General features: G+C 36.4%; 4 protein-coding genes and 1 long non-coding RNA gene across 9 annotated transcripts in view; 1 reads left to right on the top strand and 4 right to left on the bottom strand.

Moving 5' to 3' along the window:
* Window positions 1-5,705, bottom strand: part of Orc5 (origin recognition complex subunit 5) — an 11,916-nt gene extending 6,211 nt beyond the window's left edge. The window contains exons 1-10 of one of the 2 annotated variants that reach the window (XM_086967993.1): window positions 5,688-5,705; window positions 5,141-5,201; window positions 4,733-4,852; window positions 3,397-3,597; window positions 2,829-2,903; window positions 2,184-2,295; window positions 1,930-2,060; window positions 1,385-1,567; window positions 699-806; window positions 140-187 (exon numbers count right to left, since the gene is read on the bottom strand). In XM_086967993.1, the coding sequence (XP_086824119.1) occupies window positions 140-187; window positions 699-806; window positions 1,385-1,567; window positions 1,930-2,060; window positions 2,184-2,295; window positions 2,829-2,903; window positions 3,397-3,597; window positions 4,733-4,852; window positions 5,141-5,197 (1,035 nt within the window). In that variant the 5' untranslated portion in view covers window positions 5,198-5,201; window positions 5,688-5,705. Of the gene's footprint in view, window positions 1-139; window positions 188-698; window positions 807-1,384; window positions 1,568-1,929; window positions 2,061-2,183; window positions 2,296-2,828; window positions 2,904-3,396; window positions 3,598-4,732; window positions 4,853-5,140; window positions 5,667-5,687 lie in introns of those variants that run through there. The other variant, XM_022831867.2, reaches the window with a different exon arrangement.
* A 5,603-nt stretch (window positions 5,706-11,308) lies between these two features.
* On the top strand, window positions 11,309-16,947 carry LOC111259690 (uncharacterized). The gene is made up of 4 exons (XM_022831872.2): window positions 11,309-12,297; window positions 13,329-13,742; window positions 14,237-14,499; window positions 14,767-16,947. Exons 1-4 carry the CDS (start codon window positions 12,092-12,094, stop codon window positions 15,069-15,071), a joined length of 1,188 nt encoding a protein of 395 aa, XP_022687607.2. The 5' UTR covers window positions 11,309-12,091; the 3' UTR covers window positions 15,072-16,947.
* A 144-nt stretch (window positions 16,948-17,091) lies between these two features.
* On the bottom strand, window positions 17,092-22,599 carry LOC111259691 (uncharacterized). Of its 2 annotated transcripts, XR_015310717.1 has the most exons (4): window positions 22,374-22,599; window positions 21,365-21,961; window positions 18,589-18,871; window positions 17,092-17,145 (listed from the first exon to the last, which is right to left on the bottom strand). It is a non-coding gene; the product is annotated as an uncharacterized LOC111259691 (long non-coding RNA). The 2 variants fall into 2 exon arrangements; XR_002679771.2 differs by lacking the exon at window positions 21,365-21,961 and having other exon boundaries at window positions 22,374-22,567.
* Window positions 22,600-25,096: 2,497 nt separating this feature from the next.
* LOC111259689 (saccharopine dehydrogenase-like oxidoreductase) lies at window positions 25,097-34,617 on the bottom strand. Of its 3 annotated transcripts, none has more exons than XM_022831870.2 (11): window positions 34,392-34,617; window positions 33,807-33,898; window positions 33,016-33,119; window positions 32,270-32,409; window positions 31,966-32,090; window positions 30,588-30,737; window positions 28,326-28,455; window positions 27,898-28,040; window positions 27,536-27,715; window positions 25,957-26,119; window positions 25,097-25,559 (listed from the first exon to the last, which is right to left on the bottom strand). In XM_022831870.2, the coding sequence occupies exons 2-11, from the start codon at window positions 33,865-33,867 to the stop codon at window positions 25,445-25,447; spliced, it is 1,311 nt and encodes a 436-aa protein (XP_022687605.1). In that variant the 5' UTR covers window positions 33,868-33,898; window positions 34,392-34,617; the 3' UTR covers window positions 25,097-25,444. The 3 variants fall into 3 exon arrangements, with proteins under 3 accessions (XP_022687605.1, XP_022687606.1, XP_022687604.1); XM_022831871.2 differs by having other exon boundaries at window positions 34,277-34,617; XM_022831869.2 differs by having other exon boundaries at window positions 33,807-34,617.
* Window positions 34,618-40,956: 6,339 nt separating this feature from the next.
* Window positions 40,957-50,266, bottom strand: LOC111259725 (guanine nucleotide-exchange factor SEC12). Its single transcript, XM_022831924.2, has 9 exons — window positions 49,936-50,266; window positions 48,817-48,957; window positions 47,887-47,989; window positions 47,462-47,745; window positions 46,549-46,748; window positions 46,128-46,307; window positions 45,756-45,908; window positions 45,436-45,512; window positions 40,957-41,270 (listed from the first exon to the last, which is right to left on the bottom strand). Exons 1-9 carry the CDS (start codon window positions 50,098-50,100, stop codon window positions 41,185-41,187), a joined length of 1,389 nt encoding a protein of 462 aa, XP_022687659.1. The 5' UTR covers window positions 50,101-50,266; the 3' UTR covers window positions 40,957-41,184.
* Window positions 50,267-60,047: the final 9,781 nt, after the last annotated feature.

Here is a 60,047-nt window from a genome sequence, read left to right on the forward strand (position 1 = left end):
ACTAACTTTGCTAGGGCCTTCTTTAGCACTTTAGGTTAAAAAATTCAATATTTTTTCCTAATTAGTTAGTACATGTTACCTGCTAATACTATTAAGTTGAATAAATCGGTGATGGCAGTTAAATAAGGATTCTATTTACCTTACTCTTTCTGATTTGGGAAAACTTTCGCTTCTCACGGCCGCTATTCTGCAATAACACAGTAATGAGTAGTAACTCCTAGAGATTATAGTAACTTTACTAACGAAACAAAACTTAACATTTATGACACCAACTATTCCACTAAAACTATGTTTTCATATCCATAATATTCCGGCCTATGTTCTAACAGTAAATCGCTTAATAACAATAAAACGCCTTTATCCATAGTCGAGATTAACCAACATATCACATCCTCGTTTTCAAAATTCATTAGATTTGCTATAAAATACGCGTCTATTTTTTTGAGGTCATATAAGGCGTATATTAAAGACTACTATGTACATCGATATGGATACTTTTATCTAAAATAATAAATTGCGAACACCATGATTACTGTGTTTCCACTCATTAGCTTTGTGCCTAGTATTTCAAATAAATGAAAAGTTCGACTTCAAAAAGACTAATTTCGAAAGAACAAAGATATTTCTTTGAGGCTACTATGTATTTCATTGGCTACACGTTAGATGAAAGAAGGCTAATATTTTATCATATAGCCTACCTTGACGAAAAACTTGCGATCTGTGGAAGGCGGGTTGTACGATGCAATATACGCCGCAATCAGAAGAAACTTCGAATACAATGGAAGTTCAATAATCTGCTTGTTGTTCTGAATTGTTGTTTAAGCACGTTCATTTAAAGACAACAGAACATTAAGCACAAGTTTAATAATTTTGAGTATACAAGTAAGTATATGAAATTAAAAACGGTTAAACCTTAAATTCTAAGACAAGTTTTGTAGGTAACGGATTACTATATCAACGCATGCATGTATCCTTATACTAAATTTTCAAGGGATGTCACCTACATCACTAGAATATAAATGGTTTATTAATGTAAGTTTCTGTATAGCATTTAACATGCAACAAAGTAATTGATTGTTGACGTGTTAGATAAGTGTTTTTTAGATTTGTGAAAAATGTTTCTTGAATTTTTGCTTTAAAGAATAATCGCCGTAATTATGAAATGTTCGTTCCTTGGAATCTAGATTTGAGGCTATCATATTTAAATACTCCCTCTACTAATCACAGATTTCAAACAATAGTTTTTTTTAGATCGAGTAGATTCATCACGTCCGTGATGTTATACATTATATCTAAAGCAATAAGGAGACTCCAGCCTTCTCAGGACTTTAAACTCATAGGTAATTACTCCCTATTTTATCAGATATTGATACAAGATTCTGACCATGCTTTTAGTAGCACTGTCTGATGTTTCGCCAGAAACAAATGCATCTACTTCCCGCAGATAAAGACTTTCTAAAGCTTTCTTCAAGTAAGGTTCGATGTTGTGCCACAGCTTTAGAGAGTGGTCTTTTAGTGAAGAATCTTTAGCTAGCGGAGCTGTGTAGTTTACGAAGTTTGCAATTGCCTGAAGATTAAAAGAAAATGCAAAATAATTACATTTAAGTAATACAAATCCATAGGCAACATTGGACTCGCAGGAGTCACATTTTAGCAATCAAATGGTTTCAGTGATGACACTAAATTTCGTAGATTAGAATTAATGGTACACGGCTATTGTATTTGAAAAAAAGAAAACAGAGGAGTGCCTTGTCCATTTGTAATATTTCAATGATTACCAGCTTTTCGATACTATTTGATATACTTGGTATACTTGGTTTCTATCAATAAACGGTCATCAAGTAAACTTTGTAATCAGGAAGTTATATTGCATGTTTTTAGCATGAATAGCTTGAAAAATCAAATAGGCGAGTGTTTAAGGACACGTACGATATGCATGAGCTCTTTAACATTAGCATTGGCGTTCTTGAAAACAGGCAGGACCAGTCTAAGATAGTGCTCATAGAACTTCGTATTGCAAGTTGACGGACAGGATTCAAGAAGCACTTGACAAAGTTCGTCTGAAAATTATTCCATATAAATAATTTTTCAGTTTCATTAAATATGTAGGCTTTCAAATTTGATAGGGTAAAAAAAATTGGTAATTTTAAAATGATTAATTTTGTATTGTTGATTACTCGTACCTTGTGTATAATACGGGAAGAATATTTCGTGGGGCGTGCAGAACCCTGAACTTGTGTGATAATGCGAAAGAGGAACAGTAGATATGAAAATACAGCTTATTACAGAATTCGCCTATGAAACAAAAAATAGATACGTATAAGTAGGCTTATAATGATGTCACCTATTGTTACAGCAGGAAAGCACCCGGAGGTAGTATCAAAGAAACCTAAATCAAGCGGCGTTTATGATAACACTATTATTTCACGTTTGGACATTTCTGGCTTCTTGCCTTTCTATCTCGAAATGTATATTTCATTTTCTGAATATGCTGAAACTGTCAGGCACAGTAAAAAAATCTATCACAAATCTAAGCAAATTCCAAACCATGAACAAATGCTTGAGCCGTAGGGTCCATGCACAAGATGCTATAACTATTCAAGGACTAAAAGTGCATTTAGACGGAATTGATGTGAAAGCGCTTTTACTTATTATTTAGTACTTGAATTAAAAGTGTCAGTTATATATAATTTAATCTCAGCGGTGGTTCCGTTTACCCATGTACGATGCGCACTATAGTCCACAACAATTTTACATTGACCATTACTAGTTCTTTGTAAAAATTTAGAACATTTAAACACACGATATAAAAATTGTCATGCTCTTACATGCTCCTGTATACGAAGGAAAAATGAAAGTATATTTGGATCGAAATCCCGCAGCCGCTGGGAATCGTCGAATACCTGTAATGAGAACGCGATAACAACGTTGGAAGCTATATTTTTTTTGTATGAGAATCGCGAATTAAATATTTTTAATGTTTCTTTCGGGCATTAATAGCTTTTTCAATATGAACAAAATGTACTCTCTCTACCAAAAGAAAGTGTGCATGTCGTAATTTATGTGTAAATATTGATATATATTCATACTTTCGACTATAAAAGTAGTCGATTTTGATCTATCTGCATGAATATACTCTCAAATTGAGAACGATAACGCCAGTTGACGTCAACAGTTTTATGCGCTAATAGAAAATGATCTGATTTTCTAAAATTAGTTTTTCTACGTATGATATAAATCGTGTTAAGAACTTCGTCAAATTAAATCGGCAATAAGCTTAGTAAAAGCCTTATCAGTGCCGCCTACGATTTTTCGACATATTTTTCTAACAGTCCGCTATACCTTTTTTTAATGTTACCGTGCTGCATATCATGAATTGTTTGTGTTTTTACTAACAATATAAAGACGATCATCCGGTTGGAAATCCTGAAAAAGGTGCTTAAGGAAGTCGACAGCAGAATCGCACGACTTCAGATTGCTGATTTGCTCAAGACTGTCCACTTCACGAGTGGTTAGTTGGTTAAGAATCAGTGAAAACACCGATCGAGCCTGAAGTAGTTCCACACAGTTTAACCACACATAACGGATCTTGAATTTCTGCATAAGAAAGAAAACAACGAAAACTTTGCTTTAATGTTATACCCCACGTAAAAGATGCCACCAACTATACCATTCGAAAAAGCTTTATTAGGATAATAATATGTTCCCGCTTCTCGAATGCTTTTTAAATTTATGCTCCAAAGATTCCCGAGGACAGTATGTAACAAGCATTTTCGAGAGCTTCGATATCGCTTTTTGTTTAAGAAGAAAACACCGACGCAGCTTGAAGTACTTGTGCCGAATACCGAGAATATCCAACAGCGGCATTTCGTAACTGAAGATCTGCTCTCGTTTCGATTTCTTAAGGAAGACTGGTTGCAAGACCAGTTGAGATTTAGAATTGTAGGATGACGACCCAGCACCCTCACTAAATAGGATTAATTCAAAAAGTCAATTAATAGTTAAAACTATGTCGGTTTATCCAGTGATTGGCTTCCTCCAGAGGCAAGCGGTTGGCGTTCTACGGGTCTCATATGCCGTCCTTATACGATTGTGTAGAATTAAGGTACTTGCTGATTAAACTCACGGATACGTGAGGTGACCTCGTTTGAGACCCTACACTTTGTTTCGTGCTGGGAAGGCCCAACTGTCTCTGAGAAATGCCTAACGGTTTAAGTATTCGGCAAAAAAAAACCGCACTTATCCTGGCCTCGATAAAAACAAACGAGAAGGTGTCAAAATGTGGTCGTTTCCCACCTGGATCTTTAGAATCTAAATCGGAGATGAAGTTTTATCCTAAGCAGAACGTTCACTTTCTTCGACTAACATTAAAAAACGTAATTAATGAACCGCCCAAACGTATTTGGCAAGACTATTTATAATTTGGCAAACAGTCTTTGATCTACTGAAAAGCACAAAACGCTTGATTAAATTAAAATGAACTTTCAGACCAATCTTTACGTGTGCAAACCTATGATTTTTTTAAGCTCGCACGTAGAGTAACTAGAGATTTTTACATTTATTTATATTACTTCAAAAAAATTGCTTATTGAGAGCTTGGAGGGCACGTCAAGTTTATTTAAATCATTGAAATAATTGACTTCGACAAAAATAACGGTTAAAAGAAAGCCTATGTATCTTAACTATATAATGTTATGGATAATGAAATAAACGTGGTAGATATAACACTAACCAAACTTTCTGACGATTCTGCTGCTGAAAGAATCTTCTTCACTGTGAATGATTTCCCCGTTCCAGAATCGCCGAATATAATTACGGCTTGCACTGGAATGTTCCTTGGGCATGCATTATCCTTAAATAAAATTAAAAAATAGCACTGATCGTATTAATGAACTTCGATGGATATCAAACTCGTTTTGATAAACATTGTATATCTCTCTTCTTCAAACTTTTATCGTTGCTTACAAAACGAAAGATAATTAAAGAAAACGCGATTAAAAACCATTATGAATAACCACCCGAAAATCCTTTCACTCGTACGTCTATTTATTTTGATGAATAGTATGCCTGCCTGCTCTAAATGAAATGGAAGTGCGCTATCATGTAGCGATTTTACTGTTACAGTTGGACTCAAACTTACCAAAGCAAGAAGACTTCGAAGTTGGTTAACCTGTCGCTCTCGGCAGATCACTTGCATATCACTGAAGGTTTTCATCGTAAAGATTGTAAGGGCTAATCTCTATCACAGCAACTATCCCTATTCAGATAATCAAATATACTCACAACTCAAATGCCTGACTTGCCTGCGTTTAGATATTTGTACATATTCTTTGGCCACCTGATGGATAGATTTTGGCGCGCAGTTCCGCACATTAGTGAAAAAGGACGGAACCCTAACTAGTTCAAGCGGTTCGCCACGTTGGCATAAGATGAAACTAAACTACTTGCAATATGATGAAGCATGGTTGACGTCCATTTCGTAAATTGTTGAAATCTTTAATGTAAATTTAAGGTTACGTTTTTTAAATTTCGGAACAATAGTTTTAAGAGGACCATTACCATTGAACAGCCACAAATACTGTGAATGACACTTTTTTGTAAGCAATGTATGGTTAAAGATGACTGCGTATGTTTTCAATAAATAATTTTCCTGTATACTTATAGTTAATGCGTAGCGTAAAATGTACTTTTAGAAAGACTTAAATCTGGACGTTATCAAAGGTGTCCCGAGTTCCTGCCTGAAAAGAGAAAAGTAAAAAAAGGCTTAGACATTAGAACAATTTATTAAAGATTATATAGTGGAACAAAATTGATGATAATAAAAATCAACTTTTATTGTTAAATGAGTAAATTCAAGGCAGCATCAATTTGCATATGCTTAGAGTGATTGGAGCTAGGTTCCAAATGCCCAGCGTTGTTGCTACTTAGAGCTAATAGACAATAAATAGCGTATATAATTTTTGGTAGACTTCTGTTACGTCTACATCGAGCTATGGCGTGTGACAGTTTACATCACACATATATATGACAGAGCATTGCCGTGGGCTATACATTTTTATTTCATTTACTATTCTTTACAGAAGAATTGTAGAGAGACCTATATTCATTTGTTGCAAATTCAACATGTATGTTGCACTAGGTATTATTACGTGCCTGCCTGCATTCCAAATTGTCTATCCTGACTGTGGCTCGTTATTCTCGTTCTACAATATTCTTTTGGTGAAACCTATATATATATATATATATATATATATATATATAGGTTTCACCGTCCACCAGGTATGTATAAAATCTGTAATTGTATTAGCATTTGACAGGCCTAAAATCTTCACACAATCACAATGTGGTCTGTCATTGTTTTTTTTTGTCGTAGATACTAAATTGAAGGTTTTAGGCTTCTGGTACTTTGCGTTTATTGCTCTCGTACTTAGAATGACTGGTCGATTGTCACCAAGCAATCATCAACACCTCTGCTTGTCGTTTAAGTTCATTAGATTTATGGATATCAAATACCTCCAGGTTGCCAACTTCTAGAATAGAATTAAACACAGCTCAGTTCCTTTGATTATTAGTTTTTTGTGTATCGGAACATACTTTTCGTTAAGCGTTAACCGACTCCTTTTTCCGCCCTCATCTAATACTCGCTGTAGCTCATTTGTACCTTCAGGAAACAAACTCATGCTGTCAAAGGTCTGCATAAGACCTACTTGACTTTTGCATCTAAATTTTTGGTTTTCAAGTGCGATCTTAACTTTATTTTTTACTATGATCAATAGTCATCTTTTCTGTCTTCGAGTCTTTGTAGAGATTGAATTATACACGAGACGAAGAATAAATACCTGCCTCTATTCATCCAAGGTAACTTAATTATCTGAGTATAGAGAACTTATCCCCAAAGATTTTTTTTGTTTTAGCCATCTACGGCACTCATTGACATAGTAATATTATATGAAGGAGTAGCGATCACGTTGTTTCTGTCTTATTTGTGAAAACTATGAATGATGTGCACAAAATGTATCTGTATTGCCCGTTTTTTAGTAGGAATTTGCGCACCCATCAGTAAGGTTTAGAGTAGATTATTGAAATGTATTTACTCTTTCTTTAATAACAAAGGGAATCGGATCGTATTGTTTATTGATCCCTTCAGGCAATCTGTAAACGGAGCTTCAAACGAGAAGACAAACAACGGACACAAACAATACCAAAACAAATTTTTCTGATAAAATCTTTTCGAAGTTCAAGGTTCTACCGCAAGGTTCTTACTTTTTCAAGAAATATGTTTACAGAGGCGTTATATTAAATTATTTCAGTATTGTGGCCTTTTATTCCAAGATTAAACTAAATTCTTATATAGTCTATATAGTAAGCAATATATCGCCCCGCTAATAACAACTCTCGAGGACAGGTGCTCGGCGAGCCGATAACGCGTAAAGGTTCTGTGGGTTATTCTTGCGAAAGCCAAAAAGTCTTCCATTGTGAGACTTCCCGAACTATATCTCAGTATACTAAACGTTTTTTTCCTAAAAACGAGATTCTTAAAACAAATTCATAGCAAGCTGTCCCAAACGAAGCTTGCAAACTTCATCTATTATACCACGAGTTGTATGCAGACTATTTCCGCACCTATAGATATGGCTCAAGTCTAGACAACAGAGCATATTCTTGAATAAGGGTCTGGATTAAATGCTAGAAGAAAATCATTTTTAAAATCTGAATACATAATTACTGAGGCACGTTCGGAAAGCTAAAATATCACATGAATCGGATGTTAGAAAAAAGTTCGAAGCTCCAAGATTGGTGAGAAAAAGCGTTTACTTAGACAACCGCCTCGGACGAACAGGATTAGGTTCCTAGAAAGTAGTGTGACGTTCCTAACTTTGAAAATAAACGGTTCGAGCAAGTGATATCATCGACACGGGCAGCAACATAACTAACTGTGAACAAGATGCGTTAGGATAATAAATTCCAAGCAATTGGGTGTATTTGTCCATGGTTTGTGCTATCGGATCTTTGCACGGTAGAGATACTTCGCCAGCCAAACAACCGACAAAATACCTAAACGCATATACCTGCATAATTTTTTGGAACAAAAAGGTTTTAGGACAATTCACATACAGTAACCTCAGTGAAGACCGCAATGAAAGGTACATCCGAAGATGAAATTAATAAGATCTGAACCACTCACCATAATCAATTTTGAGGTTATTATAGGACGTAGCAATGTTCTCGATGACAACAACGATTGTCGGAGAACTTTTCATTTCTAATTTGACCGTACGCATGTACGTATATAGAAGTAATGTAAAGTGTACATTAAGCACTAACCCGCAGATCTCATGATAAAAATATCGGATTTTCTTAACCTCAATCGTTCGCTTCTTTTAATTATTTAACCTAGCACAATCTGTAATGGACCATTCCACATACCACGCAGTTCCCTTTTGTCGTCCTCGATATATTTTTTTTCTCTGATATCCTGTTTTAACATTTCTTTTTGATTCTTTCTTTTAGTTATTTTGAACTACATCCACCAGCTCAGTTATCGATCTTTGATATATCGGTAACTATGAGCGTTTAGATGCTTACGAACGAATTAGAAAGCAACGTTCTTACCAGCAAGTATGTCATAGTATTGTATACAGAAACGGGCAAAATGCATTTCTAGAACTTAGCCCATGTAGTGCTATTCATGCATGAACCCAACAATAAGCAAAATTTAAACCAACTATATTCATAAGGAAGCGATCTTGAAAATACTCCTTGATAGGCATGTTTTTAGATTTGGAGAAATTTGGGAAGATGTCAAGTAACTGGAACTTCGACCAAGATTGTAATCCCTGTTTCTATTACTGAGAATATTGCACGGTAAACAACATCAGTTGATCAATCTCGTTTCCGCTGGGATGGGATGAGTCGATCACCGCATCATAAGCTACGTGCTATACCATGATCTTTAAAGGGTATAAGAATCTAGAGTACTTGAAGGACGAGAGCCATCCCATATCCTTGGAAATTACGTCCGCCTAAACGGCGTAGCTTACAAGTGAAGGTTCAATCACCTAGGATCTCCGACGGAAGTTCGACAAAGCTATGTGCAAAGTATTTGTTAACACTTGTTAATAAAGCTAGTTACCTTTAGCTAACTTTATTATAACACGCATTATTAAGTTCCATAACACTTTAGACATAGAGAATAAATTTAATAAATAGATAAAGAATAAAATCAGAGCATGGAAGAATATTGGGACTTGAATACATTTTACAAACTTTTTTAATCTATACTTTAAAGGATTAACCCGTAAGGAGCAATACGATTTCTAAGTATATAAAGGAATTGACGTATCTTCCTATCGTCTAGCTGTAACTCGGTTTCTCTAGTTCTGCTTATGATTTCTGAACCAGTCAGATCGTTTTTAAAAACGGTGGTCGAGCTCTTTGGCCTACAAGCAGTTTTTGTGCACTTAGCGGGTGTCATAAATTTACCAAGGCAAAGGAGCTTTATCATTTTAACTGTACCCCTACCTATTTACGGCGAGCCTTAGTAACTGTCAACTAAAGGTAGGAGTTTGCGGTCAGATCGAAGATAGATTGAAGGAAAAAATAAATACGATAGACCCAGCGTTTTACCGGGCGGAAGTAACTATCGACGCTGCCTGAAAAGGAAGCAAAAAGCTCTCATAGGTTAAATCACGTATTTTGAGAGTGGTTACTTACGCGATTAGGCTGCTTTACGGCGCCGTAAAAGACAATAGTTAAAATTATGGATACATGAAAAATTTAATTGATCTCGTTATTTAATTCTATATAATGTGCTCATTATATAACGTAAAGTCTTCCTGGTGAAAGATACTTTAATATATTTTATTTTCTCTGTACAGCCAGTGCAAATGTAGAACTTACAAGGTCTAATGTATTAGGGGAATAGATTAAGATATTACGTGCAGTTCTATTGTAACAGAGGATGTTTCAGCAGGCGTCATTTTCCACCACCGTAGTTGCATCATCACGTTTCTAACTATCTGCTTAGTGCAAAATTTATTTTGCAGTGACAAAGATACCATTTACTTGTGGGAGTTGAGAGTGGTACAATACGATCGGAATGGTTCTCGGAAAGATTGTTTTGTGTCTTCAGAAAGCTCGTATCCGTAACGGATCAATAAATACGAATGTTCCCTCTGCTTCGTGATCAGCGAGCTTCGTCCCAGCGTTCAGTCACTATTCCGTATTGACTATCTTGACTTGATAACAAGTACCTATAAACTAGCGTCACAGCTGAGGTGTGCTAGGGCGTGTTCAGGCACCGACATGTAAGAAAGGTTCATTAAATACTCCTAAAGAATAATTTGCTTCTTTTGTTTAAACCGGTTAGACCTGTTACCGTTGCTTCCGCCTGCGTAGCTTAGACTGGATATTCTCAGTGTCTTCCGTCTAACGTATTCTAACGTTAGCACTTATCATTTGGATTTCACTTGAGCTGAGATGAAGCCAGTGTGCTTTACTAAGAAGATTCTTATAGACAATAGATAAGCTCAGACGATAAAGCAGAAACTCTTAAATGAAGAGGTGGTGAACGTTTGCTCGAAGTGTTGCTTCTTTAGCGTGCATAATGTTGTACTTTATGTAAGTGAGTCGTATTGTCGTTTTGGTAAGTCAGAAAAAGAAAGGACATGCCGAATTTTAATATAAACATTTTAGTCTTATGTTTTAATTTTCTTAGTTTAGTTTAGTTTAGTTTAGTTCTAGTTTTCTTTCTAGTTTTTTTTAGGCAATTTTATTTAGTGTTACCTTATTTGATACTCTTGTCTAAAATGCTATAAAATATAAATATTTCATTGTTTATTATATATGTCATAATCCTTATTTCATACCATACATTCTGATAAGCTGCAAAAGGAGTGTTTACTTGAAGTTTAACAAAATGATAAATAGTCAGATATTAGTACGGTCTTGCTGTGAAGATATAGTCAAATTTGAGAACAGCCAAGAAAAGAATTATCAGCAAGTATGACCGAGCGGGACGCCCTAAACAGAGGGTGCATACGTGCAGTAAACGCGTGTTTAAAGTTTTGCGACTGGTATTTAAGCTTTTAGGCATTGTTTCAAATCTATACATATCTGATCAGAGCGCTCCAACATAGCTAACGCATATTTTACGGTCGTGGAAAACATTTTAAATGGTGTCATCATGAACATTTGTGTCAAAGTGATACTTACTTTCAACGGGATTAGCATAATATTTAAATAACTTGTTTAATGGACATACTTCTTATGTATATATAGACATATGTGTAAATGCATACATACTTGAAAATACCTGATTGCTTAAGAACCAAAGCTTCGTCTAAGAAAATGTGAATAGACAAGTGTACGCGTAACTTTGCGCTCTTGTTTGATATTTATATCAAGTCCATGTTAAAAAAAATAGTGATAATACGTCAACCCAAGCTACCTCTTTTCATTTACATATGTTCTTGACCGTCTAGATTTAAATCAGTCAAATGAGACACGTTAAAAAAATTAATGGACCTTAATTTTTGTTTATATTTTGTTTTTATAAGCGATAGTCTAGTATGAGTGGCTATTTTGGTCACACCGAAATAGCAGTCAGAGCAGCGAAAAATTAAAATAGACTGGATTAAAAATTTTACATGGGTGGATGTGCTGTCGGAATTTGTTGAGTATATTGTCTTTAAAATCGATTATCATATAACTCAAAATAATTTTGAATAGTATGCTAGTTTCTCTTTTTGCTAATATTCATTTCGCGATGCTATTTAAAATTTGATTTATCAGAAGGCCTATATTATAATTATTATATTATATCGTAATTTAAGTCTTTCTGCCACTCTGTAGTCTATTCATTTACGTAGATTTCAGAAACAAAATGTCATGTTTGAAACCACATATCACCTACGTTTTTCTGTGCCATTCCATATCCATAGGCCCTTTCAGCGGTTACACATGTTCAGCAAGCTTCTCTCAACAGCGACCTCAAAACCATTGTCTGATAAGCATTACGATATTAATTGCTTGGTAAAAGTCGCTTGCCGCCGTAGTGACCATCGGTGGCCTTAGATTCTACATTGATGCGATGTTCGGTATCAGTATCCGAATGCAAACCGTAGCTTATCAGGCTTTAATATGTATTGCTATCATTGGGTTCTGCGGGAACGTCGAGGGTAAAGCATTGAATGGTATGGCCGTTACGCATTTGGTGAACACGCGAGTGGCCGACCGCTTCAAGGACTGGAAGGATGGAGATGAATATGTCAACCACGACTACTACACACGAAAAAGGTTTGCCATACTTTGTTTGATGAAAACAGTTGGAAGCTCGCACAACACATCGAACACACTTTTTGTTCTTTTGTGGAGTCTATCTGTTATCTTAGTACAGATAGAATGAATTGACTCCTAATTTTGCATATTATAGTAAGAGGAAACTCAGATGTAAACGCTTAGGCTTTACTTCAATAATCAAGTCGAACTTTTGAGTGACGTTCTTAAGTTCATAAAAAATGAAAGCAGGACATAAATTAAAATATACAATGTAAACTGTCTTCAAAATATAAGCATTTGGCGACTTCAGTTTTCCACTTAAAAAGCTTATCCGTTTAAACACGATTTCTTTTAATGCGGACCCGCAACCGAGGACTTATTCAGGGAAGGGTTGATAGACTGTTGGAGATAATTGGAGACAGAACATATGTGTTTACGTTGGTTTTTTGGGTATATTTAGTTCCATTAGGAAACTCAAGAAAATTTAAGAATCCGGATTTATGACATTATTGACCCGCAAATGGACATGGATGGATATTTCGTTTCCTCGGTTTTTCCTCTGGGCCTTAACGTCACGTGTAGGATATATGAAATCAGTTTAGCTTGCCCAACAGCTGCTTGATAAACAGAGCATCGACAAACATTAGTATGACACATAATAAAACAGCAAACATAGCTTTCGTAGTTGACCAGCTGCTTTCTAAGCAGAACTGTATGCCCAATAAAGTTGGATAGCTTGCAAACTTTGCAGCAAGAGTTAATGAGCTTCCAACCCGTTCCATAATAATGTGTGAACTCTCCATTTGTTAAAAGCTAATTACAGCGAGATTTTACAAAACGGATTTAAACCTAGGAAGTTTGGATGATAACCCTTTAATATTCTGTATTTTCTCCTTGTTTGAAACCTTCACTATTGCTATTCGACGCTTAAACATTTTTTTCGTTTTTATTGTTTTTTTTGTAATTTTATGTGTTACTGCTCTTATTGTTTCTGTTTTCCTAATCGTCGCCGTCGTTGTCATCACCGTTTTTTGCTGCTGTTGTAACAGAAACCGCAATCTCGAGCGTGAGCGTGAACATGAACTCGAAGGTGAACGAAAGCGAATGCATGAAAGGGATCTACAGAGAGAAAGAGATCACAAAAACCTCCTTGAGAAACTCCGAACCACTCCGATGGCAGCCATCGCTCCAACGGGACCACTTTCTAATCCATTACCTCAAATGCCACGACCACAGCTTCCTCCGTTTCCGACCCAAGCACCCCTACCCTCAGCGCAGATACAGGCGCCTCCAATTCAAACCAGTGATAGAAATCTGGACGTCTTAAGTACACTACCAGTAGCTCAGTACGACTCAGTGAGTATGGCTACCGGATCGGGTGCAAATTGGTTCAGTAGTGCTGGCGGCGATGACGCCGCTAGGGAGATATATTCCTCTACTAATCTTGGCGGTGGCATTTACGAGTGAGTGCTTCAGTTTTGATGTATTTCCATGTAACAATACAAATGTTGTCAGAGCGACAACAATAAAATAGTATTATCATATACGTAGACCTCTGGGAATATTTTGTGTTGCCTTAGCAGAAGCAAGAAATCCGCACTGGCACAATTGGTTATTTGAATTAAATGTTGAACTATTGCTAAATACTATATTCTTTGTCACTGTTAGTTGAATTATACCTGCTTACACAGTAATTACACAGTGTAATTACAGTGATCTCATTTTGCTGTAGCATTCATAAGCGTCGACAAAGACTGCTTCGGTGACTCATTTTATCCTAGTTTGGTGTTATTTTCTCCGGGAAAACGTAAATTTCATTCACAAGTCTTACTCCATGTTAACGCGTAATCGAAATATTTCATGCTCTTGATTTCAATGAATTCAGCTCAGTTAAAACACTCTATTGCATTAACTAGTTGCAGTACTTCAATGAATTAAATTGGTGGAACCTTTTCAGTAACTTCGGTGGGAAAGGGTCATCTTTATCAAGTGGAGCGGATTGGCGAGAGCTAGCTCATTGGTATCGAGAACAAAACTGGGGACTTGACAGTGACTGGTCTTCCAGGGGGGGACACCTGGGGGGTCATGGATATGGCCACAGCTATGGTAAGAACGATCATAATAAGCATGGCGGATGCAGCAATAAAAACCATAAAATCAACGACATTAAAAATGGACTCCTGAAAGCTGGGGCCACTGCACTTTATGTCAAGAAAATCGGTGAGTACATCTGTCACATAGCACTTACTAGCCGGGATATTATAATTATATATGATAAAAGATAGAAAAATATTGTATTTTAGCATTCTTTTCTCCGCAGTGCATATGTATACATTATCCTTGTGCATTGGCCGCATAGCCTTGACCATCTGATCCGTTAAGATTGAGAACAAGCTTCATCCAACAGAACAGATTCATCCAATACAATATAGCATAAATAAGGCCACTCAACTTAAAAATAAGAATTCGGATTAATTTACCTTTCAGGCATTGCGTTCCTTGTAGCCCTTCTAGCACCTTCAATTGTCATTACTGTACTCGGCCCATTCCTAATCGCTCTCAGCTTAGCACCGTTAAACTTCCAACTCTATGGGTTTTCTCCAGCTGCCCTATCTACTCAACAACAAGCGCGGCAGCAGAAATTCATTGTGCCAGGACAACAACTACGTTCACAGCAAATTCAACAGTCGCAACCCCTTGACAAGTATTTAGCAATCAAGACTCCATCCGATGGTAAGATTAAAAAACACAGCCAAAAAAAAAAATACAAATTTAAATTAGTGCTCAATTGAGCTACTACAAAATTAAATCAATGCATTCTACATTGCTTATAACAGGCAGATGGCTTTTATTTAATGCTCTCATTAATTTTTTTGAAAAGTTTTTAATTATACCATCTAGCGTTGCCAATGTGATTGATGATTTTATATCGTTGTATTAACTTAAGTGGAATTAAAAAAATCACTGTTATTTATTTTTATATACCAGTGTTAGATAAACCTGTAAGGAAATCGATACTGTGGCTAGATTTAATAGGTGTTTATGACATCGATCCCTGCATTGCTTCAAATTTCACTTACATTAACCCAACTATTCATTAAATCATTAGGTTCGAAGGCGGTTAAGGTACGGAAACGCCGTAATATATCCAATCTGCCTAAATTCACACTAAGGTCAACAGGACATTCTTGGCCAGATAAGTAGTACTCAACAATACCTTTAGCTTCGCAGCCCGTGTCGATAAAGCACCGACGATTGTTAGGCTGATTAAATCATTTCTAACGTCGGAGGCAGATAATCATTAGATAAGGCCAATTAAGTTATATTATAGAAGAGTCCAGCTCTACTTTATCATATCCGGATGCAATACGTCATATGACGCATTTACAAGATAACATTCTAAATATGTGTGTGTGTTAGGCTATAAAAATCAGAAGTTTTAACTCGATCCTCAGAAAGCAAATAAAAGGCACGAAAATAGCACGTATATTGTTTGTAGGTACAAGACTTACATCGAAGATATCATATTAAATTATTTAAGAATTTTTTGCTCATTAGTTACTGTTTCCAATTACTCGTTTGCTCATGATAGAGTATTACCTAAAACGTCCTTTCATTGATCAACCCATCCAACGTTATCGTTTTGTCTAAAAGTTTACAAATGCATTTCAATTTGGTTACATGTCATTTGTTAGCAAAGAACAAAATATAAGATAATCGGAAATAAAAAAGAACATTGACAGTGATTAAGTTATAAAGTATGTTTTTAATTTCCTGTTTTTATCTTCTTTCGATTTATAATTCGTTTGTACCTTATTTTTTTTCTAAATTACTTCATAATTTGCTGATTATTCTATAATTAAGTTCACCGTTTCTGTGAAGTCTACGAGTGCACCGATGTTGAGTCTTTTTCAACTACCTTTAGATCTGTTTAAACGCGTTATCATTTGCTCTGACATTTGTTGAGTTTAAGTATATGTTTATTTCGTGAAATGTTAAAATTTCAATACTACATCGACCTCAATAAAAATAATGAAAACGTTTGGTGTTAAATGTGTATATCACAACCCGTATCAATTACAGGCATATTGCGTGAATCACCTTAATTCATTTATACGCTTTTCCTTGCTAGGGCTATGCCGTTGAGGAATGCATGCAAGAATAATAACGTTGTGCTAAACATGTTTATTATTTAGGAACTTTGCATGATATTATATATAATAATTGAAATAAAGTTTTGACAAAAAGTTGAGGATGTGACACTGTGTCTCTTGTACCTTTAAATAGGTCGCTGTCAAATGGAGGGTAAGTAGATTATAGAAGATTATCTGGATCCATGTGGCAACGAAGTGCACCAAATTTAGATTTGAAAGAACAATTCCTAGGTTTTTAAAATAACAAATTCTAAATATTTTCGAGACATGCCATAGAGAATAGTTACTGTATCCTAAAAGTCTGTGTTATTAGAAGACTTTAAGGATATATACGGCCGTAAGCAGATTCAACGATTGTTTATTTTGCTATACGCTCACCTGTTTCGACTTAACGCATTTAATTTATTCGAATAAACACGATAGTTAAGTTTGGAAGTAACATAGGCGGTTACACACAAGAAAAACATACTTCTAAAATTTATTTTGAGGAACAGTCCCTTCGAGTATATCTAGCTTCCGTTGTGTCTAGTTGCACACTGATTAATGCATTCCCTCTCTGTGGGAAAATTGTTTTCATTTCCACGGCATCCCCCGTAAATAAATTCTTCGCATTGGCCTGATGTCGCATTGAAAAACCATTTTGGGAAAGCAGCAAAGCACAGCCCGGTCTCCGCTGGCAGTTTGCATATGTCAGATGGAGTGGTAACCGCACCTAGAAAAAGGCCACGTAATCGGCATTTAGAATCAATATTGAGAAGTTCTACATTCAGTTAACTAGATATATAATAGACAATAGGTCGTAGTTTTCTGAGAATTTCTTTTCTTTTTTATTTCTGAGAACAGATCTTAGTCTATAGCTATCATTTATAATACAAGTGCAGAGCGAGTAGCCTTAGAACGTCCTTCCTTTTAGTCAACGCGGTTCGCTTCAGCTGGATGGAAAGAATGGGATGTCAAAGAATACGGCTCATATGAATGAGTTGCTGAAGGCCATAACCGATTTATTAAAAGCGTTCACAGGATCGTCAGGGTTAGCGTGCATTGCTATATGTATCAAGGTGCCAAACAAGTTTATTTTGACTTACATAAAAAAAAGAAGTCATAAAGAATACATCATTAATAAGAATTACGCTTTATCTTGTTATTGGCTGGCAGGGTTTTGAGCGCGGATCCTTCACAAATATTCTCGGAAACCTTATTCCGAGTCTTTATCTATTACAACTCTGCCACGGCCAGAGTTGGCCAGAGACTCCCGTGTCGTTAACTCAGCGACGATTTGTGTCGCGGCGAAACTTTGAGAATAGCCTGTCCTCACGCTCTAGCGTAATTTACGAAATCTAGCCCTCCCGATACCGTATGCTTTTTTGTGGCTATTTTTAGACTTTTTTATACTAAACCTAGTTGAAACGGTAGATAAAAAAAATATCCGGCCGTCTAACGACATCAGTACTCATGTACAGCTCTTCTTATCTAGCATACACCATCCTGGTATATATTCTCTTGCACTCAGTCTGGTTCCAACCTCGGTAAACTGCTAGGTCTTTAGGAGGCAAACGATCTGCGAGACGCTTGAAAGACAAACTGAGTATTGGATATTAAGGGTTTGCCTAGTCAGCATAGCACTAAACATGCTCACTTCTGTTTAGACTATTACAGCATGCCCTCCACCGAAGTAAGCCGGTCAGCTTTTACTTCCTTTTGTGGCACTTTTCAATGGCGACTACTGGCATTGGTATGATGTAATCAATGCAATGAGATCGGCACCGTTTATGAAGGTTGCGAATCTCCGTTGTCAACGGCTGCATCTTCTGTGAGTAGATCGCCGCACCTGGGGCAGCCAATATGTACTGCTTATTTTGACTTTGACAGCTTACTTCCAATGGACTTTAGCTACACGTGATCAACTCGACAGCCTCGCAAACAGTATTTGCTTGGGTTTGCCTTATCAAATCACATGTCAGTATATAATCCTGATAACTGGCATTAACTCAGAAAAAAAATAGAAAGAAACTAGAAAAAAAAATTTAATCTTGTGTACAGAAGATGTTTTACTAACCTGTAGATTTGCTGATTACTACAGATAAGAAAGCTACGCATAACGTCAAGTACCTAACGAGATAAAGTATTGCGTTATGTTTAATGCCTGCCATCGCACCTTCACGCCACAAGGTCCACAATTACACTATGAAGAGGGTCACACCACTACGCCGTGTTCCTTATAATATTTTTGACTTTAGTGTTGAACTTTGTATATGACTTTACTGTCACTCATTTGTCATTTAGCTTCTGCTTTGAAATAACGTTGAATGTTCGTCTGATAGGCGAATGACTGGATCGTTTGTTGTACGTACCTTATATACGTCAAAGAACATTTCCATCCGTCTCTCTCTCCACAAGAGCTTCACTCGCTTACATTCTGTGCATCCAGTATGGTATAACTGCTCATATCGACAAATCGTGCAGTAAGGATCCCGACGGCATGAACGTGGGCATGATAAAGTTGCATAAAAATGGTTTTTCGAATTTAACGTATTTTTCTACAGTAACGAAATAAATAGGCAGACTTAGCGCAGCTTCTTAACTAAGTCTTTGGGGGTTATCTTTAAATTATTCTCAAGTTAAATATAAATAAAACAGGTATAATCCTTCGAATATGAGGTACAAGTCATTCTGTTATTTGCACTATATCTTGAAGACGACCAATGTTCCCAAAGACACCAGAGTAGCGGGATTAGAGTAGAATAATAGCGCGTGGTTCACATTGATTCAAAATGCAGTACTGCTGGAGTATTGCCGAAAAGGTGCGCTATTTATAATTACGTTTTATTTCAAAAGTGTCGTGTCCTTATCCCAGCAATCCCTTGATAGGAAAATAATCTAAGTTTCTCTCTGGCTGGAGTGTATATATATATTCTACGCGGAAAGGCATGTATCATACATTCATCTAAATGCATAAAGCACGACTCAGGGGTTCTGCCAAATGCACAATTTGGAACTTCTACTAGACATCCTAAAAAAAGTAAACAAGGTATTTCTAAACTTACAAATAATCATTATTATGCTGATAGTATTAACCATCTATGATAAATGTATACGTGAAGCGCCTATCATAAAATCAAGTCTGTTTCGTGGAGTATTTAGTGGCGACACCGGTTATGCAACAAAAATGCAAATCAGAATACTTGAGTTAGAAAAGTTTTTTTACACAAGGAAAGTTTTGCGACTATTTCGAAAATTTCCTATTTACATTGTAAGCAACTATAAACTCAGAAAAGCTGAAAAACGAATATAATATATTCGGAGCTCTGAGTAAAAACAGTAATAGTTTTATGAAACAAACGTCATGCCTTGTAGAAGAACTGCATCTCATCACTTGCAACTACAGATGTACATCACAAACGAGTTTTCAAATTTACATGAATTACAAATGTCCATTTTCTAGGAACCGTTTTATGACATGTAACTAGTACGAAAGTGTCATCATTGTAAGTAAAATCCTAGTAGAAGAAGCGTGTCCAATTCTAATACTACTTCTTGGAATACTTCTTAGTAACGTGTGCCTGTGCACCATTAGTTAGCAAAATGTAAACCGCTATATCGCCCTTTTGATATCATTTCGTAATTCTTTTGAACTCAAGTGTAGAGCTGATGAAGCAGTAGATCATTCGATAGCTCGAAAGCCTATATTTTCCGAAGGACCATACTAAACCTACATAATACTCAGTTGCAAATTTTCAGCGACCCTTAAACGCGAGCCCTATTATTAGCTCTAATAATAAATACGTTCGTTATTCTAACAATTAATTATAAACACTAGTATGCAGCGTAATTTTACGCATGTTTCTTACTTCACTCCAATAACTTTATTTCGCCATGATAATTCAGATACGTATATTATATGTATTTTGAAATTATAGTTGAAGCAGGTGTCACTGAGTTTTATACTATTGAGCTGCATAAAGGAAAAAGCTATTGCCGATAGACTTACACAATCGTATATATACTAAAAAGTGATAACACGAACGCTTAGCATGCTTATTCTTAGTCTTTTATCTAATAATTTAAGAAAGAATCATTACAGTTGATTAATGTCGCTTCGTCCGCAGTAACAGATATTATATCATCGCATCTAATTTTAGGAAATTGCCAGCAGCCCATAAGAAAAGCAAGAAACACGATTTGTGGTACATATCTGGTACTGCCTGTTTGACGCAACAAGCACAGAAGTCGTTGCTTCTACGCGTTTATGCAATCGGCAGGTATGAGTGTTAGCCAGGAAGAGCTCAGAATTTCACGACCGATTTTCTGTTAATGTTAGTCTGTGATATATGCAAGTCAATTTTCAATCTGGTTTAATTTACTATGCTATTAGAAATGTATTGTTACTACAGTACGTGACATACTTTAATGAAGTCTTTTTGTTATTTACTTTTTTTCTCAGTAGAGAGTTTTTAGAGCTTCAATTATGTGCCAATACAAGCACAACAGATATGAATCACAAAATAACTCCACCTTCCTGAAATTTTCATAGCGATTCATGGATATCATAAAAGGTGGTAGTTGTTTGTGATTTAGTTGCATGTAGCTTTACAACCCAGAATTCTAATCATGATGTTTGATAAGGCTTAACTCTAAGGTGACCGAGCATGAACTGATTTATTATTATCATTATATGTTTGCTACCAGTAGATTTACAATGTCTGGAAATTATAACCATTTGAGTCGATGATAAGCGGACCCGCAAAGATTTCAGCAAAATAATATGCCTATGAGCAAAATCTCCTAAACGGCATTGAACTAATGGAATTTTTATTAAGACAAACGACATGACATGCGCTGCCTCAAATGGTACATGATTGCTAAAATATCCGCGTTCTAGCAAACCAAGCGCAAAAAAAGGAAAGAAAAGCCAATAGCAAAAAGGTACTTACACATTTAACAGCGCAATAGACCACATACAGTGTAGGATGTGACATTACTTTAGATAATCATATTATTATTATTTAGTCTGGTAATGACAAAACTGAGATCATATTTCGAGCTTTCGACTGTCTCTACAGAGACACACTTAGTACACGTTATACATAAAGTAATGCACGTTAGACCGAAGTTTCGCTGTTGAATGAGTGGCTTCGAAACCACATTTTTGTTCCAATAGTCAATGCAATGCAGATGTACCTTTACAAATAAACACAATAACACTATACAATCACAGCAATAAGATTGGAGCTACCTAGAAACTCAGAACTATCTTTTTTCAAACGAAAATCACCTAGAGCCCAGAAGTTCCTCTGTCTGAATTAAGATAGAATTTTTCCTGGATGTTCCGCAGTATTTTCAACAATACAGTTCAACAACAGTTCGTCGTTGAATTTTATTGCTTGGTGTCAATTACCTGAGATGCATCTCAGTTTAATCGGGCTATATAACATCAATAAGATTCTTTTTGTGACTTTCAGTTAGCAAGGATCCCTCTTGCTTTTTGATAGCAGCATCTCATCCCATACATAAACTCGTTTTTTGCATGACTGAAAATTAGCATAGCTGATCTTAATATAGCATTCATTATCCACACAAACTGTGCAGTCTAAACTTGTAGGGTCTTGATATGCTGTTTACAATATATGAATTTCTCATCTCACAAATTTACTCAACCCTTTTTAAGCACATTTTCCTTTTCTCATGAAGATTTCACAATTAATCGAGGCAAGCTGCTTAGAGATAGAGTCAGCAATTGGACTGCATTTGTGTAAAGGTCTAGAAGGTAAATACAATTCGATATGATAAGATAGTCGTAGCGCAAACGTTTTGTAGGCTCGTCACCCTAACAAAGGCATTTTAAAAAAAAAGTAAAGCATTTCGTGCATTCTGAGGTATAGATCGTATTACCTTTCATAAAATCAAATGACTTGCCTAAAGTCTTTTTATGCTCTCACTCACCACACTAGAAGGTAAAAACCAATAACCTTCCTTAAATAAATCCTGATAAATTTCAACACCTTCGAAATTTCGAATTTCCGAGTTCGAATTTCTTCGAACTAAAGTCGGAACTCTATTCTCACTATGTTTTGACAAGTCCAAAAACTGGGCAAAACCTGCATTAGATCTAAATCCGATAACACCCTTTCTTTAAGACCGTGTGTTCGATTTGTCTCAAGCTAAAGGGAATGGAAGTCGCTAGCCGTAACTAGAGTGTGATCACGTCCAAGCAGAGAGGTAAGTTGCTCATCCGTCAAGTTTTTGTCGTCGCATTCACTGCATCAACGTATGCAGTGGAATATACATAGGCGACACGCATGTGAGATCAATTGATCCCTCAATTAATCATTTTACAGTGAAGGTGCTTGTTTACAAGGAGATGATGAAGTAGCGAAAGTCACAACTTCGCACCTGTTGACGTCTTCACGTTTACGGTATATGGTGTACCTTTTGTCACAACTAATTTAGAAGTTGGTTTAATATTACAAACGTCGGCATTCAATGAGAGAGGCGACATAAATTGGTCTCTGTGATCAAAAAGGCAGTGAACTGAATCTGCTCGGAGATTGAGTGAAGATGACAGAATTAAGAAATCTGTTCATAGTAGTCATTTTTAGTATAATTTGCAGTTTGTGTTCCAAAAGTCCGTGATAGTCGCACGCGCCTAGACGGTACGTATCCCCGAGAAAGATATTGTTTTCTAAGAGATCCAGTTTTCACCAAAAACCTTCTAAAAGAAGAAACAAATGATTTGGCTATCAAAAATATCAGTCGTACGTAGCCTTAGTTTAAAAGCAAAAATAATAAGTAAAAATTCTTTAGTCCTCAAGGTGTGCATGCATCTTTCCCGCACTTATTTTAAAAACGCAAGTTGGAGCAGAAAACGTTTTCACGGTAAGATGTACAAAAAACCTACCTCTAATGTTAAAATGTAAGTGCTAACGCGAAAAATGTGCAGTACTTTGTGGTGTTATTCCTATTGAAGTCGACAGCTGCCTTCTTTTAGCTCGATTGGTTAGTAGAAGCAACACGGGCGAAGGGAACATTCGCGCAACGGACGCAGTTCGATGAAAACACGTTTTTGTATATTGGTATTTGTTTATCCTTACCTTATAAGTTTCAGTATGACTGTTTCGGTAATTTTTCCATGCTTAATGGTAAATAAAAAAAAATGCACGTCAAAAATGTTTTCCGGTTTACTTTATGTCAAGTTCTCTTGTAATGAAAAATATTTTAATCTTGTACATTTCGACCATTCTTCTAATATCAACAAAAAAATGTTTTTTTTTTTGCTAGACTTGCGGTAATTCTTAATACGTTTCGAAATAGTAAAAAAAATATCTTGGCGGTCCGGAATTTCAAACACTGTCAAGCATGTTTTATATGTCTTAAGCAATTTTTAAAAGATTTCATGGCAATCATCATAGCAGTGATAATATATAATAAGACCTAATAAACACTTGTAGACGCCTGTAAAGTTTAACAATTTTTAAATTTTCTTGAACTATGAAAATCGAAGAAAGAATTAATGAAACTGCAGAGTAACACAACTACTTTAAGTTGGATTTAGGCCAAACAGGTTTAAACTTACATTTGGTAAAATTTGGAAAATAGCAGCATAGAGTTAAATAGCGTCTTATGTATTTGTAGTGCGGATTATGTACTAGAAAAATATTTATACGGTGCCTTCGTATTTAGAGGTACGTAGATATGTAATGCCAGTCACTACCACACAGATTAAGAGGTAGCAATCACCGAAATATGAAAAACTAGGATAATGAAACAAAATGACGAAAAAATGTATTAGACAATATCCAATCATAGTTCGTCTATTGTGTTTTTGAACCATGCAGTGGCACATGAAAGGTGGTTTTGTACAATGCGGGATAACCTATTTCTCTAAGCCATATAACAATTTTAAGTTAGGTATATTCCCAAAGAAGTTGTAACACAGCTGCGATATGCCATGTAGTTAGCACTAAAGATGTTGAAAGGATTATTGAAGGTTGCAATATACGTTACAACAACGATAATAAGCTGAGTAACTTTGCTTTCAAAAAACTGTATGGGTCCTCTTTGCCTGTTTGCTTCAGCTAGATTGAAACTCTTCTACGGTGTTATGCTAAACAGCGTGTCTCGAAAACAATTGAGTGAAGTGAGTCAATTTACTACAATACGCGCTTTTAGAGGACTTATGGTGTCTGAGAAATCGGCCTGTCCATTCTTACCACTAGTGTTTATATAATGAAAGGCCTACAGTATATTGTTTGGTGAATTATTTGTGGTGTTTCTAAACATTCTATGGAAGAAGAAGAAGAAAGAAATACATTTCTACCTTTAACGTCCAAATTCATGAGAGCTTTAGCGGTTAAGCTTTCGGAACTGAATAAAAACCTCTTGTGTTTGCTTCTACTCTATATATTAATAGTTACGCATACAAGGAGTTTTAATCTCATGAAGTTCTTTAAGTAATGCTTTAAAAGAATTAAGAATTCCTTTTGAGCAATACGCCTACTTTGAATATATGCAGCTCTAACACCGATAAAATCCTTAACTGACAAAAAACGGAGAAAAACACGAAACGTTTACGGGAATTACTATATCAGATAATCTAATACGTTACTTTTTACATATGATATATAGGACATTGACATACCTCTAGTGATAAAGTAAATAATACAGCATTGCCTCTTCTCGTATTTATTTATGATGTATACGTCCAGGCAACTTGTTTTAAGAATTTTTAAACATCCGAGGTTATTTATCACAATAATTGTAAAAATCCAAATATTCTACCGATTTAACCACATTTAATTTTTCTAAGAAAACAAGCTACTTGTAAGCACAGTACGGTGATTGATACCTGCTTTTCGTTTCATCAATCGGAGGTGACTGAGTTCTATTGCATAGATATGAAATCAGATATACCTAAATGAAATTAATCTTATGGTTAGCTTTCGAGACGCCAGATGTTTTGGAATCATTGCACCAGGTCTCATATATATATGTATCTACTTATCCTGCCTTAATGTTCATTGGGTCTCAGGTGCTGCATCTTCTACTACACTAAACTTGAATTGATTCTTTTGTAATCTCTCCAACAGCGATGTCCTTTCGAGGGCGAAGCCTGGTGTCAAGTAACCTCCCCTATTTTAACAAAACAAGAAAAAATATGTACAGGAATTTGCATTTTCTTTATACATTGCTGTTACTATACGTCTGTCGGTACTTCCTTTTCAAATGTATACCAGAGGGTAGATAAAAGATCACTAAGAAAGTCATCCAGGGGCTCTGGATTCACTTCTAAAAAAAGCCTTTCATATTTAAAAAAAATTCTTGATGATTTCCATTGAAGGTGATCAATACAGAAAACTTATATAGTTGTTCAAATAAATTATGCCAAAATGAGGGCCTGTCGTGTCAAAACAAGTAAGCTTTAATTATGGTTATATTAACAGGATTAACAAGATTTTAAACACTGACAACAGTCACACGGCCGTTATTCTTCTTATTGTAACTATTTATAAAGCCATTACTGGAGTACCTGAGGGACAGCTTTTCAGTTTCCTTAACTAAGCAAAGAGCAGAAGTAACGATACAAATCGAAGTGGCTAAATATCCAACTTCAGGACCATCAAGACGGACTACAATACGCTTCCGTGGGGTAGAAGATTCGGAGTCTCCGTGGTGCCAGCCCGTACCAATACCTATGACATAGGAAATAACAACAAGGATAACAGTGATACAAAAGTAATGAATAACCATTTACTAACATTTGTTGTTTTTAGTAACATTTAAGAATTTAATTAGCATGTATTAGCTTGATATAGTAGCTTTTGAAATAGATCAAGTCAAAAAATCGCCGGCTGATGATCGCCCATTACTTTACAGTATATAGTTCTAGAAAGTTACTGTTTAGAATAACTAACCCGAATATCTCTATGTTACGATAATCGAGACAACAGCCATATAATAGCCAAGAATTGAAAATATGACAAAATCGTAAGATTACATCCAATGTTGTTGTCCATACCTGCCAATGCACAGTTCTTTAGCCGTACTACCCGATATATAAAATGTATTTAGTAATTATATTGACTGATACTATGCATATGTTATCGTCACGGCAAATAGCTAGTTTAAAGTTTTGAGTGAGTGACTTTATGTTTCAGGGTAGCGTGCACTCAGGCCAATAGTGCTTATCACGGACTTCCTTTTCTGTAAAATACTTCTATGCTTTCTTTTCAGAAATACTGACACGTTCATAGTGTGTGTGTGTTACCACATAAATAAGGTGAGGCTATATTGTAAATTATGGTTCAACCCCTTTAAAATAATGACGATGACTTGCAGACTATATGCGCTATAATTTATTATAAAGCGTTAATTAAAAAAAATATATAAATTACGTTACTGTAGTGCATTTTAATCTGCTGATTGGTGGTTACACGAACTAAAATTTTTTAACACTAATAATATCGCAGCGGGCTTAGTTTGCGAGAGGAATAGCTCTGAATATTGTACTAATAGAGAGAGTTGTTAGTATCCAAATTAGTCGAAAGTAACTACTGTGTGGAATAAATATTATTCCTTTTTGACGTTTTGATTAGAGACCTTTTGCCTATAAATGATTTCGATGTTAGTAATCAATTAAAAGTACGATTACATAGTTAGGTAGCTAACCTTTTACACCTTCCTCTATTGCTCTGATAGCTGTAGCTCTGAGACTCTTATCACTCTAATGAGGGAAGCTGCAAGAGACGTTCTTCTCCAACGGCCTTTAGTAATATCTCCAATGTATTTGCACGGTAAAGAATACAAGCTTCTCAATAAAAGGGTCCAGCATTTTAATACAATTAGTACAAAATCGTATTCATCTCAAATTAGAAACTACTGTTTCGAAGGTAGACTGGTAGAGGACTACTGTTTACGATTGAACTAGGGAACCTCTACGTGTATGTCTGGCATCTCAGCGGGATACATGTACTCATCAGATGTTGCAAAAAAACGTTCATCTGAGTCAAAGCTAAACGCGTATAACTGCAATGGACCGATAGTGGGGCGAATAAATTTTGGGAAAAATACATTGTTATTGATAAGACATTTCCATGAGTAATCCATACCGTACATAGTGAATCCACAAGATAAAACTTGAGCTCGCGTAGGGCCACCTCTGCGAAAAAATCCTGCTGTAAAGAATTCTGGATAGGTGCATAAAAGTCGCTTTCCCCACGATACTTGTGATAAAAGTGCTGCAAAACCCAAGATAAAAAGTATTGCAATCGATTTCAATAGGGAGGTACCTGCAAAGAGAAATCAGATGTACAATATTGACTGCTGCTGTAGACCACAAGCACAAACGAGTTACTCGTACCTGACATTCGATTTTCTTTAAATATTATATAAAGCTAATCATCTAATTTAATTATTCTTAAAATGTAAACTTGAAGAGGCGTAATATAACTTCTAGTTAAAACAAACTTACAAATATACGTCTGCACCTGAACCCGTTTGTACGTGGGATCGATTTCTCGACGAAAAAATTCGGCATGTGTCGCAACCGGTTTGTCAGCGGCAATATATGGAAGTGTGAAACCAGGAATTGCGGAGCGCCAGCCAATAAAGAGGCTGTAATGAGAGGGCACATTATTAGGGTGATAAGCCAATGTAGCCTTTAATGCACATGCGTTTACTCGCACTAAATAGCTTCATTAGCTATAAAACTAACCTACATTAAAGCCTCGTTTAAATCCGCAATACAGCAGCTAAAGACCAGTTGGCAACCAAAGGGTACTATGATCCTTATTGACAATAATAATAATAATAACAAAAAGTGATAATTCAAATTTAATTAAAGTTTTCTTAGTCTCTTTATAGTGATAGCAGTGCTTAGCGAAGATGAATTACACATACGGTCTACGGGTTCTAAATTCCATCGGCTGCCAAGGCTGGCTGAACACATCTTTCCACGCGCGTTCACGAATATAAGACATCCTACTTAGTGCGCTGAATGATAAGATTTCTAGAATCGACTCCCACGTTCCTGCAACATAGAAGCTATTTTAAACCAGCATCATGACATGAATATTTCAGGTTCACCTCTAACTTCTAAAATTCAATATCTTATGAGACAACTGAACATACGATACTGAACTACCTGTATTCATTAATTAGGAATACATAAGAGAAGTTAGCAATTTAGAGGTAGACTAACAGAAAGCGCAAGTGCTTCCGCCGACTGACTATTATTCGTATATCAGTTGCATAGAGCTGCCAACGTGAGGCATTTTCACTTCGCGTTACACCTTGCTGCCAACAGCCTTAATGTGTATTGCTCCAAGGATGTTCTGGGAAAGACTTAGCAGAGATGGCAAAATGGCAAAATAAAGCAACTGCCATTCACTGTGGTTCGCATCATTGCTCCTAAGTGTGTTTCGTAAGCCAGTGACCCCCCTTATATTGAGTGTATATTGAATTCTATACAGTAGCTTCAACAGACGCTTTTAGTACAAAAATATGTCCCTAATTATCCGTACAAAAATTGATGTGAGTGCCTCTAGTAAAGGAATATCCAGGACCTGGATCAAAACTGTATACGCAGTAATGTGATCACTTGAAAATCTCATTTATTGAGAACGAAATTAAAGATTTTGATTATTTAAACATCAGTTTTGTAACCTTTACTACTTAGACGCTAATACTTAGGATTTGAGGCATTGCCCACCTTGAAAGGTAACAAGCATAACAGGAGAACTGTTGATAGACCATTCATTACAATTCGGTTAGAATCGGTGGCTACAGAACAAGCTGGGGCAGTTAATTGCTCCAAGAATTTACATTCATATATATTATATATTAATATGTAATATATATGTTATATATTAACCGTAATTAAATGTTAATCAATCTTGGTCAGACAGCTCAAGTTGCAAAAAACTAAACGTTAAATCTTCTGAACGTTAAAGCTGTAGGCGAAGGCTTTATTCACGTCCTATTCTTAAAAAATTTAACATTTATCTTAGGTTGTGATTTTAACTAGACCCCTATGAGTTATATAACTTTTCTAAGAATAGGCAATTTTCTTGTGGCAGAAAGGATGTCAAGTTAAAATACACAGTCCAATTTCTTTTATTGCCTTACTTGTTACCATCGGGAAACTTTGTGGTAAATTTGTGGACTAAGTTAGTTGATGCGGCCATCTTATACCGTCAATCGAATTTCTATTCTAACCGACAAGGGGTAACCGAAGCTTTTAATATATACTATTTCACGTGCGTCCACATCAACAGATGTGCGTGAGATACCCGCCATCCGTAAGACAATCGTATAGGATCTATCTTATTGTCGATATTTATGTAGGATATTTGTAGTATATGCAAACTTTTCCACTTGTCTACTCTATCGCTCGATAATAAGCTTTTTTGAGATATATATGTATTGCAATTAAAACCAAAACTTGTTTAGTAGTAAAGTACCGAACATTTTAGATCTATTGAAGATTTACCGAAGAGATAATTTACTCTACAGCTGTAAGGCTTCTAATAGAATCAAGTGCTTCGATTTAAATCGTAAGAATGGTATAACATTATTTTTAAAACTCTAAGGAAAAACGAAATGAAGTCAGTTGTTTATGCACCATCCCAAGACACTTCTACCTCTTTTTTCTAAAAAGAGGCGTGGTCTTGACGTGACTAATACTCATCTCTTTGAATGCGTTGCCCTGGTAGCCATAACTAACAGATACGCTACTACGCTGATTTACGTCTTAACGTCGGTAACATTTATTATCAGATATTAATATTCAGAAAAGTAAGAAATGAAAATTACGTAATTTATTATTAAAAAATTATTAAGATTAGTAGCTGCTTGCATGGTTGCCACGCCGTTTCGTAAGAGTCGTTCTGTCCATTGTACGCCACTGACACTTGCCATTTGTCATAAGACCGTCGACCCTATCGAATTTGTTTGACTTTATACCGATGTTCTTGTTTGTATTTGGTATATTCCGATATAAGATTTGTCACTTGAGTCAATATTTAGTTTAATATTTTATTGATTATGTCCTAATTTGTAATGGTGATTGTAACAAAACTTTAATGTTGTGTTGTTGTTGTTTTAATGTGTATGTTAAACCATATTATCAAGCAGCTTTCAAACTATCTAAACAAAACGTACCGGTGTTAATTGCAGATCCTAGAGAACCGTCCTTCATTATACCAAATGTCTCGAGGCAATTGATTTTTCCCGAAAATTTTTGTTTTGCAAACTGTAGCATCATTTCGCATGGTATCGAATCAAATCCGGCAGCTGGTAAAATTACTACGCCTATAAAACAGTTTTGGAATATGATGTAGTTGTGAAGGTCTAAATACTATTCTAAGGGGAGTAAACAGTCCAAACTATAGAGAGCACAGCATTGTATTCCTACAAATCCGAAAGTTGCCTACACACTTACTCATTTCTTATATTTGCAGTACATGTGATCATGCCAGGCCAGTACAAAGCTTATAATACAAGGCGACTAATTAATCTCTCATGTGTGTTTTTAGATCAATGAGGCCTACGCAGAACGAGTTAGAACAGTTGTCGCCCAGGTCTAGGCACATCTACCAGTACAATTAGTTTTCATATGGTACCGTTTTGTACCATTTGTATCAACGTTACTACCAGGTAGTGACTGAGAGCATCGCACTGAAATTTCTGAAGGTTAAAGTTTACATGAAGAGCAATGTTAATGCCAACACAAATGACTTGTTATAGCTCATCATGCCGGTAATAAGATATGAAGTTTTAGAGATACAGAAAAATCTAAGAACGCAAAGGCACGATATATTACGTTAGGCAACATTATATAGTGCGCGCTCGAACAACAATCGGGTTCGAACAACAGCACAAGGGTCTAGTCAAGCCTATAGTTTTTATGAGCTAGCCTCCTTGGAAGCCGCAGACCGTTGCTGATACTACCCCGAAAGGCGTTTTCCCTCAATATGCCTGCAAATGAGACAATAGGTAAGAACTCATTTAAACTGCACTCGTGCTACGGGACAGCACCCTGAAAGACTCCCGTACATGATGACGAGATACCCCGGCATTGAGTCGGCACGTACTTTGCGATCGGAAAACGGTAGCAGAAAATAAAGGCATTGTTTGAGCCGGGGAAATCCATCCCGCGAAAGTTTGAGAAGGACAGCGGGGTTTTGGTAAGAGTGCCCAAAGAAGTTGTATACGTGCTATTCTAGGCCTTTTACTATCGTGAGCAGACTACCACCTTGCAGCTATAGGGCTGTCACTATTCAGGAAGGATATTAGAAAATAGCAAAATCGAATATAAAGATACTACCAGATAGTATTAATAATATTATGATCCCTAGGTAAATCGTAGGTAGGCAGATCAATAAGTAAAGCGCTGTTCGTTGCCAAAGAATTTCCAGCAAGCTATGCGTTCTTTTATTATTGAAAACAATACGTAATAATTATACTCCAATATTTTTTAATGGGAAGTTTTCGCCTTCTTGCTTTACATTTTATATTACATCAAAAATGTGTATTATACCTTTTTCAAGAGCTAAGCGATGGTGCTTATTTCTCATAGCTTCGTTATAATAGGTCTCGCCGCTCAAATCTAGAAGATGGGTGCCGGCTTCGAGGCAGGCCTGAATAACGGGTTCACCCCAACGCCTAGTAAATAAGAAATGACTGGTTTTAGTTTGATTTTCATTGTAGTTTAGTTTTAAATGAAGTCAGCACAAACTACTGTTTACGTAAATTAACTATAATAGTTGACTATAGATAGATAATAATGACTAATTATGTTATCCTAACAATTAACTGGGAATTTAATAACAGCAATCTCGTACGTGTAAGGTCCGACAGTATTGATAACGCAACGAGTTCTACTAGCCATTGCGAGCAAGCTAGCAGAGTCGTACACGACTGCGTTTATCACAGGAACTTCTAAAAGCCCTGCGGCTAAATCGGGACTTAGCCACGAAGATACCTGTAACCATGAACAAGTATAATATAAGTAAAGTATAACGTAAGACAGCAAAGTATGTGTATAGGTCGTTTTTAATATTCACAAGTTGCGAACTGCGGTCTTATTAGAAAAAGTACTTCGTAAAATATTGTACTGTAGTGAACCGATGCTTTCACTTTTATATATGACTTTAAATGCCATCCTTTATCTCAGATATTTTTGTGTAAGCAAAAAATCCAAAAAGGTGACATTAGAACTATTATTATGCAGCTCCGCATTATTATTATTATTTTTTTTTCATTCATGTTTTTCGATCAAATGCATACAATACTACAGCAGAAGTTGCCTTTAGTCTCATGTCTTATCACTTAGCCTATTATTTTTACATAACACCGTTTTAAAATAATTTATTAAATGTGATCAAATAAATTATAAAATTCACTTAATGAATCATTTAGTATGTTTTTCTTATTCGTTTAGAGAAACATCTTGTATAAATAATGCTTATATTTTAGCGGTAAGGATTACTACATCGTTTTTAATAACTGTTATGCACTACTAAGTATGACACCACCTTACTACGATTTAGAGTACGACTATTTAGGCGGCTAGACAATGTACAGTTACCTCATGAAGAGCCTCGGAAATCCTGTTTTTGTTTCTTCCAGCAGCGGCCCACCGTACTTTATCTACAACCGAACTCTTGTGCAGCTGTTCGGCACAATATCGTCCTGAATTGTGGAAAAATGTAAGCTAGTCAACTGACACTTATCACCTTATTATTCGTAAGCGTCTCTGAAGGCTAAAGAATTTTAACCTACTTTAATTTTCCATTTATTTCTTCTGCCGATAAGTTCTGTAAACTGCATATCAAATTTGATATTAATTACTAATACTCCAAAATTTATCGTCAAATCTTTTTTTTTTTACAGTTTTGTCTAACGCCATAATGAATATGTAAAAGAAATCATTTTCTAAAACCTTTTATAGACTATTTTTACGAGTTCCATCTACAATCAATTCAACCTGTTTCACTTATCGGCAAGCGATTGTATTTTGAAGCTAACGTTCTTGATACGTGTACAGTTTGACAACTGCGTAGGCATATTGCATTATTGTATATATTTTAACATAAATTCAACTGATTTAAAATCAGTACATCTTTGTAGATCTATTTTTTTATTATTTTATAAATATAGGTAGGATCTCAGGCGTAGATGCAGTAAGCGCAGGTGCAATTAGGATTTTTTAGAAATTTTTAAAAATACTATTTGCGGTAATTTACAAGACGGACATGTAATTTCAGATACCCGGAACATGTGCACGAAACAAAATGCAAGTGTTATAGTGGAGTGCCTGCGAATATGCACAGCATGAACATTGAGGGCATTGCAAAGAAAGAAAGACATCGAATTTACCTGCCAATCCGGTGACACCAAAAATTACAATGTCGAATTCGCGCGCCTGATTTGAAGACATTATTGTAGGAACATTCTTCTAATTGTATGACCTAGAAGTAAATAAGTTAGGTACACGTGGACTCATAATAGTATTGAATAGTTCTATTACGATTTTGTAATACCTTGAATGATCACTTGATAAATTTCTAAATGAATTGATGTATATGACAGGCGATGCTTCCGTATGTAATTTGTAATATATATATCTCATTCCATTCAATATTCCGCATCAGCCCAGTTTTTATGTTCGCTTCTTCATAACAAAATGAGACAGTACATAAGTCTAGACCACCCATCGTACATGTGAGTTTAAGAAAAAAACGTATGTTAACTTTTAGTTGCTTTGCTCTTAGCTACTTCGATAAGCTAACCATTAACCGCATGCAGAAGCCATAAAGTATACTTATTGCTTTTACTGAAATCAATACCGTTAAATAGTCAGTACTACTGTTCTTCCCACGGATAATAACTTGTACATTATAAACTAATAAACCATCGTTTTCAATTTTAAATGCTTGATTGTTCCATTTCATTCAACTGTACTTTTACTGAGAAAAGTTATTAAATGGGCAGTGCGGTTCTTCCTCTCCTCAAGCCTGTCACACTATTTCCAGTCAACGCAGATCTCATGATATTCGAGAATTTTTCGTCTTGTTAGTAACGCTCATAGTGACACTGCGTAAATTTTCGCCACTGTGAAGATTTTTTATAGTTCTGCGACCTACGAAATCGAAAACACATTATCCAACACTTAAATATTGACAAGTAGGTGATGATGACTCGCCAGCCCGAATATTCTGGAGCGGGCCTCAAGAAATGCTCCTAGTTAAGGGAGGGCGAAATGCGCGAAGTCTATCGATAAACTTAGAGTTCTTTACCATTCTAAAATAAAAAAAAATTTCAATACAAGCCTTAGGTAAAGTAATATTGGTCCGCGTCAATTTTTTGAAGTCTAACACAAAGAGACAGAGAGACACAAGAAGTTAATGGAGCTGAATTTTAAGCTGAGAATAAACTAAAAGTCCCAACGCTCAAGGAACGCAAAATACCGCAGAAATTCTTGAAAAAATTGACAGTTGGAATTTATCTGGACAACTCAAGTCGGGATATATACTCTCCCGTCGCAAACAGCCGTTAATTTCTGCATGATAATTTCAGTTGTAAGAATTGGCTTTTGCGTGACTTTGATTAATTTTGAATTCCTTGATGCAATCTTCATTGTATGTCATCTGCTTTTCCTTATAAATACTTCCATCAGATTGGTTGGAAACCGCGTATAGTTTGGCAAGAATGTAGACCATCGACTTCAGCGAAAATTCGTCCGATGTGAAGACTGTAGATAATAGCTGCTCTTAGCTAACATTTTAAAATAAGCTTTATTTTAGCATGAAAAAGAACGAACAGACGTATGTTTAATAAACAATCAGTCATAATGGATGCCTTTTTATTGTGAACAACCTGTATATAAATTCACGGCAACATATTACCTTAGCAATACCAATGACGAGCACCTCAGCTTGAAAAGAAAACGCATATTCTGTAATATGCACCATTGTTTTAAAAATCGAATAATATCCATATTGCACCAAAAAATATACAGTTAACTTAGTTCTAAAATTTTATATGAGTAGCGATTAAATAGGTATTGGCTAAAGAAACCGATACAGGGGAAGTGAGTACAATTACAGAGCGTTATCTTATGAAAAATACAACAGCATTGTCTCAAAAAGTCGTAGTGGCCCACGACCAGCATACTTTTATAAATGATGGTTGTAACTTCTACCAAGTTCGTCTTATCTTTTTTAGAATCTTTTATCAAAATGTAATTAAAATTGAGGTCGGCAGAATTTCAGTATGTTGGGATTCGATCTTATTATCGAAGATCGTAGGCGTTTTGAATAAATGTTTTCTTCGATAGATTTCCTCTAACATCACAGTTTCTTTCGAAAAATCTCACGTATAGCAAAGGGGGCATTGTCGGAAGGTGAAAACGTTTCCTCAAGTCTTCCGTGAATAGGCGGGTGTCGGCAAAAAGACCACGAGCCCGTTCCAGGCTGTAGGGTGGAAAACGATAATACGTATAAGATAGGATGTTTTTAAGTGATTCAGAAGCTCAACGCCTGACTGATTTAGGTGTTCTCAGTTGATCTTCTCTCCGTAGATGGCCATTGGTGCAACTTGTGAACTGGAAAGGTGAGGGAGAGTTGAGATGGATAGACGATGAGAGCTTATTATAATCACCACGGCGGAAAACACCCTTTCGTAATGATAGCGATGAGGTAGGTACATTTTAATGAATAGGAGCAAACCGAAATAGCAAAATTTGTTTACACGGAAAAGTGGGGAATCAGGTTACCGTAGGATGTCCTCGGATGAGATATGTGACCCTTATCTAAGATTTATTACTATCGATCTCAATTCATAAACAGACAAGTTAGGTTCAGCGGAGGCTGCGTGCGCTTTGGCCAAACCTTGCTGTACCTAGATGACCAGACTGTCTACGTACAGAACGACATTAACCAAATTGCACCTGCTCCAAATCATGGCAATCAGATTGCAAACAATAACGGCCTGAGGTTATCTGCTTAGACTGTTCGAATATTCTTTTAAAAGGAATTAGGCAGCTCCGTGACATCATCGTTGACCTTGGCTCTATTACCCTGTAGAATGGTTTCTAAAAGGTTTGTAATATTCAGTGGTAGACCTACTTCTGTCAGCAGCTTTAGCATAATGTTCCGGAAAGCTAAATCGAAACTCGAAAACTGTGGAAACTCGACGTCATCCGGCGTACTTGAACGAGTTCTAGTGGTGAGGCGGTTCTGTTTCAAGCCATGTTGTTTCCTCTGAAGTATCGCTGTAACCTCTTGAAGCTTGCTAAGCCTCCTTCGCAATGGTATTGCGTTGTCAAGAAATTATTGACCGTTTTTTTGGTTGGATAGCCTTATAATAATATATCTTAGGTAATATGAGTCGCATCGACGTTGATGTCATTTGAAAATTGAGATCAAACAGTAGTAGATGCGCTAAATTGTTAGAATGCCGTTATTTAAACTTAAGATAAAGCGTTTTGAAAATGAGTAAACTTTCTTTTTTAAAATGTTTTATATTTTACAGTTTTATTACGATAGAAACACAGAATGCTCTCAAGTATCATACAAAGTGTGTTTTTTATCGGCAAGATGCATTATCAAAAAGATCGCCTTAGAATATTTCTGTTGTTTTCGCTCTGGAAATTTCGATGTGAAAAATGCTCCTCTTAGTGATCGATAAATTGCAAAAAATGTTGACGAAATTATCGCGAAATTTAAGCAGGGCCAACATGTTAGCGGCCATAACATCAACAACAAACTGAGCATTCATCACTAAACAGTTTTGAGCCATTTGCAAAAGCTCGATGCTTAGGCGCCGTTCAAATTGACATAAAGAAATTACCTTGTCGTATTTCCATTTGTAAAACTTCACAGAAACACAACAAAATCGGACCGCTTTTAAAGTGGTTGATCACGGGTGGTAAACATAGATCACATGCAATAATAATAATAATAAGGCAATAGCAAAAGAATGTGCTCAAGAGCAATTTGTGGCTAAACCCGGATTTACGTCAAAGGAGAGGTTATGTGTTTGGTGGGATTACAAAGGAATCGTGCAATTTGACTTGTCGTCACCTGGCAAAGCGATTGATTCAGACCTCTACTGTCAGCAGCTAACAGCAAGCCATTAAAAAAAATCAACCGAAATTAATGAACAGAGAAGGTTTCCATTATGACAATGTCAAACCATATCATCTTGCCCGGCAAAACTAATACAATTTGAGTAGAAAGTTTTAATGCTTCTGCCATATAGCCTAAAGCCTACGCCATCACACTGTCATCTGTTCCGATCTCGCCGGAGCACTTTAATGATGCTAATTTTGTTTTAATATAGGCAAATTTACTTGTCACAATTTTTCGCCCAGGAGCCACAGAAGTTTTACAACAATAGAACGATGGTGTTACCAGAAATGTGACATCAAATCATAACCAAAATGTCATGTATTTAGTGTAATACCGTTACTTTAAAAGATAAAAAAAAGTTTCTATATTGGCTTTAAAACTGTCAATACATTTTCGCCAGCTTAATATTACTGATCTCAAACGCGAAGTACTCTGTGAGAGCCAACGAGTCAATCCTGGAAGCTGACGGTTTTCGGCGAGAGACTCACTTGTAGAAAAGGCCCTAAAGTTTTCTTCTAGAAGACAAATTTCGTGCAGCTCAGAATAGCTCAATTTTCAGAGTGTGTTTTTTTCGAAAAGTGGTCCTAAGGTGAACCGAAAGGGGCTTCATCGGGTACGCATTAGCCAAGGCTCTACACCATACATGAATACTTTTAATCAGACAACAATGCTTATTGAACTACGGCTGATTATAACGACTAGAGTTTGGTAAATGGCCGGAAAAGTTAAACATATCCATGAACTGTTGCGCGCAGATCTTGACGTCAATGAGAATGGGCACCAAAATCCTTTCATGCGTATAAGCGAGGATAGTCACCGAACTGAGATGCCGGGAAAGCGGTTCTCGTCTAATATCAAGAAAAGCAAGAAACGACTTTAACGGTGATTGGTATGTGGGTCTTGATATCACTTCCTTAAGCGAGTTACCAAGCAACTTCACTGAGCTTAATATTTGCGGCAAAAATATCCATGACCGAATCTCTGTTCTAGCTTATGACAGGCGGAGAAACACTGAGGCGAGCAACCCTACAGCCGAATTCGCCAGCGTTTTGCAGAGATTGTCATACGACCAGATGGAGGCAGGTCCACTCGTAAGTTCAAATCGCCACACACGATCAGAGGAACCACAAACAGAACAGCTCGCAGTCTATTAAATAAAGAGTCAACCATAGTAAGAGTTGACTATGTTCCTGCCAGTCAAACGTAGACAGCTGTTATGATGATATTGGTACCGACAAGGACGATGATGTTGTCCCTACACTTCTTTATCGATGCCTACTCTGTGATCAGCTTCAGCCCCTTTTTTTATTGCGAACCATTGCGATGTAGCGCTTCCTACTCTCGGAATGTAGTCAGAACTTGTTCGAATAAAGCCTGTAACATAGAAAGTTTCAAAGGGAGGACCACGGTTCTAGTTGGGGTTGTGCCGTGTATCGGTGATGTGTTGCTACGATAAGTTTTCTCTTGGTACTGCAAGTCAAAAGGGTTGAGCGAAGGCTACCCGAAGAAGACTTGTGCTTACTAGGACATGACATGGGTAAATAAAAAAAAATATTGTGAACTTCGTGCCTTTTAATGTTTCGACATGTTCTCGGTTGCTACCGAAGACGCATCGCACTTCCCTTTCTTTTATTTTTTTCTGGATTCTGTCCCCTAAAAAACGATTGACCCTTTGAGCAAAGTGGCAGCGATTGTCCTTGCAGTCCCTCCCTTGTATATTTAACTTGTTTCTTTGTTTCTATGTAAGGGAAGCGAAAGAGCAGCGAAAGGCGCATCCAACGAAGCACGCGTTTTCGCGATTTCAGCATTACCGGCCGCGAACAGCGGCACAGGTAAATCATGCGGTTTGGGGTCGCATCAAATCATTGCTCCAAACAATTGTACTGCTATGGCACACGCGTCTTTCTCAAACTCCTTGCATTAATAGTACCCAGCTTGTAGGGAAAGTACATAATTTTAATATGTATGCATTGTCAAGCGCAATTCTGGGAATAGGTTCCTTACAAAAAGACTTCGACCGAATGATTAAGTGGTGCCTTAGAAATGTCATCTCTTTTTCAATACTCTTTTTCAGTAATAACAATATAGTTTACAATAAATTTGGTTTAAATAACATTATCAAGGAAAGTAGCTTATGCAACTTTGTAATTCGTATATCACTCCAAGCTTTAATTCATTTGTATCACCTAAAGCTTTGCGTCTTATATAAAAGTGATTATCGTTCCTGCTAAACGATTGTAGGCAAGCATTTATCTTTAGTGCAAAGAACATAAGTAGTCCCATAGACATATTAAGTCATAGAGCCTTGGCTACATATACACGTTTTTGAACAGAAGAGTTGATTAAAGAAGCGAATAGAAGATTTATAAAATTATCTTATAGCAATAAAAACGTATTTTAAAATAGATCCGTAATTTGTTCGCTTACCGAGTAATCGTTTCCTAAAATCGCATGATCATGCTATTATCAAAATATATCCTCAATAAAGCTAATTTTAAAAAAGGATGTACTTTTAAGTTATACGTTTTGATAACATGTGACAAATAAATCGATTCGACAGAAAGCTCTTTTCAATCTCGATGGAAATTGTTACCCCAGAGCTAAAGAAATTTTTGACAGTAAACAATAGCCCATAAAAGATAAAAGTTGATTAATTAAAACTTTAGGGACTCGTTCGTGACAAAACTCCTAGATTTATCAGCTGTTTTGAAATATATTTTAATACCATATTTTAGAGTAAGGATAGCATTATGTTGATAAACAAACAGAAACCATTATGGAGTGTCCGTGTTTCTGAACAGTGATAGAGATCTCCAACAAGTGATAGAGAATTAAATATATACTAAGAAGTACATCTGTTCGTAATTTCAAGAAGCGACTCGTGTGTAGCATATCTGTTTCATATTATTTTTTTCATTTTAGGCAAACCTACATCGATTTAAATATACAAATATTATTTAGTATGCTAATCCGCTTGGGCTTTTCTCTTTGTTGTCAGGAAGAAATGTGTGTGTACGTGTCCTCTAATTAACATGCACAAACAGTAAGCAACGAACTATGCATGGACTGAGGAGTTGGGGAAGTAAATGCCTTTACTTCAACTCGGAACAAATACGAAATTAATTATTTCTGCTTGAAATTAAGATATACACAGACAACATATTACATCGACCTAAGTAAACTATAATATAATTTAAAGGATCTGCTATAGTGTAAATGAAAAGAAATGAGAACTTCAAATTTAACAAACATAAATACCCGATATCTCAGAAATATCTCAGAAGATATCTCACAATAAATGCAAATATTTGGCACTTCAAGGCCAGATAATAATAGGTCGATCCATTTTTACCTTTTTAAATATTTTACTATATATGTATAGAAAACGCGCTTGGTAATTGAAGTATATACGGTTTATTTTATTTATAAGAAGGTATTTCAACTTTAGCATTTTATAAACATACTTATAGAAATGTATCAAACGTGTTAAATTTGCGTCTCACGTCTTCAACCCGATAAGCCACCAAAAAACTGATTAAGAAACTTAGGGTCAACAAAGGGAGCGTGGCCATAATATATATTGACGCAATACCGATCACACAACAAAAGCTGTGGCATATTTACTATAATCCGAATAGATCAAGGACAATGTACACGAGCACCATAAAACAGATAAAGAAGCAAATCATCCCGAGAACTCCCATCGAGGCTGAAAGAAACGAACGATCATTAACTTAGGTATCAGTGTATTTGTTCAAAACTCCTTATTCAATTCGTAAATAGAATGAATTTTTGAGAAAATACAAATTAGGAACACCTATGCACTTAACTCATAGCGTTTCGCAACGATATGTGAAATGTTTGACAAAAACGATTTGTGGCATAACTTCCTTCCGAAAATACGATGCTTTAGCTAAATGTATCAATCCAAAAATATATGGTTACCAGGTTAAATTATACTTTGAAGTAGCTTAATTGTTCCAGTTAGTTAAATTAGCAATTGACGTCAACCCGTATCACCGTACTTCACCCAGACCCACATAACTTCTAGAGTGGTCATGTAACGTAATGCAAAGCAATGACATCATAAATGCACTTTTTATAATTTTTCTTAAAATTTGCAGCAGGTGTAACCACAGAAGAAAAATTAGTTGATTATTATGGTTTTTTACAGCTCAACAACTGTTGGAAGACTGGCTTTTGTTTTAAGCGACCTGTTTAGGTCGTTTAGCACGAAACATGACACGAAAGCGCTAAATTTTAAAATTTTTTCCCGAACTTAGCTTAATTTATTTCCAATCGATTTATGCGCTATTATTATGCATAAGCTTTTGTCATCTTTCTGCTACAGAACGGTAGATAAAAGCATTTTTGACATTATATTAAGATATGAATAAGAATTTTCAGCACAGAGTTAAAGATACTTTTTAAGCTCAATGATAATTTGCGGGAATGATGTCTGGCAAGTATGCTGGATGTCAGAGAGTTTTTAATTTTTGTTCTTGCATTGTTGTCACCCTTTTTACGGTGTGGGATCAATAAGAGGAATTTTTGGTGGTCTGTTTACTAATCTTGGCTATTTAAAGCAGAGTTTTTCATCATTTTCTTTAAGCGCTTCATACTCGTTTTTGACATTTCGCGCAAATCATACGGTATCCGATAGTCCAGTTTTTTCCTTTTCACTTGACCGAGGTGAACAATTATGGTATTTCTGCGTACACCAACTCCGAGTGTTTAAGCCCGCTACTTTGAGGTAGGCTAGCTGCTATTACAATTGTCAACACATGTTTCACCTTTGCGGAAAGTTTTCCACACGACTCACATTTGAGTTCAAAATGTCTTTCCGGAAACAAATCACTAACACTATTTCAAGTAGTAAATTCTTTATGGAATGCAAGCTTTATACGACGAACTGTTTTTGCCGCTATAGTTCGTTAAACCATTTGAATTTCTTATCTCTCATGGTAAAGGGAATTCACCGAGTAGATAACAATACCTAGAAAATGGTCTAAGATATCAAAGAGGGTATCTCGAATACACCTATAATAGCTTTATATAAAATAGTGTCATATTGAAACTTGATATTGTTTGTCGAATTTAATATTAAACGATCTCATAATAACCCAAATTGCATCGATTTCCTGACCCATGTGCATCTGGAGAATAAGTAAATCTTATAGTCTTAAGTAAAAAAAACTTGATCCTAAAAAGAACAAAGTGACTCATATAACGCAGGTTCCACGTAGGCCCACCTTACCCTACTAATTTAGATTGAAAGCGACGTCCCTTGCAATATCGTACGATTCAAGTCATCTCTGGAGGGCTGCTTCTAATATTATACGTTCGGTATTGCATCTTCCTATTTCCTAGCGTATTTAACCAGGGCTTTCTGGTTACGCAAGGTTATATCTAGTACTTCACAAACTCCTACAAACGAATTTGAATAGCATAGAAATGTACCTTATGATTTGAAAGGTGCCTGACGGTCAAAACAATGAGATTTGAAAACGATGTGCATAAACGATGTGCACTAAAGCATTTGAGTAATGATTATCCCTTTTCGCGAAATATTTAAAGAAAGGTTCAATGTGAATATAAAGTAACAAAGGAAAAACGAGATTTTTAAACGTGTTAGGCAGAACGAAGTTGGTGAACGCATTGCAGTATTGTGTCCATGGATTTCACCATTACCTACATGAGGCACCAGATAACAGCACCGAATGGCCCTCGGTATGCCTAAAATTAGCATCGAAGCATCACATTAAACAACTTTTAATATTAGATTATTTTACTTCTGGCCTACAGGGTGGTGCGTTCACACCGAGGAAAATTTTGGCAGACTGCTTGTCATACTGGAGATGGGTTCAACCGCTACTCCTGGTACCAGACGAAAGCCAGCTCCTTCTCGAGCACTATAGCAAGCTGGTATTATATATTCCTTCCGCTCTTGACGAAACGCCACAAAGATTAAAAATTTCACTTTTGTCCTCAATCGACGGCCCACATTATTTATTATTGCCAGTTCTTAAACGGCTTCTAATGAATCTGAAGAAGACTTTCCAAAGGCAGACCAGAAGAGCCTCAACAGAATTCAAATATAAAGGTATGAAAAATATACAGGTTTTTGATAAAGGAACTAACGGCTGTTGTAAAGCCCAGAACATCAATCAAAGATGGGGTCGTCTAGAAAAGCTCATAAAATTAATGTTTTTGAGATTCTGTGCGCCTTTTCGCATCCGTTGAGATTTTGGCCGTTTTGAATCTTTTCATTTTCATGATTCTTGATCTGCTACTTGTCTGAATTTTTTTCGTTGAATTTTCTTGTATATAGCGTATTTGAACCACATTCGAATGAGGTTATACTTGACAATATCGTTTGACTAAAAAAGTTATTTGTGAATTAAAGAAGGAATATTTTAAAAGTACCTAGTATATGTTTTAGATTCCGAATTATAGTTGCAATCGCATGGGATGAGAGTTATATCGAATAAACATGAGCGATAAAAATAAGGATTCTAGTACGTTCAAGAATTTCCATTTAAATATTTGTTTATGTTTAGACATAGTTTTAGCTACAAGGCGTAATAGACATTTTTAATGAAGACGCGCCACTATGTATGAAGTAAAAAATAGCTTTTAAGCATGCTTAAGTATCTGAAGATACAAGTGAAAGCTTCGACAGGTCTGTACGTTACTCAAATATATATAGTTATATGTAAACTATAAAACTGAAGCGCTTTTTAGCTGAACGCCGTTAGGAGACAATGTCTGGCTACAGTTTTCTAAAACCTCGTGAATAGAAGCCGGTTTAGATTATAGGAGGATTAATAAAGACATCAGGAAAGGATACCTTGAGTCCAAACACAGTACGTGAGTGGTCCAAGTGTTTCAAGAACGGAGTTAACACCATGAGGAAATGATTATATGCCGAAACTCGAAACATAAAAATGCACTACTGCACTTAAAAAGGCTTTTCACAAAAACAGAGCTTGTAGTCTAAGGGCCAACGCCGGCAGCATCAACCATTATTATTACTCAATTCAGTCAAATTATAACCCAAGCACTGCACATGTGGAACCTAAATTAAAAATGGATTCTCTATGAATTATCTCGGGACCAACTAAAAATTCGTGTTATGTATTCCATGTGCAATTTGTGAAGCTTCAATCAACAGAAGTTTCGCCTGGAGCATATGGTCGCCATAGGAGAGGTATCGTTTAATCTCTACTGCCGGCCGGAAAAGGGCTAGACGATAACATAGCGTCACTTAGGAGAGAAGTCGAACTAGTTCGGCCGTAAGGCGGCGACAATACCTGCAATTGACTTCAGCGGCATCTGCCACACGGAAAACGAAACAATGAATGGACAATGAATTGAGTTTCTCAAGATACTCAGGAACCGTTGGCACGGCCCTTGAAAGCACGCAGTCTGGTTATTTGATAATAATGCCAAGCGCCACAATCATGCCTCTATTACCACTTGGATTGAGCAAAGGAATATCCAGCGCCGGTTTCAGCCCATTTATTTCCTTGATCTAGGTCCGTGTAACTATAAGGCTTTCCATGCCCCTAGAAAACCAGTCGGCGAGCATATTCCACTGTCGATTTACTTCGAGAAGACATAGATAGAAAGATTACATATCGGAATCCGAATAGCAGGTATATGATCGTTTTAAAGCAACTAGAGCGCTGAAATAAGTATATAAAAATAAAAGAGAGCATTTTTAACGAAGTTAAAAATTATTATTATAGCTTTGAAACTAAATTATTTTTTAAAAGTTAATAATTAATTTGTTAATAGTCCGCTGGATTCATTGGTAAAAGCTTAATATACACGAATTGTACTTTATTCTATGATAATAATTGCAGTCTTACATTGAGGAGGGATGCAATGGGCCTTGAGCAGGTTATCAACAGATATTGAGACCAGAGTAGCGTCACTTTGCGTCAGCCTAAAAATTAAGAATATTTTAGAATCGCATTTGCGCAATATTCTGTCGATATTACATATATGAATCAATAAAGCACTCTTTACCAAAATATGCACAAAGAGTAAGCTCACTACATATTGGGGCTCTTATCTAAAATTTGAATCTGCAGCTTGCCTAAAACAAACATGGAAATCTGTTTATATTAAAAATGGTCGAAAAGCGAAATAATTATTTTAACTGAAAATCATCCTAATATACACATACCGGCAGGTCTCTCCCGCACTTTTGAGAAAGGCCATTCCAGTTACAAAGACGTTGTGCGCTTTCTCGCAAACGTAAAGACGTTCAAGTGAAAATGCTATAAAGATTTCGACGCACCCAGACTGACGTCCCGTCGCCAAGAAGATTCCATCGTCACTAAAAATGGAAACATTGGTAAATGCATGACAACGATGAAAGCGTTTAAAATCAGTATTGATAAGGGAAAAAGCTGATATAAAAACACGAACTTAGTATCGCGTCCAAAATTTTAAAAAAAATCACAATTACCTTTATATTTATTTTAACTTTAATGACTATATCCCCTCATGCTTTACATTATACAACACAGATGACATTTTGGTATTACTCTCTTACCTGATAGCCATGGCTGAAAAGAGATCTGCACCAGCAACCTTAAGAAGTTCAGTTGAAAACGCTTTATGAGGATTCCACTTGACTATATATGATGCTTTCAAAGGTCGTCGACGCATCATAGGATTTATCGTCGCAAATAGCCGACATTCACCAGAGTTGCCTTCGGCAATGCCACCAAACCTATAATCGGTGAACTAAGTTTAATTCGTTACACATAAATATGATAAACTATACCGGCCGAGCAAGAACGCATTTTATAGTTTTTCCGTACTTCACAAACGTATTCATTACCAAACCAAGTTAAACCCCTAGGTAAGCATATATATTTTTACCAGTACAATTTACCGAACAGGTAAATGTATTATAAAAATAACAAATTATATATAATTTTCGATAATGTTTTGAAGTTTGAGTTTCGCACCTGGCATTTCGAAATCCATATTTGTCTTCCACCGGCAATTTTGCTGTGAGATCCATTACTTTTTCTCCTTGAAAACTCCAAACTATAGCCCTTCCGTCCTTACCGATGCTGACAACGCTTTCCTCTCCAATAGAGATTGTGATGTCATCAATGTCGCCATCATGGGCCTTCACCTCAAACTGTTTTGTGAATGCCGGACTCTAGGTTTACAACAAGAACAAATGATAAGTGCGTTTGAAATCTTAAAGTAAATTGAAACGAAAATTATCCATTGCTGAAGTATCATTACTGATCATTTCTGGTTGATGAATTAAATTGCTTGTATTAGAACTCTAATGACATTATTTATACAAATAAATTTTTTCCGACCGCTGGTCAAAATAGCGCTGCGTGTCTGGCACGCTGAGCATACTAATATGATTATAGGAAAATTCGTTGGAGATTTTACGACTTTGACCTCTTGATAAATACTGTTCTCATACGATAATAAATATGTATATTAAGCAAATAGGAAAAATCAACAGACTTCTGGCTATTAAAAATGGTTCGTTCAGGAACCAACGGTTTTAAATTCCGCCCACAAAAAAAATGTGATAAGCACCAGGCTCACTTGTCTGTTTTTTATGCAGTTGCAACGCTTATGCTGTGCCGATATAAGAAATCTGAGAGACAATTCGACTAAGATGGGCATCTCCATGTAGGCACCTTATGTATTTTAAATGCAGGTTTTAAAAATCTTACGGGTTGATTATAAGTGATCGTAAGTATCAAGGATAAACATTCTAATGCGCCAGCAAACAAAATGTTAACAGCATTAAAAGTGCCGCGATAGACTAAAGAAATAAAATATTCCAGTAATGTGATTATGTAGATAATCTAACTGCTACCTAAATTTTTCAAAATCAACACGAACCTTCCACGCTCGCAAGTACCCGTCGCTTCCTCCAGTAAGAAGGATCCCCTTTTTCGGAGCGAAGCGAACTACCCTTTGGAACGGATCTTCTTTGTCATTGAAATCACTTTGAAACGAACTTTCTGCACGAATCTCGAAGCCCAGTTTAGTGGCTCCATTACCGATGCCCACACAACCACTTGGATCCTTAGCCGGGTTGTGGTCGCCTTGGCCACCCAGATTTCCTAGGTTTTTTGTCTGATGTGCCATTTGTACAACATGACGTTGCCGTACGCCTCCATCGCCTGTGGTGAATATTACAATACAAACGAAAATATAAGATGAAGAGCAATGTACACAATTATTATTGGAAAATGTACTGGATGTAAAAAGCTGTATGTAAAAAATTGAACAAATTGGCGACAATTACGAGCAAAGTTGACTACCAATTTTGTTCGTTGATGCATGATTCAAAACAGTTCCGTTCCTCGTTGCGTTGTTTTGCTTTTGCAGCGTGTAGCTCAGTCTATACAAATCGCACACTCCTCCCTGAAATAAAAAAAGACGTTTATTTCTTCAAAAGGAGACTTACGGTCTCAACGTTTGAATGATTTTCAATGTTCAGTTAAGAAAAAATAATCAACAAAGGTAAAAAATATCCCTCTTTACTTCCCCTGTGCTTTATCTGATTACAACGAGGCACTATTTCAGCGCGGAAAGACATACCTAGTAGTTGTAAATCATTTACTTCGCTGGATGGATGCATTCAGATGCAGTACATTCGAGCAGTACGAGAAGTATAAAATACAGATGCCGTTCATAACGGTTTGTAATTACAATATATATATCTATAATACATCCTTCTGCCGGAAAACAGTTTTTGAGAACTGCACACATGCTTTGCATATATCGTTAGATTACTTCTGTGGGTTAAGTACTCAAACCATTTGATGGCGATCAAAATCGTGTTAGGGTAAAGGGGAGTGATATCTCTGGCCTTTCTGCCATTTACTTACTGGCGTTTTTTACTAGATTTACAACAAGGTCGGTAGTGTGGAACGGACTCGAGTCTCTGAAGTTTTCTGACAACTGCAACGGAAAGCTTCAATATTTTTCCAAAATATGTCACTTTATATCTTAAGGGTAGCGGTGGCATTCGTTGTATGCTTTTCCATTTCTTGCTCAGTTACTTCACGCACACTATGCATCCGAAAAATTCATCCGTATTTCTCGAGATTATACAGCGCTAAAACAAGATGATTTCTGAAGATCCTTAAAGCTAATAACAAACTAGGCTTAGCTCTAATAGAGAATTCAAAGTAAAACAATTCTGTTCAACTATAATTTTCACCACTGCTAAGACTTTTACTGTTTACCTTTCCTACGGCAAGAAATAGATGTCTCGAATCTTTGATGGGACAGAGAGCCGAACACATTATCACGTCACCCACGTCATAGGAGGCGACCGTTTCTGCTCGGAATCCTCCAGCGTCCTCCGGCACGATTTCCAATATTTCCTGCCCGCGAAATAATTATGAACCGTTATGTTATATATCATTAACAGGTTCGAACCATTTGCCTTACTACCAGAAAAACTAAAATGATTCAGCATATTGAAGGCACAATGGAAAATACTAATAATACGACTTTGTTAATATAACAGATTTTGCCTGCTGTTAATAAACTCGCTTTGTGCGCTTATTCGATCATCTACCTATAATGCGTTTAATAATAACTATCATCGCTCGCGCACTCTTATCAACCATATCTGTTGCGCAGCATATTTCCTATATTTCCCGAATTTTTATATTTCCAGGGTAAAAAATGTTTTATATTAAGCAGTTCCTTGTTAAATAACTGCTTCTTGTCGGAGATAGTTGATTTATTAGCCTGAAAACTGCCTTCATGGTTTTTAGCAGTACGAAACTTTAAGTATTTTTTTCCTCCTCTGTGGTTGTGTGAAGCACATACTCGAGGATTTTACTTTTTGTGGTCAAGACAGGCTTTCCAAATGTGATATTGCAAGTAGGTGCCTAAATTCTCTTAAAAAAATCTCCGTGCTGTACGATTACGCGCATGTTGAAATGTAATATTAAGTGAAAACATGACTATTTTCGAATTTTTATTTTTCATAAACACCGGTCTAAAATACAGCTATAGCAGTACGCAATAATCAGTTATTTATGATGTTAGTTTATAGCAGATCGTAGTAGCATAGTAAAGTGGGTGTCAGCTCTCTTTCATTTTGCTGTTAAACTACTCAAGTTCTAATATTGTCTCTAGCCTAGTAACAATTTATGTAAATTGTAGGCTTGTGTTGCGAACAGACTTCAATCATCCACGATGGTAACAGCTGATCGACATTCAGATCGCAGCAATAGGTCTCTGCAAGCAGATACAATTCTGACTAGCTGACACGTCATTATTTGAGGTTTGTCTTCTCGCAGCTTGCTCCTGTTTAACCATCGTACTACTATTTTCGCAATTTTACGTACCATCTTGTTGGGCACGCCTGTTTTAGCACGGCCACCGCCACCAGCAACGAACACGTGTCTTTCGGACACGACATCGATTGTACACAGAGGAAAATTAACTCGTCCAATAAGTTTACTTTTGTCTTTACTCTTTGCACCGCTGCTGCTATTTACAGCCGGAACCATCTTCACCCCTGTCACTTCACCAACAGCCAACTGCACACTAGCGGCAGGCAAACATGCGGCAGACAAACCTGAAGCAGGAATAAAACAAACAACACCGTACCCAAGTGACGATAGAAAATCAGCCAATGTTCGTTCTCAGTCTACAACAAAACTGACCCTCTCGCTGATCTGGCTATCTCTGCGTCGCCGTATAGGTTTTACTGTATTGACATTTGGACTCCACGAATCCACACAGCTAAAAAACGAAACATATCCACTCATATTTTAAAGTAGCTTCCGTTAGTCGAGCTCGTGCTTCCATAGCCACTAACAGTAATGCTTGGAACCGATACAATAAAATAGTTTTGGTTAGTGTATGGGGCGGGATCTGTGCTGTTGCAGGCAGATAGCTGAAGTGCAACAGCGGCTGATGCCGGCTGAGCAGTGAGGTTCGTCAACACAGAGATCTCTGTCTATGGTAATGCTGGTGTCGGTGTTTTAGTGCAGTGTGTGAAGCATGAATGATCGCCTCCGCTATGAGACTTCCCACAAGACACGAATTGTTTTTCTTTTTAGAGTGTCTGTCATGTTGAGTTAGCTGATTCTGTCGGTGCGTGTATGCGAAATCACCGTGACGCTGTCACCTATTTCTATTGATAAATAGATTAAAGAGAAGTAGCACATGACGGTCTTATTGCTCGAACGCGATGAGCAGTAACATTGTGGAATGAGCTGCGTACTAGTTGAGTCAGCGATGCGCGGAGGCCAGGGGCGTGCTTAACCGCTGGCGGCGTCTTCTGTGTGAAGTTCCTACTTGCTCCTAACATTGCTGTGGCAATCCCTGTGTGTAGATATCTATCTTTCTATAGACGGGCTGATTGTTAGCAAGAAGAAGAACCCCGAAGGAGAAGGGAGAAAGGTGATTTTGTGGATTGTTTACGTATGGAAATGTGAGTGTGGCTGTAGTATTGTGCGGTATCAAGAAAATATCTCATGGGTCCACGATTCGTAAATTTCAAGTCTTCTATTCAACTCGACACGCTGGGATGGTCACAGTTAGCCTATTCGTATCCTATGGCCGGTGAATATTGCTATTGACAAACGACATTTTTCGTCCCAATTTTCCTGCTTCTGGCGCTGCTCTGTTTTGTACTGTGACGATTAGTAAAACGTCAGATGGAAAATATGTGACAGACCGAGCTTGTCTGTCTCACCTATGCCATTGAAGGCATGTAGTCGGTTTGGGCTAGCGAATAAATACAGAAAGTTCTATTAATAAACTTGACTTCAGTTTGTGGCAGGTTATGTACCATATAATATAAGAACAACTCCAAATATAACTTATAAGTCTGGGAAAAAGACGTATCTCCCGTCAAATCCGCATTTCAGGTTATTTGCAATACATATGTTCCTGGAAAAACAATAGGTTAAATATATACAGATAGCATTTTGAACACCTTTATTTGACATTATCTCTATGGCAACCAAGGTGCACCATTGTGAACCTACATTAAAGTATTTCCTCCATGGCCTTTAAGTCGTATTTAAATTTTTTTCATGAAGTGGTTGATTCCGAGAGAGTGTGAAAACCTAAGGGATGAAAATGCGGCTAGTTAGTGACCAAGGATGCCTGCCTCGTTTGAACTGAGGACCTCGAATAAGATCGGCTAGTAGCGAATAAGCCGAGCCTTTGGCCTGGTTGCTTTTTGGCACGGTGAAGTGGCAAAGAAGACATTGTCAGCGTAAGTGCCATGCTTGCCAGGACGTTCGGCCTTGGTCGGAGTTTAGACTCTCAGGAGAAGAAACGGTAAGTTCTTAAATAATTTTAATCAAATCGCATGGCAAAAAATGGTCGCATTTCCTAAAAGCGGCATTTAAAGGTTCTACTTACTAATAGACAATGTAAGTGTGATTTCAGCGTCAATTTCCACAAGACATGCATAAGATAAACCACTGTTCAGATAGAAATGGGATCCATTGAGAAGAGTATTTTAGCCGCAAAGGAATTCATTGTATCTTCTAGTCTACTAAGCAAAATAATTTGTTTAAGTTATATTAATGTCTAAATTTAATATTAGTCACTGCATCAATAAATATGTTGATATTCTAGAGCACCACTTTAGGAAATTTTAAATAGTACACCTACATTATTGCGAAATTACAATACGTTTATAAAGTAATTAATTACTTGCCCAGTGGCATTTGCATTATGGTAAAAGATGTACGCTTGGAACATACAATTTATGCAATTAGCAATTATATCGAAATCGCGAGCATAGTAAAGGTGAGTACATTAGCACGATGCCTGTAAGCACCAAGACAACGACACGCTCATTTGCTTAGAGTACGTTTGTAAATTTTCATAGCCATAGTCGTGGAAGGCTGATCTCATAACGCGTGCAATAAAAGCGATCCTTTTTGTGAAGCATACAATAGTTAATAGGAATATTCCAAAACTATTTGGTTTTAAATATCTTATTTTTTAAAGCCTCTATACTTTTGGTTTCAATCCGGTGGATTGTCTCCCTAATATGGATTAAATTGTGGTTATCTTATTAGGTGGTAAGGTAATGGTAAAAGATTTGGCAAAGGATTGGTCATAATATATATATCAAATCATCCGTTGCATTCTATATATAACTTGGAAGCAAATCTTACATATATATATGTACATATATTATTTGTTTTTAATCCTCGCTTAAATCATGTAGCACCCCTTTGTTTGAAATTGCCAAATTAAAAAATTCGGGCGAGATGAACAAGTATAGCATTTGTGTCAAACATAAGCTCTTCAAAAAAACTCATTATCTAGTAAAATGGATTGAAGATTTGCGGCGCTTCAAGTAATAGGCTCCTCATCGAATACAAACTTTATATGGCAAGGTGTATCTGCCGCTTTTGTAACTAAACAAAACTCATATTTGTAAATCACTGCAATTTTCTCATTGTCCATGTTTCAGTGTGGCTTGCCTGCTAAAGGCCTGAGTGATTATATTTAAGTGGATAACTTTAAACTCCACAGAATACAATTGCATCTCGACAACAAAAAAAAAGTCTTGAAATCTTATACCAGTGCGATTTTGAAATATGAGATTGACTTTTTTTTGTCGCTTTTTAGACTGATTGACATAATAATAGTTAATGATAATAATAATTATAATAGACTTTATTGAGTGTAAAGTCGCATCGATTCACATATGCTCTGTTTGATTAGCACCGGTTCCGAATGTTCGAAGTCTGCGGTGTTGCCCATACGGCATTTCGATGGCGTATGCCTTCTAATACTGTAATGGATCGTATTCGACATAAAATGACAAGCTATACACGTATACCTAAAAAACCTCAAGTTAAAACAAAAGTAAGCCTATAGATAAAGCTGAAAAAAATTAAATTCTGGTAAAATTAAACCCCATAACTTTACGATTTTGTCTAATATACATGGTTCGCTAAGAAAGCTAAATATGTGCATTCACTGACCATCGATAATTGGCTGTACATATTAGTAAAAATAATTGTTGCCTGGATGTAGATTTGAAGGTAGTTGGCAGAATATTTATTTGCCAAAAAGCAGACAAACCACCGTGCTTCTTTTCTTTTTTAATAATTTCGACGAAATAAAATCGTTGATCGTTAAAGGCTTGTTGGATACTATATATGCTGTGTCATAGCAGCTGAGTGTCGTACCAGGAGAAAAACCCACTTGCAATCATAATCATCACTTGCATCACATAGTTCTCATTAACACTTTTCCATTTGTCTAGTTCATAGATTAATAAGTCTTTGCATTTAACTATGAATTGCTGATACTACTTTTTTTCATGTGGCCAACTACGATCATAATACTGTTGACAATTAAGGAGAAGGTTCGTGTTAGGATGTGCCTGTCACATAGGCTATACACTGATTCAGATCAGTTTAATCCTCTGGTCTGCAAAGACAAACAGCTCAGGAAAATTGACTAGTTAGGGACATTGTTGTTATATGTTGTGTGTTATATTGCGACAGCAAAGGTCTTAGTAAAGATCTCAAGTAAATATCCTAATTATAGTTAGGGCATTAAATGAAAAGTCATGCGCCTTGTTAGTTGTTTATCGGATATACTTGGTCAGGAAAATAGAACGCAATCATATATAAAGTTTCCAGTATAGATTTTCCGGTTATTCTGGCATAGCTTCAATTTTGGTGAGATGCAAACAAAAGTCATTTTTTAAGAAGCGATAGTTTAGAAGTTACCATTAAACGACTTTCAGATAATTAAACGAAACGTAAATATAGTGGTCATCTGTTGGTGCTTCTGCTGGCTTGAATCGAAGTTCTTTTCACAAGGGAGCAGACGCTTATGCAGCAGGTAGGTCCATTTCGGGGACCGGAGATCTTACGAACGACGGGTCATCTTGAGATTGCTTCTCTCGAGATTCTGGGGAATTGGTAGGTACCTAGATCTTCAAAAGGCCTTTTTCTCCCTAGGCCTTACCTGAGAACGGCGCAGGCCTATATCAAAATAGTCTGGCTTCCTATAGCCTCAGCTAGCGCGAAGCTCAGGGCGTGCTAGCCAAAACAGTCTCTCAAGAACGCATAATGGTTTTAACGATTGTTGATTATGAGCTTAGCTCTTGTGTTACTTTCAGATCTATTTAAGAATGAAAGATAATAAATCGATGTTTAAGCAAATTATTTTGCTGAGAGCAATAATGTGAACTATTGAACTTAGTGATTGATGCTCTAAGAGTGTGTTCAATAGACGTCACTTCGTGCAGTGTGTTTTTTACCGTTTTATCTTATCACGTTAGTCGAGTGGATGTGTCAGACAAAATTGTTTCCGTACTACCCTGGGCCAGTTTAAATCGTTTGGTGCAGTTTAAAATGCCAAAAAAAACTGCCATGCAGTCAAACTGAGTGCAGGACACTAGAAAGTAACCTAGAAAACGACAGTAAAGGCAAATCTAAAATCGCAGATGCTAGTTTTTTTACCCGAACAACGTTCACTGATCAAAACAATAGAACGCCTAGTGTTAAAGAAATCGGTGTTCACCAAAGAATCTAGGTAAGGCGCCTACGTCGTCAAGATGATTCCACCGTTGGAGATGCAACTACTGGTCGTGTGAGTGCGCGAATTTGTCTTTTGTTTTAATCAATTTTAGTATGAGAAATTTTATTTCATTAAGAATCACATCTCTATGTTGTGGCTTTTTGAAGCGCGAGAGACAAGATGCTTGCCAATAATAAAAAATCAACAAATATTTATTTTCCGAAGAAATAAGTGGGGCAGCAATTAGTACTGTATAAGCTGCCTACTTGATGAGAATGCAGAATCTCATCAAATGACTTCTAGGCTGAATATTTAGCGGTAACTTCAGTTACTGTATCCTACGAATTTAAGGCTATGTAACTTTAGCTCCTTTCAGATGATAAGGAGGGCAGTCAGTGGTCCATTATGTACAAATATTTATTTAAGGGAGCAGCAAATAGAGTATGGTAACGGAAATGATAAGTATATAGCTATTTAAGATTCCTAAAGGATTGTTACTTATATATAAAACAAGTAAGAAATAATATTTCCAAATTATACTTGAAGTAATTGTTCTTGCTGGTTTTGTTTTCATAAATCTGAAACCAAGTTATGAATTTTTAAAATCATGTGGTTTTGAAATAGCCTAATATTATATGTATTATTTTTTTGGAATCAACTTTTATTTTTTCGTTTTTTTGTTTTATGCATAAGTTACATTTGAAGTAAGGGTTAATTCAAGAATCCTAATATTTTAGAAGAACAAGGAGTATATGATACATATTGACAGAAGCATTTGCTTCTGTCCGTTTATATACCACAGCGCCCTAGCACAAAACGGTGATCACTTTACGCCTATGTGATTCTTCATGTGAAACCTTGTTTGGTTGATACGAATTCTTTTCATTTAGTTCATTTGCTATTCAAATTTCCATATTCCTATAAGTTCTAACAGCAAATATAAATTGCCCGCCTGGTGGTTCAAGTGCTACATATGTCTTTCGATAGGCGTAACATTGGTATGCACGATTTAAACTGCTCCAATCTATGCTATGGTATTTTGGCTTGACTTATGACGCCAATTAATTATACGCGTTCGCGTGGAGCAGGACCTTGTTTTGCTTTCTGCTGCATCAACGTCGACTTTTGTGACTCTTAACCATCCCGGAATTTGCGCCTTTCTTATACCGCGTGTTGCGTTTTGATCAACTTGGTATACATTTACATGCGTCGTGTTGATTGTGATTTGACGACGGTGCTAGATGGGGGCGTTATCAGAAGCAACCTCTGACCTTCGAACCCCCCGTAGCCCGTAGCGAGCATGAGGCTTTGTAACAACGAAAACGTGAAGAGACAAAAAAATCAAATACCGTGTATCGTATTTTCTTATTCTGCGTGTTGCTGTTGGAAATATGGCAAAAGTCAATGTCCAGTAGCAGTTATACGCAGTGACCCGAGTTCACGTGGCCTAACATGAGTCTATTGTCGTCGCAGTAGGCCACATGAAGGAATCAATTTGGCAAAATGTCTAATAACGACTAAAATGGGAATTTCGAAATCAGTGTACCGTGTGTATCTGAATTTATATACTCAGTATTAGTTATAAAACGCATATATAAAGTGTTAAATGTGTTTCACATTGTATTTTCCCAAGATGTTTGTACAAAACCGTCCAGTAGGTTAGTTATGCCGCTTGTGTCATCAATTCTATGATCTCACAAAGTAAGAAGAATAGTTACAGAAGAGTCGTACTCAAACTCTTCATTTTATTATATGAAACATAAAGAAATGCATTTCATTAAAACCATATAGGAAACATATATACTGGTGCATATTTTCCACTTTTCGATACAATATTATGGTACCTTTGGAAAAAATTAGATTCACTGGAACAAAGGAACACCACAGCAGCACTAGATGCAGTTTTTTAAGATCCAATTGCATTGTTATAATCTGAACGCGTTCTTTTAACCGCGGATATACGGGCACCTTATACCTAGACAACGTTTCGCGAAATTACCACGAGTCACCTGGAAGGTGCCCTTAACATCGTAACTCTACCTTCTTATGCACAATGATATATTTTAAAATATAACATCTTAAATAAAAAAAGCGACGTCAAATAAAAAAAAAAACAGTGATTTTTTCATCAAATTACAAAATCTGGATCTAGACGTATTTTGAAAACAATATATTTGTTGTAAATCTGTCTTTGTGTAAAAGCCAATTATTATCGTTGATTGTCTTACCTTAAAGATGTGGGTTTTTTTTCCTATATGGAGATATTCTCCAGGTAACCTTTATGAATATTTACACACCACTCCGTCAATGATACGGTTATCACGTTGATGCATTTTTTAGCATTTAAATATTCAATTCGTAATATCAAACAAACAGAGTGTGCTAAACTTTTTACACACGTATATTTGCTGGCAGTGTTTCGCGTCTCATTTTTGAACTGGTTCTATCTGCAAGCAACAACAAAGGATGGTTATTTCCAATAGATTACTCACAGAGTAAATTAGAATAGTGATATACTGCACGGGTCGCCATAACGAATGCGTACCTACAAGATATAGTGTATGTGGATACCTCGCGTAGGCACGTTCTCAGCACCAGTTTTAGGCAAGATTGTTGTTGCTCGACAAAAGAAGGATTAACCCCAAAAAATGAGGCATGAGACTGCCAAGAGAACTGTCAGGAACCCCTCACATGAATGTAATTAGAGAAACGTTGAATTTGATTATCAATTTTTTTTCATTTTTGACTACAACTGCCTTTCTTGGGACTAAAGGCTTTTTGTTGCTGTTAGCAATACAGCTAATTAACGTTTACAGTGGAATTCTCTTGAGTATGATTTATGCAAAATGTTCCTGTATGGCACGCAATGATTCTTACAACATTGAAAAGACGAACTTCAAGCATACCGGCCATACCTACCCAGAATCACAAGAAGCTAAGAGTTCGCGCCCTTTGAAGCATCAAGAAAACACAAATAGACGGTGCGACTGTTACTGTTTCCTGCTGATTATCCGTTTGAGATTTTGTGCCGCTTTTGGGCATGCAATATCCCCATGATGCTCAAAATGATAAAGAGAAAGTTAGGCACATGCGTAGATGTAAAACAGTTTATGCTTCTCAAACTTAATTTTTGTCGGAGTTCGAATGGAGTATTCGTAAGAAGATGGTCGGGTGTGCGAGTCAGCAGCAATTCACTTGATCTGCTTAGCGCCACTCAATAGGATATAAAGTGTTGTCCTTCCTTTTAAAGGTTCTGACTTATCTTATTAGTAAATTAAATACATATGCTAATTTAATTAGAGTGTATAGATAACGGTTGTGATAATAAATAGGAGAGCGCAAACTGACCGTGCCAAAGAAATGTTGAGCGGCAGCAATGGATATAAGACCCGTAACATCAGTAAACTGAGGATTGAAGCTCATAATAAAAAGCGAAAATCAGATAACTAAAACATGCAGCTAGCTCCCGTGCGAGCTTTACATACTTTGTTATGATTATTAATAGACCTGCGCGAATGTAGAGTTTGCTTTACCTTTACAAAATCTTTAGCATATTTAAAGGTACTCTGTTCTACTACTAGACTACATACTAAATGTGATTCACACCACTAAGCGAGTACAAGAATAGTTAATGAATGAGTAGTCTTAGAATAAATTCGATCATTGGAACTAAAATCTATGAAGATATTAGTTTAATAGGTAAGAATATAGGGTTAACTGTTCTGTGCGTAACAAGTTCTATACGAGCTGGAAGGAAAATGCATTATTGAAATGTATTATCAACTGCTTCGTTTTATATTTAAATTTGTCTATTAACAAGCCGAAGCAAAAATATTTAAGTAAAGGTCAACCGATTGCTTCACTTACTATATAATTATTAAATAGAGATTTAGGTTAATACCCTTTTTAACCTGTTCCCAAAACTCTGTTTTTCCTGTGACTATATTGAAAACTTTATATAAAGAACTTTGATTTCACTGAAATTACTATATAGCGTACTGGAAGGTGCAGTAGTACTGTTTCGCAGAACCTTGCAGCTGGCTGAGGAAGTCCGTTGCATCAGAAACACTTCACTGAGATGTGCTAGACGTTAAACTTGCTAGCATAAATCCATACTGACGTACCGTATTATAGGAGTATCGTTTGTTATTCCGTTAGGTTTTGTAAAGTTTTTGCAAATACCCATGCATGAAAACGAAAGCGTTACTTTACTATCTTACACGCGTCTTTACATCATCACTGAATTGACATATATGTAGTACAATCATAGTTGTGTTCTTATTTAATAAAGTGACACATCTGAGTACGGGTTTGATCGCGTTGTTGTAGACTCATTTTCATCAATCATTTATGTAGTAATTCTATACTATATTGTATAGTGCGGTTGCTATCCAAGTCTTGGTAGCCGTCTGTAGTCCAACAAACGCGAATTTCGCCATTAGAAACGTGATTTATGTACATGGATGGACGGATGGTTCTTGGCAACATCTTTTATACAGAAATCCGAGCGTAAATAAAGTAAGGTCGCAACCCTTAGGTGTGCAATGTATTAAGAGGCGCAGAATCCATACAAGGTGGATTCTATCATAGTATTACGTTTGCTTTACGTAAACGTAGTTAACCCTTACGTCTGCTGTAGTTTTAATGAAAGGTGTTTTAAATACCTTCGGAACACTTTAAAGAGTCCAAGGTTTTTAATTTACAACATATATCCAACATCAACATATATCATATGAGTAAAAATGTTTTATTCATTTTTATATATGAGGCGCTATCCGACTTTATTATATTTTTTCTTGAGCGATTTCGTCAGCATCTAGAACTGCTGTGTAATTGTTCTAATGTAACATTGTTACATTGCTGAACTTTATTGTTAGCTCATACAAATAGCACATGTGATATATACATATATGTATATATATATATATACATATATATA

Source organism: Varroa jacobsoni, unplaced genomic scaffold, assembly GCF_002532875.2.
Source record: "Varroa jacobsoni isolate VJ856 unplaced genomic scaffold, vjacob_1.0 scaffold_358, whole genome shotgun sequence".
Classification (NCBI taxonomy): domain Eukaryota; kingdom Metazoa; phylum Arthropoda; class Arachnida; order Mesostigmata; family Varroidae; genus Varroa; species Varroa jacobsoni.

Bases quoted from the DNA above. Each gene is read 5' to 3' on its own strand.
- LOC111259725 (XM_022831924.2), bottom strand. From the start codon at position 50,100: ATGGTTCCGGCTGTAAATAGCAGCAGCGGTGCAAAGAGTAAAGACAAA. The intron at 48,958-49,935 runs GTACGTAAAATT...TTTCGCGGGCAG, and splicing joins CAGGCGTGCCCAACAAGATG to GAAATATTGGAAATCGTGCC. The intron at 45,909-46,127 runs GTAAGAGAGTAA...TTCCATTTTTAG, and splicing joins TTTTCAGCCATGGCTATCAG to TGACGATGGAATCTTCTTGG.
- LOC111259690 (XM_022831872.2), top strand. From the start codon at position 12,092: ATGTTCGGTATCAGTATCCGAATGCAAACCGTAGCTTATCAGGCTTTA. The intron at 12,298-13,328 runs GTTTGCCATACT...CTGTTGTAACAG, and splicing joins GACTACTACACACGAAAAAG to AAACCGCAATCTCGAGCGTG. The intron at 14,500-14,766 runs GTGAGTACATCT...TTTACCTTTCAG, and splicing joins ACTTTATGTCAAGAAAATCG to GCATTGCGTTCCTTGTAGCC.
- LOC111259689 (XM_022831870.2), bottom strand. From the start codon at position 33,867: ATGTCTTCAAATCAGGCGCGCGAATTCGACATTGTAATTTTTGGTGTC. The intron at 27,716-27,897 runs GTAAGTTTGTTT...TTCTCTTTGCAG, and splicing joins TCAGGTGCAGACGTATATTT to GTACCTCCCTATTGAAATCG. The intron at 26,120-27,535 runs GTATGGATTACT...CCTATGTCATAG, and splicing joins TTGTGGATTCACTATGTACG to GTATTGGTACGGGCTGGCAC.